At 52.1% G+C, this 70,483-nt stretch overlaps 1 protein-coding gene and 1 long non-coding RNA gene across 6 annotated transcripts; one reads left to right on the forward strand and one right to left on the reverse strand.

Annotated features, from left to right (window-relative positions):
* The first annotated feature begins 35,134 nt into the window (after nucleotides 1-35,134).
* Nucleotides 35,135-60,743, forward strand: CCR6 (C-C motif chemokine receptor 6). 5 transcript variants are annotated; one of them, XM_059401419.1, is made up of 5 exons: nucleotides 44,348-44,523; nucleotides 45,294-45,381; nucleotides 45,845-45,939; nucleotides 57,714-57,819; nucleotides 57,919-60,743. In XM_059401419.1, the coding sequence occupies exons 4-5, from the start codon at nucleotides 57,811-57,813 to the stop codon at nucleotides 59,035-59,037; spliced, it is 1,128 nt and encodes a 375-aa protein (XP_059257402.1). In that variant the 5' UTR covers nucleotides 44,348-44,523; nucleotides 45,294-45,381; nucleotides 45,845-45,939; nucleotides 57,714-57,810; the 3' UTR covers nucleotides 59,038-60,743. The 5 variants fall into 5 exon arrangements, with proteins under 5 accessions (XP_059257404.1, XP_059257402.1, XP_059257403.1 ...); XM_059401420.1 differs by lacking the exon at nucleotides 45,294-45,381; XM_059401421.1 differs by lacking the exons at nucleotides 44,348-44,523; nucleotides 45,294-45,381; nucleotides 45,845-45,939 and adding an exon at nucleotides 35,135-35,411.
* On the reverse strand, nucleotides 39,311-40,636 carry LOC132017534 (uncharacterized). Its single transcript, XR_009404319.1, has 3 exons — nucleotides 40,360-40,636; nucleotides 39,781-39,849; nucleotides 39,311-39,455 (listed from the first exon to the last, which is right to left on the reverse strand). It is a non-coding gene; the product is annotated as an uncharacterized LOC132017534 (long non-coding RNA).
* Nucleotides 60,744-70,483: the final 9,740 nt, after the last annotated feature.

A 70,483-nucleotide genomic window follows, 5' to 3' on the forward strand; every position in this document is an offset into this window, starting at 1 on the left:
AAATTCACTTAGGAAGGAACACATGACTTACGTGATCCTAAAGAAAATAAGTTTGTAGCTAAAAACCTTTCAAAAAACAAAACTCCAGATCCAGATGGTTTTGATGGTAAATTCTCCCAAGCATTTAAAGAAGAAATATAAATCCTCTCAATAAAACAAAAATTCTCAGCAAACCAGGAATAGAAGGAAACGTTCTCAATCTGATAGAAGACATCCACAAAACCCCAGAGCTCACATGATAGTATAGAAATGAATGCTGTCCTTCCGAGATCAGGAGCAAGAAAAAGGCTGTCCACGTGCATCACTCCACTTATTATTGTACTGGCGATGGCAGCCAATGCAATAAAGCAAGACAAAGAAATAGAACCTACACAGTTTGGAAATAAGAGACATGGTTGTCCCCACCCAAGACTGCATGGTTTTCTAGGTATAAAATCCTTGGGCTTGGGGTTTTATGCAGCTGGTCTCCTCCAGCTTCTCTAGTTCCTTGCCCCAGTCTGTGCGTTGAGTTCTGGGACAAAGAGCCCTGGCCTCTGCACCGAGGTCAGGGGCAGAAGAGCTGATCCAGGTTTTAGTCTGTCTTTGTGGTGTGCGGGCTCACGACAGTGTCCGGCTGTCCTTGATCTTCCCCATTTTATATCCATTTTCTTTCCTCTCTGTCCTATGGATTCCAAACTCCAGCAGCAGATGGGGATGAAATGAACTTACAGACCGAGTATACAGATAGCCTTCTGGTTTTACTTCTCTGCTTGAACCCGGGTGCAGTTATCTAATCTCTCCATCTGACCATCTCAAAAATGAGGAAAATTGTACCTATTTCATCAGTTCCTGTATATTAAATTGAGATAACATGTTCAAAGTCTGTATTTCTTATGTGAGACTGTTGGATGATTCTCTGCTTTCATTATATGCGTATTATTTTAGAAAAAAAAATGGAATTAGTAAACTGTTTTATTTCTTTCTGCTTCTTTCCCAAAGGCAAATGACATATATACTGTGTGTTGTATATATAAGGTTAGAGTATTGATGAAATTCCTGTGGAAATTCCCTTTGTTTCTAGAAATATTCTGGTTTGTTACCTTTCTAGTGGAGAAAAGAAAGGAATCTATGCTTCTTCCTCCCTTCTTTTTTCCCCTTCCTCTTCTTTTTCCTTTCCTTCCCTTTCCGTTCCTCTTCCAACACAGTCAGAAGGATGTTTAAAGTCCCCACTGAACATGTGCCCAGAGAGGGAGGAGAATTACATTTGGGTGGCAGCATTGGTCCACCATTTCTGCACAGTGGGACTTGTTTAAAGGGGTCGACTCCCTCCCCCGTCCCCCTTCGTGGGCAAGTCACCTGTTCAGTATAGAGACTCCAGCTGTGGGCAGGACACCTCCATCGCCCACCCCTGAAACCACGAGAGCCATGCCAGGGGCAGGACAGGGGTTGGGCTATGGGGGCAGCGAAAGGGTCCCACTTTCAACACACGGGTGGAGGCAAAGCAATGACACTGGAGAAGGATGAACACTGCATCCTACGGGGACAGCGGGAGGGCAGGATGACCTGGCTGGACGCGGTCTCTCAGGGCAGTCCAGTCCATCTCAACTAGACTTGGTCCAGGATGGTGAGGCAGCCTCGAAAACCTCTGCTTTTGTCAACTCTCTGAGGCAATTTCAGAAGGAAATGACTGATCAATGACTCAGAATTAGAACCTGTTTCCCTGCCCTCCCTCACCTGGCGTTTACCTAGAGCGCTTTTCTCCACTCGCTCTTTTAAAGTGGAATAATTGAGACAAATATTTCATAAATCCTGGTTAATAGGTCTCTTAACTTAAAGTTTCGAATAGTTTTTGTCCAAAAGGCAGTAATCCTTCCTTGGGCCTTAATTAGGTTGAAAGAATTAATTTAATAAAATTAAAAGTAACTATTCTAAAAATCAAGTTGATTCTCCAACTTTGGAAAACATGTTCTCTGAGTGACCACGTGTGCAGACAGACGGGGAGAATGGATTTGGTGGGAAAACTGGCCGCTGGGTTCATTGGCTTTCTTCTCTAAAATGAAACATCAGCCCTTGATCGAAAAAGCAGTTGCATTTTGATTTCTCCTTTAAAGGATCCGGACACTCGGGCACCTTGTGTCAGGGCTGAGAGGGAGACGAGGCAGCTGCCCTCTGACCTGGGCCTGGCCTGCGGGCTAGGCGGCGGGGGGGGGGGGGGCTTCCTTCAGCTCTTCTCCTCCAGGGACCTGTGGCCTGGTTCCTCATGGTGCAGCTGTCCGGCTGCATGATCGTCCCAGGGATTTCCGGACAGACCTGCCGTTCCTCTACGCCCTTGTCCTGTGATAGGGGAAAGAGCATGACCTACATAGAGGGCAGATTTTGAATCGAAATCCAGTTCTGATGTACACTGGGTATTTCAGGGGCCCATTACATAACCCCTCTCGAAGCCTGGGCTTCTGCATCTGTAAGATGGAGACAGCACCTACTTTGCATAAAGTTTGTGAGCATTAAACAGAAAAGCGACACCCAGGACGCAGCAGGTTCTCAGTATTCATTCACCGACCTCCTCCTCCTCCTCCTCGCCTCTGTGGCTTCTAACGTGTCTCTCATCTCAGGGGCACAAGCTCTTGCCCCAGCCTATGGTTCCTAAGCCACACGTGAGGACAGTAGTGATCTGGGGGATCACCAACACGGAGCCAGGGGCTCCACAGGCTCCGCCTTCCAGGGGCTGGATGCGGTGTAGAAGTAGACCGACGCTGTAAGTGCTCTATTCACTACGTGCCCGGGAGGACCTGGCTTCTGATCCCAGTGTCACGGCTTCCTGGTCCTGAAACCTGGGATACAGGTTTCTCTGCTCTCACTTTCTCTTTCCTGATCCACAGCATTTCCTCGTCGGTGTGGGGGAGAAAGGGCAGCTAAGCCATGCAGCACACAACAGGCCCCCACACATGCTGGCAAGACTTACCAACGCCCTCTTTGTGATGTCACCTGGGGACTGGAACCCTCTCCTGTAGTGAAGGCCAGGAGGGAATAAAGTGACCCCAGCATTTAAACAGCTGTAGAGCCACGGAGACCATGTCTAGAGGATGGTTGAGGATGGTTGGAAGAGTTTAGAGCCTTTTTAAGGTCATTTCTCTGTAGGGAAAACTTTGCTGACCTTTGGAGTTTTCCAAATCTGTTCCTTAAGATAAGCGAGCCCCATCAGTCAGGGTAGGGCTGGATTCTGCCACGGTGACAAGTAGCCCCACTTCTTACCCAGGCCATGTGTCCGTCCCAGGGCTGCCGCCTGCTGCCCTCCTTCCAAGGCAACCCAGCACCTGGACCTTGTTGGGAGGGCGACTTTCAGGCCCCAGCCTAGGGCTCGGGTATCAGAACCTGGGAATTCACCACGTTTCAGGGGCTCCATGCACTCATTCGGGGTTGGGAAGCACTGGCACAGAGCAACTCACATTCTCAGAATTAGAAATGATGCTTTTCTGAAGTTCTTTTTTTCCTTGGAAGGAGTTTTTCTTTAAAGATTTTTATTTATTTTTATTTTTTATTTTACTTTATTTTTATTTATTTATTTGACAGAGAAATCACAAGTAGGCAGAGAAAGAGGGGAAGCAGGCTTCCTGCTGAGCAGAGAGCCTGATGTGGGACTCAATTCCAGGACCCTGAGATCATGACCAGAGCCGAAGGCAGAGGCCTTAACCCACTGAGCCACCCCGGCGGCCCTTGGGTTTTTCTTTAAAAGCAGACATTTGCACAGCTAATCATTAAAGACTGCTGCATGGCCCCTGAATTGTGAACTTCTGCTAAGAGGAGAATGACTTTCTTTCTTCTCTCACCACAGCTGGAAGTTCTCAGGGAACATGTCAGAGGCACACAACCCAGCCTGTGGCAGAGGACCCGAGACAAGCTTTGAGCGTTCTCCTGCCACCGGTGCTTACACACGGCTGTCAGTCTCTTCCCTCCCCGTCATCCCGACTCTCAGTTTAACACCCGGTTCGTGGATGTTCTAACTCGGTCCACCGTGGAAACCCGCGGCAGCCCCGGTGAGGGAGCTGCCAGTCCCGGGCGGTCCTCAGGCTGGTTCCTGGAATTATGACTCTGCCCTTCTTTTGATTCTGACTATCTGCTCTGGAAGTGTGTTTCCTTGATTTGCAACTTCATGGCTTTTTCTCACATTTTTGGCTCTGCACATGAGAGATGGTCCCTGGTTTCTGCTTCCACCCGACCTGGGACACGGTCTAGCTCACTCTCCTCAGATGACTCCATGCACCTTTCCAGCCCCACTCAGCCATGACCTTGGCGTACCCCCTTCTCAGCCTGGTGAGCAGGGAGCTTGCTTCTGCTCTGCCCTGCCCACTGTCCACGCACCCTCTGTCTCTCTCTCCTCCAAACAAATAAACAAATAAAATCTTAAAAAGCGGGACGCCTGGGTGGCTCAGTGGTTTGGGCTGCTGCCTTCGGCTCGGGTCATGATCTCAGGGTCCTGGGATCGAGCCCCGCATCGGACTCCCTGCTCCGCAGGAAGCCTGCTTCCCTCTCTCTCTCTCCCTCTCTGCCTGCCTCTCTGCCTACTTGTGATCTCTGTCTGTCAAATATAAAATAAAATCTTTAAAAAAAAATTAAAAAAAAAATCTTAAAAAGAAAAAGAAAACTCCCAGTCACCTACCAAATCACAGCATCTCTCGAGACCTTCAGAGAGTTTGTGTGCAAGATGACGACATGGGCTGACTCCCAGAGAAAGGAAAGCCCCTTTGAGGAGAGATGGGAAGCACCAACTAGGCCAGACGTGGCCAAGAAAGGAGAAAGTGGTGACTGCAATACCGCAGGTAAGAACAAAGCGTTTTAGAGACTCCTTAAAGACCAGGCCTGGCCTAGCAGAAGGCCCGGGACGCGGGGAAGTTTGCACTTGCTGGCAGGTTCTGTCCTACGAGAGTCTGGTGGTGGGGCAGAGGCCTTGAAAGAGCCCCCCACCCCACCCCAAGGGACACCGGCTTGTATGACATCATCCGTGGCTCTTGGGATATAGATGCCACTGCCCGTTGCCCTTTTCTGCCCATGAGCAAGAGCCTTGAACTCCCGAGAGAAGAGCGATCATGCCCCCCATCCCAGGACAGCCCCGAAGCCCGGCGCTCCGGAGAAACGGACGGGGAATATTTTCCCTCCAACCACGAAGAAGAGGCTGAGACTGGCTTCCACGGGAAAGAGGAGCAGGAATGCTTCTGACACTGCAAGGGACAGATTCACGGGGTTTGCCCAAGACTCAGCGTCAGGAAAACCCTCCTTCCCCCACCGGAGCCGAGCATGGCTAACACGCGGGAGCTGTGTACTTCTGAGGGAGGGGCCGGGACAGAAGCGGGACCCCGGAGCGGAGCCGCACAGGCTTACAGGTGAGGCTGTGAGTGGGGGAGGGAGCAGGGACACAGGAAAACCCTCCAGCACCCAGCGCTGGGGGAGGCAGCCCATCCCTGCAGGGTTTGGAAACCTGTGGTGCTTTGAAGGTAGTGATTTAAATCAAAGTGAAGCTCAAACCCAGTTCAAGATCTAACTAGATCAACAACTCTCTTGTCCCTAACACCACACAAAAAATGAGGTTTTGTTGTTGTCATTTTAAATGGGCATAAAAACCACTTCCTACAGTCTCTACTACTTATGCATGATTTTCAGCAGCCGATCAAACCTTGACACTGAAAGAAGAAAAGCACAACATAAAACAGAAACAACTCATTTCCAGCAGACAGAGCAATCACCAGAACCAGAACCGGAGAGGCCCCGGGGGCTGGTGCTCTCAGACAGGGACTCCGGCGTGACTGTTACAAATGCCAGATTGTCTAGAGGGAGACAGAGTAGCAATGAGCAGAGTGAGAAGTTCAACAGACAGGGGAATTGGTAAGAAAGCGACAAACACCTCTCTCTGTCAAATAAATAAATAAAATCTTAAAAAAAAAAAAAAAAAAAAAGAAAAGAAAGCAACAAACAGGAATGCCACAAGGAGAAGTGGGTACAAGACACGAGGAATTCCTTGGGCAGGTGCATCAGCAGACTACTTTCAGCGGGAGAAAGATGGATGAACTTGAAGACGGGCCAGTGGAATCACAAAAAGTGACACACGAAGAATACAAGAGTGACAATAACAAGCAAGGTGTCTAAGAGCCATGGGACAATGTAAAATGATCTAACATACGTGCGACAGACGTCCAGAGTAAAAGAGAAGGAACACAGCATAAGAAGTATTTAAAGAGATCATGGCTGAGAATTTTCCAAAAATAATGCAAGACAACAAATGTCAGAGACATGAACTTCAGAGAACCTCAACAGTATAAATACAAAAAGTCTCCAAACAAACAAACAAAAAAAACCCAAATAAAATAAAAACCCACGTACACATTCCATAATTAAACTGTTAAAAATGAAAAAAAAAAAAAAAAAGGTTGGGGGAGAAAATACAGAATGCAACCAGAGAGGTGCCTGGCTGGCTGAGTTGCTAGAGCCTGTGACTCTCGGTTTCAAGGTCGCGAGTTTGAGCCCCATATTGGGCATGGAGCTCACTTTAAAAAAATCAACTGGATTTAATAAAATTAAAAAATATTAAAAAAAAAAAAAAGAGACCGCATCCCAAAGAAAAAAGCAATTGGGTACAGAAGAGGAAAGGCGGTTAGGATAATTTCTCTTGTTAGATAAAGTACTGAAAGGAAAAGAAAATCTATTAACCCAGAATTCTATACCCAGTAAAAATATATTCCAAATTGCAGGCAAAAAATAAAAACTTTTGAAGACAAAACCTGAGAAAACTCACTACCGATGGGCCTGTGTGGGACAGGAAGTGTGAAAGGAAGTTCTCTGAGCTGCAGGAAAATTGTATCCGATGAAACTTTGGATCTACACAAAGAACTGGAAAGCACCAGAAATAGTGAAAATAAAGTAGATACTAAAAATCGTTTCCATATCATTATTTTTTAAAGAAGGTTATTGACTAAAGCATAAGTAGCAAATGGGTATATGCGATTGATAAATTACTGAACACGACATCTGAAACTAATGATGTACTCTGTGTTGGTTCATTGAATTCAAATTAAAAAATAGCAGATGTGTTTTCTAACATCTGGGGAGGCAGGATACATGGACCTCAGTGCAGTGAGGCCGGGAGGGAGGAGCCGGACGGAACAGTGTTGTGAATGTGAACCACTAAGGTCTGATGATAGTTTGAGCCTGTCCGATTGGTTCTAGGTTTCAAGTAGTAACCGCAGAGCAGCCGTTCCTGTCAATGAACCCCGTGACCCACGGCGGGGTGTAAGTGCTTCAAGGCTCAGCTACAGACTCAGAGTGGAGGGAAAAGGCCTTTTAGTCCTTTACCTCAGTGGTTCTCAAATCTAGCTACTTCTAGAACTTCTCAATTCCAGAACTACTCAAATCTAGAACTTCTGAAGTGTTCGTTAAAAAGCCGAATATTTTGGGCGTCGTGGCTGGAGTGCGTGATGCCCCCACCTGTCTCGGGCGGCTCCTTCTGCTTCACGTGCCTCCGGCTGACACGTGTCCCCGGTGGCACATGTGGCCTTCCTCCGGGCAGGTGTCTGAGCTGACTCAGGGCCGGCGGCAGCAGATGCATGAACTGCCCTCTGGACGGACACCAGGAAAAGCCACCTTTACCAAGAGCGGTGCTCCTGAGGGGTTGGTGTGGAGAAATCGGAATCTCTGGGAACAACTGGGTGTCCTTGATGAATCTAGGGGCTCTAGGGACTGGGGGGCCACGGAAACTGTGGGCCACGGCGGCCAACCACACCAGCCTCAGAGTAGGCCTCTGTGTGGTTTAGAACAAGAGCGTCTGGGCCACCGCGTGATCCCAGGGCCCCTTCCTTCACACAGAGGCCACGGGTGAGCAGCATCTCTTCAAGGACCCAGGCTGGCTTGGGCCCACGTGTGTGGCATATCTGTGGGCCCAGGGTTGGGAAGACCAGGTTGTCAAGGGCTCCTGAAGTCAACCGTGGCTGTGCTCTGGAGGTGAAGATCGCAAGAGGGCTAGCCCTCAGTGGGCGGTCACAGTCACCAAGAACGGGGCTCAGAAGAAGGTCGGGACATGTGGGAGGGGGCCACTAGCCGTGGACCAAGGAGCTGTGGATGGAGGCGCTGCGGTTGGAGGCCGGGCTCCCTGCTGGGTGGGGGCTGTGGGGGCAGGGCGGTGCTGCTGGGAAGCCAGAGTGGGCGGCTCCTTCCCCGACTGGTCTCCTTCCCTTGCTGGAGCAGCAGGGAGAGGGTGTTCTCCCCTCCCCAGAGGGCGGGGAGGTTAGGCTCTGCCAAATCACCAAAATAATAGAAAGCCTGGTGTCTCCTTCACGAGCTGTGCGCTTCCCCCAAGTGGCAGGAAGAGAAACAGTCACCCCACTTTTGTGGCTGGTTTTTCCCTTCTTTTCTTGTTTCTCCATACCCACTTCCTCCATTTTGGGGGTTCTTGTACGTAAAGCACGGACCGACGCAGTGGTTTTGCCAACCTTACACCCGAATGAGTAATTTTCCAACCAACTTTCTCAAGAGTTCGTTCTCAAAAGTCCGCAGCAGTGGCCGGGAGCTCCAGACCGCTGCTGGCCGCGGCCTTTCCCTTCTCCACCAGTCGGGTCTGCCTGAAGGTAGACCCCTGACATCCGTGTCCACGGACGCCCGCGGCCCGCCCTGCCTGCTGTTCCCTTTGTACGGTGCACAGCCTGTTCACGGGCCCTGGGTGGCCTCCGTCCCGACCTCAAGCAGGAGGAAATGGAAGCCCTGGGAAGAAGCAGTGGAGCTGAGATCCAGATTCCGATGGGAGCCCGAGGGCTGTTAGGCTCCACCGCGTCCTGCTCCTGTCGAGACCTGAGACTTGTGTCTCTCTCCCGTGGCCCGGCCATGTGTCCAGATCTCCCTGTGTCCCGTGGGTTATTAACTTCCGTTAATAACTACTTCTTTAGTAGTTTTTTAAAAGATTTCATTTATTTATTTAACAGAGAGACAGATCACAAGTTGGCAGAGAGGCAGGCAGAGAGAGAGGAGGAAGCAGGCTCCCCGCTGAGCAGAGCCCGATGCGGGGCTCGATCCCAGGACCCTGAGATCATGACCTGAGCCAAAGGCAGAGGCTTAACCCACTGAGCCACCCAGGTGCCCCTTTAGTATTTTTAACTGAATGGGGGGCACTTTAAGAGGACATCAAAAGTCATATAGCCCGGGGGAGAGGCCACACGTTTTTCTGAACCGTCTTTGTCGGGCGGCCCGAGGCACGTGTATCCACCCGACTAAGATGCTCTGCTTCACAAGATGTCGCGGCGTCCCCACGGCCGGCAGGGAAGTGGTAAACACACAGAGCGGTCCAGGGCAAGGAGAGCTTGGAAGGAAGTCGGCGGGCCCCGCTGAGTTTCGTGAAAATGTCCCATATAAAGGCTGCCTACCTTTTTTTTTCTCTTTCAACTTAAAACCTCTTCCCCTTTTGAGATGACGAATGAGAACATCGGCTCGCCTCAGATTGCCGTGATCTCCCCTCTCTGTGCATCAGCCGGAGGCTGGTGCGGGAGACGGGGCCTGAGGTGGTTGTGGAGAGGAGGCGAGCTTTAGAAAAGCCGCGCTCCAGTGAGCGTCCACGTCCCTCCCCGCTTCGCCCCTTCCTCCGCGGGGCCAGCTTCTTGGGAGCGCCTGCTCTTGGCCCGGCCCCCGCCCAGACGGTTGGGGATCAGTGGCCACCACCAAGCAGGCATGCCAGGCAGGGGCAGATGAGGCGAGGTAGGAGCCAGAGGGGGGCTTGAGCCACGAAGCTACCGTATACCCGTGGCGGGGAAGCTCTGGCCTTTGGGTAGTTGTGGACAGCGGGGAGGGGTCTTCTGGGGAGGGCGTTGCTGTTAGAGACAGAGTGAGGACAGGGCCCTCAGTCAGGCCTGAGTGAACCCCAGCAAAGGGCTGGTTGCCAGGGTGACTGGTGTCAATGACAGAGCAGGTGGGAGCCTGGAGGGGGAGGGCAGGTCCCCTGGGTGCCCTGTAGGTCAGAGTCAAGATGCAGGGTTTTACTGTGATGTCTTCGGAGTGCCCCTGGAGCATTTGAACAGAATACAGGCAGGATTCGGATAATTTTAAAAGTCCCACTTCAGAGGGCCGGGGTAGGGCAGGAGAGCAGCTGGGAGAGGAACGCAGTAAGGCTGCCGAGTTTGGGGGGGCAGGACGTGCATTCGATCCGGAGGGGGAGCTAGGAGGGTCTGCTGCTGTCTCCTGGGGCAACGGAGGGGTTCGTGGCCTGAGGCCCTGGGAGGGGTCTGTGGCTGAGACGAGCAGGTCTGTGCAGGGCACGTCTGGGGAGGGGTGCTGAGCGTCCGGGAGGACAGAGGGAGATTCCGAGCAGGAAGCCTGACGTCTGGAGTTCTGGAGAGGGACTGTCCTGGGTTGCAGCTTGAGCTGTGGCTGGTGGAAGTGCTTCCCCAAATTCACGTCCACCTGAGCCTCAGAATGTGATCTTACTTGGAAAGAGAGTCTTTGCAGATGGAATGAGTCTTGGGTCTCGATGTGGAATTGTCGTGGCTGCGGGGTGAGGTGCCCAGCCCGCCTCCAGACCATGTTCTTATAAGGGGAGGGGACATGGGGAGTGACACAGAGTTGGGGATGAGGACGGGGTGGGGCAGAGACCGGGTATGTCTGCGAACCACGGACCCTGCCCTGCGGGGGGCCACGGGGAGCCAGGAGAGAGGCACGGCACGGTCTGCCTGCTGGAGCCGCAGAAGGAACAGGTCCTGATTCGGGGCTCCCGGCCAGCCTGTGAGGGAGGAAACTTTTGTTCTCTTTAGCCATCACATGCTGGTGCTTGGCTGAGATCACGGGGGGAAGCAGACGTGGGATCTCAGGGCACAGACAGTATTTAGAGTCTGGATGGCCACGCGGGACCTGAGCCCAGGGCACCCCGACATATGGGGCAGAGAAGTGTGGGGCCCCACGCGGGAGCCTGCTGCCTCCTGTCCTCCGTCACTCAGTGGAATTAGAAAGAGTAGGGCCGCAGGAAAGACCAGCGAGGCACAGAGGCAAGTTTGTGCTCTGCCTCACCTAGGCCGGCTGCGGGAATGAAGCTTTGAGCCAGGCCAGCTGTCCCCGAGTGTCCTTTAGCCCAGGGTCTGCTACTAGAAATCAGCCTCATGACATCTTCACTGACTTGGGAGGGGTCTCGCGTATTTTAAAATGCAACTTTATTGAGATCTAATTTACATGCAACAAAATGCATTCATTTTCAAGGTGCTTTCAACGAGTTGTGACAAATTTATACCAGTGTGGCCTCAACCACAATCAAAATAGATTTTCCTTTCCTATCAACCCCTGCCCCCCGCACGCCACCCCTGATCTGTTTGGGGTCACCATGTACTAGCGGCTTCTCCCAGGGCCTCCGGTACATGGAGTCGTGCCGAGTGTACCCTTCTGTGAGCGCCATTCTCAGTCTCCTCCGTGCCGTGGCGACCCATGCCCCGGGGGCTGCTGTCCTCGGGCACATGCTGTGCCTCCCTCCCCAGTCCTGCGTTCAGTGCCGTCGTGGACATTGCTGGACCTTGGCCGATGTAGGAGATGCACACCGCAGGAACGGGCAAGGGCTATCAGTCGGAACATTTAGTGACCCACCGCTGGTCAGGTCTTCGAATATTCAGAGTAACTTCCTGATCGCTCTTTCGGCCACATTAGCAGAAAACCAGGCACCTGCTGTGCTCCTGTCTTTGCAGCCCTACTCACAGCTGATGGACCCCACCTCCCAAGAGTCCCAGGAAGACGTCCATGAGGGGTTTGTCCTGCTTCCCAAGGCACCACTGAGATAGAAATGGACCCATCCCAGAGCCTGAATGCCCGGGGCATGACTTCTACCATCATTGTTCTGTCCTGGAGTGGCGGTGAGATGAAGGGAGCCTTGCTGGGGGTCATCTCGGGCACTGCGCAAGTCCGGAGGGTCAGCCCAAGGAAGCTGAGGCCACCATCTCGGGCACTGCGCAAGTCCGGAGGGTCAGCCCGAGGAAGCTGGGGCCACCATCTCGGGCACTGCGCAAGTCCGGAGGGTCCGCCCGAGGAAGCTGAGGCCACCACTGAGTCAAGGGTATAGTCTGTGCTTGCAGCAAGGTCAATGTCTCTCCTGGAGTGTTAAGCTCACTGGTAGAGGGAGAGCCTGTGACCCATCTCATTCGAGAGCTTTGAGTCATGGTCACCTGCTGGTCCCCCTTTCTTCGTGGCGTGTTTCTCTCAGGGCTCTTCATGTTCTTCTGGTCCGTGAACTTCACTCAAGGCCACCTGAATCCTCGGAGAAGTTGTAGTAATGCTGAAACTGAAAGGAACACTTTCTCTTTTCTTATAGGGATGCCTCTGCCCCTGATGCCAATTTACGCTTCTTTCCCAGAGCCTTGCATTTTGGCAAAGTGAGCCAGAGAGCCGCGCTGGTCGAGACACCTGCCAACGTTCTTGGGACAACTTGCCAACATGGCCTGCTTGTTCTGTGCTTCCATGACTTCTGAGAACCCAGAAGGCCTCTTCCAGAACCTTTCTTTCTTCTGGGATGGGAGGGAGGCTCTCCAGCTGTGTGGGATTCCTGCCTCTCCCATGGCAGTGCCCACCGGGAGTTCCTTGAAGTTTTATGACTCTCCTTGTGTTTGGAAGGAAACAGTTCAGCGTGATGCTCTTGCTCTTGGAGTCCTGAGTTCTATCTCCAGGGCTGCAAACGATTTGGTCTTAGCCCAGAGATGGTTAACTTATTTCTCTGGGCAAAGGCGTGCACTTAATCAGCCATTCAAGAAGGATGGCCCTTCCGCAGAGCCAGGGGTCACGGGCACGGTGCCTGAGTCAGCGGTCTGGGTGCTGGGAACAGTGAGCCCCGCCCGGAGGAGCACCCACGTGCTGTATCACTTCCAGCTCCTCCTCTTGTCCCACGTGAGCGCTGGTCACATGACCATTCTGTGCTTTCTCACTCTCTGGTCCAACAAAGCAGGGTGCTGGACGCCTACCTACATGGCACCGGTCCTGGGACAGGTGGTCGTGTCTGGGGTTGGAGCCCTTGGTAAGTCTAAATAGGTCTGTGCACAGAAGGGTGCTGGGACGTCCCCACATACGGAACAGCCACAGCTGGGACACCAGTGTAGAGCTGAGGGCTGAAAGTCCCTGAGCTCCGTGACCCACCCTGGGGAAGGAGATCCCTGGGTGCTACCTCTGCCTAAGGACTCCTCGTCTTCGAGCTCACTAGGGCAGGTGAACGGTTCGATAGAAAGGTGTCTTCTCATTCGTTAGAAAGTTCTCCTTCGAGTGAACTGCCATCTGCTGAAACTTCCCTTATGCTACCCACGTCCTCGTGCAGCTTCCTGCTGTGGAGCAAACCCTCAGAAAATAGAGGGGAACCGAGAACAAGGCTGCTTCTTGTCCGGGACAGTTTGCCCCGATCTGAAAACAGCTCTCGTGTTGCTCCCACCCCGTTCTTGTTTGGGGTTAAATGCAAGTGGTTCTGACGACTCCTTACAAAGGGGCTCATGGTCCCAGGCCGTTCAGGTCACACCTAGGATGTGGAGCCCTGGGCTGGAAGAAACGACCCATTGTCAACACAGACAGCACCGGAGAGAGACTGGTGGTCCCAGTGGCACAAGGGAGTGGCCCTGCCCTCCTGTCCTTTGCCGTGTGGTTTCCCAGGCCCGTGAGGAGGACAACTCGTCTACCCGGCTGTTGGCTCTGCCTTCACCTGACACAGATCCGGTCAGGCCGTGTGGCAAAGGGACGTTGTGCCGGTTCTGAGTCTAGCCTCTGAGGGGTTTCTGTCGGAGAGTTCCATCTCCTGAGAGCAGGCTGGGGCTGCTTGGTGAGGAGGAGAGAGCACACACGGCAAGATGGGTCGTCCTACCTGAGGCCATGCTAGGCCAGCCAGCAGCCACTGTCCTGGGAAGACAGGTGTGTCAGGTCGTCCAGCCACCTTGGCGGTCTGGTCCCAGCTTCTCTGTAGACTTGTGAGCAATAATAAAGGTTCCTGTCACATGCCACTGAGCTTCTAGGGTTCTTTCTTAGGCGGTGTGACTTTGCCAACAGGTAATCTATATACAGTCCCGCCAGTGCTGACCCACACTGGGTGATCCACTACAGTGACTTATGTCAAACCTGGGATCAATTTGCCTTCATCTCAGACTTTCTCCATAGACTAGTATTGAGACCTGGGCTGCCCAGTATGGTGGGTCGTAGCCACGTGTGACAATAGAGCGTTTGGGATGTGGTCAACTGAACTGAGCTGAGCTATCAGCATCACACGCACATCTCATTTTGAGGACCTCCTGCAAAAGTAGAGTAAAATGTCTCATTGATGAATTTTGTATGGGTTACATGTTGAAATGATTGTAGTTTGTATATATGGAGTTAAAAATGTTTTGAGGATTGGGGTGGCACAGTCGAATAAGCATCGGATGTTTGCTTTTGGCTCAGATCACGATCTCAGGATCATGAGATCGACCCTGGAGAGGACTCCGCATTCAGCACAGTTTGCCTGGGATTCCCTTTCTCCCTCTGCCTCTATCTTTCTCACTGGTTCTCTCTTTCTTTCTTAAATAAATAAATAAATTTAAAAAAAATTTTTGAAGATCAATTTCCTCCATTTCTTTTGACCTTTTTAAGTGTGACTATTAGAAAATTAAAAATTATGGGCATCTGGGTGGCTCAATAGGTTAAGCCAGGTCAGGATCCCAGGGTCCTGGAATCGAGCCCCGCGTCAGGCTCTCTGCTCAGCAGGGAGCCTGCTTCCCCCCCCTCTCTCTGCCTGTCTCTCTGCCTACTTGTGATCTCTGTCAAATAAATAAAATCTTTAAAAAAAATTATACATGTGACTCATATTATGTCTCACAACACCATTTAAGATAGCATCTTCCCAGCCCATATGTTTGTAATTTCCTTTTTTCAGTATCTTATTGCTTTTAATTCTAACCACATCAAATAATATAGAATCTTGAGCATTTTCTCTTTACTATTAGTTACCCATCACAAATTTTATAATTCAGCAAATTGGACAAGCATCTCTTCCCTATTTTCATCAAGGTCATTGACTTAAAATAATTCTGGTGAGCACAAGATCGATAGCACAACTCCATAATGCTTCACTAACCAGTTTATTTCACACTGAGGAAATGATTTACCACGCCTGGCTCTGCAGTGATTCAGTCAGTTAAGAATTTGCCCAAGAGTAGTGCTAGTCAGCCTACTTTTTATCATTTTATGTGAAAAGATTTAAAAGGAATTTTTGTGAAATGCTTTGTTAGAATCATAACATATTTGTGGAAATCCAGGCTTGAAAAACAGGAGGTAAAATTGAGATCTGCAGCATCGGAGGAGTTCCTCAATGTACCAATGAACCAACACTTCAAGAGGGAAACAAGGAATGAGTCAACCGAGATGATGACACAGTAGGCTTCTGAGCTCCCCTCCTCCCACAGCCACCCCAAATTTATAGCTACACACGGAGCAATTCCCTCTAAAAGAGATCCAGAAACTGGCTAAGCAACTCCTACACACTAGACACATGAAAAAATACCCACATCTAATTGTGCAAGAAAGGCTGAGACACACTTTAGCCGTAAACTGTATCCGTGCCAGGGTGCCACACAGTATCGGGAGGGAACTGCAATTCTGAGCTTCCCCTTGAGGAGCAAAAGGTTTGGATCCCACATCTGGGGTCCCACAACTCTTCAGACTCCCACCAGAGGGATGGGGCCTCCAGACAATGAGCTCTGAAAACCAATGGGATGTGTGTCCATGAGACTCATGAGACTGTGGCAAATGGAGAAGCAGTGGTCAGTGGGCAAGCCAGCACTCACCTCGCTACCCCCTCAGACTCAGCCCAGAGAAAGCAGGCAAAATTACCTACCTCTCAGTCTCCCCCTGAAAGGGGTTTATCTGCATACTCGAAAAGTCACTGTCCAAGGGTCATGCTTCTAACTTAGCAGGAACTAAGGTGCTGGTTGAAATAGTCCCCAGAGACTGGGAGCTGGTAGATACCCTTCATCCCTTTTCCCTCCAGCCTGCTCCAGTAATAAAACCTAGTTCCCAGTGTCTCATTGGAAAGTGTTTGTACCCACATATGGCTCCTCAGCTTTTGTGGCTACAACTGGAGGGACAGAACCCCAGACCACCTGTCCCCAGTATCCAGTGGGGCTTCCACTTGTGATTCTCAGGATGGTACTAAACAAATCGTTCTTAATGGTCATAGGAGCCATATAGCCTCATCTGTCCCATGCCTCTGGCCAGTGGCTACACACCCAGGACCAACATAGAAGGAGCAGGCAAAAATGCCCAACTCCAAGCTTCTGCCTAGAAGGAACTTAACAATGTATTTTCTCAGCTGCTGCCTGGAGTTACAGCTTCCAATCAGCTTGTATCTTGGTGCTAACTGTGATTCTTCCCTTTAGGATGATGATGGGTCCTGGAACACCATCAACTACTAGAAGCCACTAAGAACAAAGAAGGAGGCTTAGACAATCACAAAAGAGAGACAACTAACTAAGAGCCTGGGTCAGGCTAACTGATGATATTCATCTACACAAGACTATTCTTGTCAAGTCTAGGAGAGGTGGCTGTTTTACTGAAAGTGCAGAAACCAACATAGAATGTTCAGGAAAATAAACAGAGAAATAGGTTCCAAACAAAAGGACAGGACAAATATCCAGAAATAGATCTTAGCTAAACAGAGATAAGTGATTTACTTGATAGATATTTCAAAATCATGGTTTTAAAGATGCTCACAGAGGCCAGGAGAGCAAAGTATGAATGAAGTAAAAAGTTCAACAAAGAGATAGAAAATAACCAAATGAAATCATAGAGCAGAAATAACATAAATGAATTGAAAGACTCAGTAGAAGTGTTCATCAGCAGACTAGATCAAGTAAAAAAAAGGATTAGCAAATTTGAAGACAAGACATTGGAACTGAAAGGGCCAAAAGGGGGAAAAAAAAAACCAGAATGAAAAAGAGTGAAGACAGCTTAAGGGACGTATGAGACACCATCAAACAGACCGATACATGCATTAAAGGGGTACCAGATAGAGAACAGAGAGAAAGGGGCAGAAAGGTTTTCGAATAAGTAATGGCTGAAACCTTTCCTGACCTGGAGAAAGAAACAGACATCCAGATCTGGGAAGCCATTTCCAAAAAATGAATCTAGAGAGACCTGCACTGGGATACATTGTAATTAAATTGTCAAAAGTTAGACAAGAAGAAAATCTTAAAAGAAGCAAGAGGAAAGCAACTTGCAATGTACAAGGTAAACCCCATAAGACCAACAGCAGATTTTTCTACAGAGACTTTGTAGGCCAGAAGGGAGTGGGATAATATATTTAAAGCACAGAAAGAAAAAGAAACCCTGCCAATTGAGAATACTCTACCTGGCAAAGTTGTCCTTCAGAATTGAAAGAGAAATAAGACATTTTCCACAAAAACAAAAGCTGAAGGAAACAAAAACCACTAGAACAGAAATGTTAAAGGGAGTTCTTTAAGCTGAAATAGAAGAAAATAAAAAGAAAAATAAATAGAAATATAAAAATAAAATAAAAAAGAAAAAGAAAAAGAATTAGTAACATGAAAACATATGAAAGTATTAAAGTGGGAAAGGTAAATGTATAGTTAAATTCAGAATATTATTTTTTTTAAAAAGATTTTATTTATTTATTAACAAACAGATCACAAGTAGGCAGAGAGGCAGAGAGAGGAAGAAGCAGGCTTCATGCTGAGCAGACAGCCTGATGTGGGGCTCAATCCCAGGACCCTGAGATCATGACCTGAGCCAAAGGCAGAGGCTTTAACCCACTGAGCCGTCCAGGTGCCCTAAATTCAGAATATTCTAACATTGCAAGGGTTGTCAGTAAATCACATAACTCTTACAAGGTTAAAGAGCAAAGTATTAAAAATTAAGATAATGACAGGGATGCCGTGATGACTCAGTGGGTTAAGCCCCGGACTCTTGATTTTGGTTCAGGCCATGATCTCAGGACTGTGAGATCATACCCCGTGGCAGCGTCTGCATCCAGCACGGAGCCCGCTTGTGGTTCTCTCCATCCTTGCCCTTGCTCTCTCGCTACTGGGGCTCGCTCTCTCTCTCTAATAAATAAAATCTTAAAAAATAACTATAATGACAACAATTTGTTAATGGATACACAATATAACAAGATGCAGGGGTGTCTGTGTGACTCAGTCATTAAGACAGACGTGGACTAAAACTAAAGGTTTTCATATTCCATGTGAACAAAAAAGAAAAAAAGAAACAGAGGGAGCTACACTTACAACAGACTAAATATATTTTAAGCCAAAAACTGTATTAAAAGACAAAGAAGGTCATTATAGAATCACAAAGGTGTCGATTCAGCAAGAGGATGTAAGTGTGAATATTTTTGCACCCAAGATCAGAGCACCTAAGCCTATAAAACAAATATTAACAGAGGAGAAGGGAGAAATAGCAGCACATTAATAGTGGGGAACCTGAGTACTCTCCTTTCAACAGTGGACACAGCAACCAGACAAAGGATCTGCAAAGAAACATCGGACCCACAACTACTAGACCGGATGGCTTAACAGAGGCAACATTCCATTCAACAGCAGCAGCATAGCCCTCTTCTTGTGCACGTGGAACATTCTTCAGGATAGATCACATGTTAGACCAAAATATGTTGTCTATTAAAACCAACCTTGAGGAATTTCAGAAGACTGAAATCATAACAAGCATCTTTTCTGATCTCAATGGTATGAAACCAGAAGTCAATTACAAGAAGAAAACTGAAGAATATACAAATATGTAGAAATTAAACACCGTGCCCCTGAACAGCCAATGGTTCACAGAAGAAATCAAAAAGTATATGGAGATAAGTTAAAATGGACACACAGCATTTCCAAACTTCTGTGATACAGCAAAAGCAGTTCTAAGAGAGAATTTTATAGTGATAAGCACATACATTAATAAAAAGAAAGAGCTCAAATAAACAACCAAATTTTACACTTCAAGGAACTTTACACCTCAGGGAACTCAAAAAAGCAGAACAAACTCGGCCCAAGTTAGTAGACGGAAGGAAATAACAAAGATCAGAGCAGACATAGAGACTAAAAAGGCAATAGAAAAAGGATCAATGGAACTAAGAGCTGGTTTTTTGAAACAAATAACAAAATAGACAAAATTTTAGCGAGATTTGCCAAGAAGAATAAAGGGAGGACTCAAGTAAATAAAACTAGAAATGAGAGAGGAGACATTACAACTGAAACCACAGAGATATGAAGGATCATAAAGACTGCTATGAGCAATTAAACACAAAAATTTGACCATCTAGGAGAAATGGATAAATTCCTATAAACCTATGACCACCCAAGACTAAGTCATAAAAAGATAGAACATCTGGAAAGATCAATTACTGGTAAGGAAATTGAATCAGTAATCAAAAACCTCCCAACAAACAAAAGTCCAGGACCAGACAGCTTCACTGGCACAAGTCTGTGAACCATTTAGAGAAGAATTAATACCAATCCCCTCAAACTCTTCCAAAAAATAAAAGATATGGAAACATTTCCAAACTCATACTAGGAGGCCAGCTTTACTCTGGCATTACTCTGATACCAAAGCCAGAGAAAGTCATTGCAAGAAAAGAAAATTGCCAATAGACCTGGTGAACATAGATGCAAAAATCTTCAACTAAATATTAGCAGACTGAGTTTGACGATACATTAAAATGGTCCTACAGCATGATCGAGTGGGGTTTATTCTAGGCAACCAAGGATGGCTCAACTTCTGCAAAAGACTGAATGTGATTCGCCACATTAACACAATGAAGGATGAAAACCATGTCAGCTCAACAGGTGCAGAGAAAGCATTTGACAAAAGCAAACATCCTCTCATGACAACAATTCTCAACGAAGTGGGCATAAAGGAAGTATACTCAACATTATAGGGCCGTATATGACGAACCCACAGCTAACAATATGTTCAATGGTAAAAAATACTGAAAACTTTATCCCAAAGGTAGAAATAAGACAAGGATGTCTAGTCTAACCACTTTTACTGACATAGTACTGCAGACCCTAGCCAGAGCAATGAGTCAAGAAAAAGAATTCAAAGGCATCCAAATAAGAAGGAAGAGTAAAATTGGTTCTATTTGTGAGCGACTTGGTGTTATGTAAAGAACCCATAACTCTAAGTTTTAAGTTCATAACTCTAAGTTCTAAAATAGAACCATAAGTTGGTTCTATTTGCAGGTGACTTGGTATTATAGAGAGAACCCATAACTCTTTACCAAAAATGGTTTGAACTAATAACAATTTCAGCACATTTGCAGGATAACAAATCAATATACAAAAATCGGTTGCATTTCTATACACCAATACTGAACTATCAGAAAAAGAAATTCTGAAAACAACCCCAATGACAATTGCATCAAAAAGAATAAAATTCTTAAGAATAAATTTAACTAAGGAAGTGAAAGATCTATGAACTGAAAAGTATAAGACATTGATGAAAAAAATTGAAGAAGACATAAATAAATGGAAAGATATTCCGTGCTCATGGGTTGGAAGAGTTAATATTGTTAAAATGTCCATAGTACTTAAAGCCATCTACAGTTTCAATGCCATGCCCGTCAAAGTCCAATGACATTTTTCACAGAAATAGAACAAGCAGTGCAATATTTGTACAGAACCATGAAAGACCTCACAGAGCCGAAGCAGTCTGAGAAAGAACAAAACTGAAGGCATCGCACTTCCTGATTTCACACTATATTACCCAGCCACATAAATCACAACAACATGGTATTAGCATAAAAACAGACCCCGGGATCAATGGAACAGACTAGAGAGCCCAGAAATAACCCCACACGCATGTGGTCAACCAAGTTTCCACAAAGGAGCCAAGAATCTACAACTGGGAAAAAACAGACTTTTTGAAAAATAGTGCTGGGAAAACTGGACAGTTACACACCAAAGAATGAAGCCAGACCCCGGTTTTACTCCTTACACACACAAGTGACTCAAAATGGATTAAAAACGTAGACACAGAACCTGAAACCATAAAACTCTTAGAAAAAAACACTTTACAGTCTTGGTGATGCTTTTTTGGATTTGACATCAAAAGCAAAGGCAACAAAGCAATAGTAAACAAGCAGGACCGCATGAAGCCAGAAAGGTCCGCACAGCAAAGGAAGCCGTCCACGAACGAAAGGCAACCGGTGAATGGGAGCCAACAGTGGCAAAACACACGTCTGAGAAGGAGTTGATATCTATACTGTGCAAGCAACTCACTCAACTCAATAGCCAGGAAACCCTCCGGAAGCAAAAGAACCACCCCAAAATAAACGTAATTGAAAAATGGACAAAGGACCCACGAGACATTTTTCCAAAGAAGATACAGATGGCCAATGGGTATGAAGAAATGCTCGACATCACGCATCGTCAGGGAAATGCAAATCAAAACCTCAAAGAGCTATCATCTCCCACGTGTTAGGGTGTCCACGGTCAAAAACAACAAGAGGAGGTGGAGGACAGAAACCCCTTGCCTGTTGGCAGGGGCAGGAATGCACACAGCCAGTGTATGTGGAATCTAAAAAAAAAGGAAAGGAAAGGAAAAAAAAAGTTGCACTCATAAAAAGAGCAGAACAGTGGTTGCCTGGGGTCAGGGGTTGGGGGGAAAGAGAGGTAGTTTTTACGAGCACAAATTTTCAGTTTTGAGATGAATAAGGTCTGAGAATCTCATGCCTAACGTGGCGACTGTAGCTGATAACACTCTATTGCTTAATTGAAGTTTGCCGAGAGTAGAACTTGGACGTTCTCACCAAAAAACCCCCCGAGCTGGTTATGTGAGGGGGGACTCCTGCCCCAGGGTTTACGTACATTGAATCATGGGTTTCCGTGCTTTCGATATCCGGCCATTTTATCTGAAAAAGCAGAGAAAGGAAGAGGTGTTTCTACGATGCGCTCTCCAAGCTCTTCCGGACGCGTCCCCGCGGAGGGCAGTGAGTCAGCCGGGTGCGCTCCCGCGCGTCTGGGGCGTCCGGCGACGAGGAGTCTGCAGGGCTCATCTTCCAGCCTTTGGTTGTGGAACTCAGCACATGTGCCGTCTCCAGTTCCGCGAGCATCGTGCTCTGTGGTCCAGTACCGCTGGCTTGTGGGACACTTGTCATCTGAATTCTGTGGGCACGTGTTCCCTCTCCCTCAGGTGTCAGGCTGTCGGCGTCTGCCCGAAGCTCACTCAGACAAGAAGAACCCGAAGTTTCCCGGCTGAAACTTCTCAGTCAGGAGAGCTCCACGGAGCCACGCCGGCCTCGAAACAGATAGAAAAATGATGTGCATAGAGGCAAACACGCTTTTTCACTAAAAAAGTGAAAATAATTCCACGTGAAAGTTTGGTAAAATTCAATACCTTCCCTGATACTCTCGATTTAACTTTCCTCCTGTGAAATATGTTCTTGCTTATGGAAGGACCCGTGACAGATTTCCACTGGGGACGCCTGCACCTGTGCCCGGGAGCGCCCCCTCGCCCCTCCTCCACCCACAAGGGTCCAGTGGGGGTCTGGGCAGGAGCAGCTGGGGAGCACCTGCCCCGGCCTCGGGCCTTCCTCGTGCCGTTCCGGAATGTGCTCTCCCCTCTCACCTCCTCAGGGAGGCCGACCCCGTGTCATCCTCCAACGCTCAGCTCAGGGGCTGTCCCCTCCAGGAGCCCGGGGCCCCATGCTCGGCAAACCCCCTCGGGGCTCTCCTGTCTGGCCTCGGCATGTCCTGGGTGCACAGCCTCGCGGTGACCACCACGTGCCAACACTGCCCGCGATCGGCCACCTGGGCGTTGTGTTCACCCCTCAAGCTCCGGCTTCGGTTGTTGGTTCTGCGAATCCTTCTTTCAAAACCTTCACCCCTGTTTCTGTTTTTCTCTTCTGTTCACTCCGGGACCTGTACAGGGAGGAGCAGCTCTTTCTCCTACAGCTGCAGCCCGGACACCGCCGTGACCGCCGACGGCAGACGGCGCAGCGAGGGAGGAGCAGAGGTTTACGAATTTCCTTGAGACGCATTGGGCTATACATGGGAGCACCCGGACCTGAGTGCCCCGAAGGCCGGTCAGAAGGCGGCGGGTCCCCGTCTGGGGCTGAGCACGGGGGAGGGGCCGGGCCTTCCGGGCGGGGGAGGCTGGTTGTGGGGAGCTGTCCAGGGAAGGATGGACGCAAGGGTGATGAGCCAGTTGCCTTATGCAGATAAGAGCCGGTGTCTTCTGCACGAAGGAACGGTGAAGTCCGCCGCCGCCTGGCATGGGAGGGGGCCATGGGCTCCTTTCCAGAAGGAGAACTTGGGCCACGTTTTAGAACTTGGTCCTGCCTCTGCTGGTTCTCAGGGGCTTTAGTTGAAAGTGGTGCACAGGCGAGCGCTGGCCGGGACACGAGGCCTGGGAACAAAAGAGACATATTTGGGGGTGGCATGTTCTGTACGCTTTGCCCGCATAAGCCAGACCCCCGCCGCAGCTTGCTTAACGTGTCCCCCTGCATCTGTCTCTCCCAAACCAACTGGCATCCCGCCTCCAGCCCACAGACTTGATTATGGAGCAGTGCTCAACCTGCTCACCTGTGCATGACCCTCAGGACTCCAAAGACCTCTGGTTTTCAGGGTCAGAGTCCTCCCACAGGCAGTTCTCACTGTCTCCTGATCATGCTTCTGTCTGTAGGTCCCGGTGGTACTGATGGGCTGTTCGGCGTGAGTGTGTGGTGGTCGTCACGTATGGGGAATTATTGTCAGATGACCACTTCAGCCCGAGGATACTGTGATGTGACCTAACACCCATTGTCTTTTCATCCTTTCCTCTTGGCCTGATGACGTGAGAGGCGGTGCTCTCTCCTGTGCCTAAACCTCTTTGGTTCCCCAGAGTCCAGGCCCCTCGCAGCTGCTCAGGGACCGCGCTGAGGTTCGGGGGAGGGCGAGGGGCGAGGGTGCTTCTGGGTCGCAACTCTTACACTTTGGAGTGAGTTTTCTTATAGGGGGAGCACGAAGCCCCACACATCAAACTCAGGCTTTAAAAAGTGGAGTCGAACCCTCCGTATTCTAGTCTCCTCTCCAGGACAAACAACGCTAATCCTACCTTTCCATCTCCCTAACCACTGAGGTGCCCCCTGCTGTGCCTTTGTGCACATCCGTCTTCCCCAGCGATGCCCTGACTCCTGCCCACTTTCCTGCCCCATCCTTCAGGACAACGTGCAGGAATCTGGCTGCTGACTCGGCCTCCTTGGGAGCCCGTGCCCTGGGCTGCTGCTCAGGACTCCATCCCCAGGGATCCGTACACTTGGTCACACCCCCGCCCCCCGGCAGGCTGTGGTTGGGTTTTGTTATCTGTTGTCCTTGTATTGGTTAACAGCGAATGGTCTCAGATGGAAGACATAAGTGTGGAGTCTTAGGCAAGCTGAAATGGGGTTTTTCTCTCCTAGGAGGTCCCGTAGATACACAGTCCCAGATGGGTGGTCCCCACGAGGCCCGAGGCTCCCTGCCCTGCTGTCCCCTGTCCCCAGGGCATAGCCCTATGCTCACCAACTAAAGGGGTTGCTCAGCCAGAGAAGGGAGAAGGGCACGCACCAGGGGACCCTTCAACTACCCTAGGGCCAGAGCTGTCAGGCTGCTTCATGGGATGCATGCGGGAGGCTGCCGAGGCCGCATGCAGACTTTGGTCTTCGTTGCTGTGGCCACGTGCCCGGGCAACACTACCAGCACCGTGGAAGCAGCAGGGCCCGGAAACCCGGGGAGGTTGGTCTCTGGGCCAACAGCTGCCTCTGTGATCTGCACATATTCGTGCCTAAACGTGGCCAGGCACGGCTCGTGTGCTTTGGAACTCACCTACGGGGCCACGCATCGGCCTGAAGACAACACAAAGGGGCAGGAAGTTTCGGCCGCTTGTTCCGTGGGTCTTGCTGGCTCAAAGGCAATGCCCTGTTACCTGTCTTCCTTGAGCCCGCAGAAGCAGGCTATCTCCAGTTTTCCTACAAAAGATGTCATTTTAACCAGTTCCAAACTCAGGAAACAAGTATGTAAATGGTTGGAGCCTTGTGGCATCCAGGGAGGCAAAGCTGGTATGGGTCGGCTCTGCCCTGCAAACGGGGCGGCCGGAGCGGGACCCGGGAGAGCTGGGCATCTGCCTCCTCCAGGAAGGGGAGACGGAGCTGGCCGGGGTGGAGGGGGAGGCACACAGCCTGCGTGGCACAGGGCGTCCCCCGTCGCCGGTGACAGCCGACATGCACTGGGTTTGTTTGGTTAAAACCGTGACCCCCTGGTTGGTGAATGAGGGATGTTGGGAGGGAAGTAAGAGACAAAAGCGTTTGTGAAAGAGTAACAGGCTGTTTCCGGGCTGCTCAGAGCGTGCATGACCGATGGCTTCTACTGACAGGAGCCGGGGACACTGGTCACGGACAGGAGTCACTTCCATCTCTTTCGTATGTCCAAGGAGATGTCCTAGAGGCCAGAGGCTGTGGTCTTGGCAGCCCACTTGATTCCAGAGAATAAATGACGAATGGAAGGCCGGACTTGGGAAGATCCTGATTGATCCCGAAGTCCCAATAAATGTGAACAGAAGTCTTATATTCCAGCACAAAGCAGGCACTCGGTAAGTATTGACCAAATAAGGGAGAAAAATATTTGAGGAAAGTTTTGTTTGTCTGCCAGTTTTATCAGTGGTTAGACAGAAACAACACTCATGAGTTTACTGTTACAGACATTTGTTTCTTGACTGTTTCCTTGGCTGGGCAGAAGCTTTTGATCTTGATGAAGTCCCAAAAGTTCATTTTCACTTTTTTGTTTCCTTTGCCTTTGGAGACATATCTTGAAAGAAGTTGCTGTGGCTGATATCAAAGAGATTCCTGCCTATGTTCTCCTCTAGGATTCTGATGGATTCCTGTCTCACGTTGAGGTCTTTTATCCATTTCGAGTTCATCTCTGTGTACGGTGTAAGAGAATGGTCGAGTTTCATTCTTCTACATAGAGCTGTCCAGTTTTCCCAGCACCATTTATTGAAGAGACTGTCTTTTTTCCACTGTATATTTTTTCCTACTTTGTCGAAGATTAATTGACCATAGAGTTGAGGGTCCATATTTGGGCTCTCTACTCTGTTCCACTGGTCTATGTGTCTGTTCTTATGCCAGTACCATGCTGTCTTGGTGATCACAGCTTTGTAGTAAAGCTTGAAATCAGATAACATGATGCTGCCAGTTTTGTTTTTCTTTTTCAACATTTCCTTAGCAATTCGGGGTCCCTTCTGATTCCATACAAATTTTAGGATTATTTGCTCCAGATCTTTGAAAAATACCGGTGGAATTTTGATCAGAATAGCATTGAAAGTATAGATGGCTCTAGGCAGCATAGACATTTTAACAATGTTTATTCTTTTGATCCAAGAGCATGGAATGGTCTTCCATCTTTTAAACAGTTAATGAAAACCAATGAGAATGAAGACACTTCGGCCCAAAACCTATGGGATACAGCAAAGGCAGTCCTAAGGGGGAAATACATAGCCATCCAAGCCTCCCTCAGAAAAATTGAAAAATCCAGAATACACCAGCTGTTTTACACCTTAAAGAACTGGAAAATCAACAACAAATTAAGTCAGCCCCACACACAAGAAGGGAAATAATCAAGATTAGAGCAGAGATTAATGAGATAGAAACTAGAGATAGAGTAGAACGCATCAATGAAATTAGAGGCTGGTTTTTTTGAAAGAATCAATAAGATTGACAAACCATTGGCCAAACTAATCAAAAGAAAAGAGAGAAAGCCCAAATTAATAAAATTATGAAGGAAAAGGGAGAGATCAAAACTAACACCAAGGAAGTAGAAACAATCATCAGAAATTATTAACAGTTGTATGCCAATAAATTAAGCAACCTAGATGAAATGGATGCATTCCTGGAAGCCTATAAACTTCCAAAATTGAACCAGGAAGAAATTGACAACCTGAATAGACCAATATCTAGTAACAAGATTGAAGCGGTGATCAAAAACCTCCCAAAAAACAAGAGCCCAGGACCTGACGGATTCCCTGGTGAATTCTACCAAACTTCCAAAGAAGAAATAACACCTATTCTCCTGAAGCTGTTTCAAAAAATTGAAGCAGAAGGAAAACTTCCAGACTCTTTCTATGAAGCCAGCATTACCCTGATCCCCAAACCAGGCAAAGACTCTACCAAAAAGGAGAATTTCAGACCAATATCACTGATGAATATGGAAGCCAAGATTCTCAACAAGATCCTAGCCAACAGGATCCAACAGCACATTAAAAAGATTATCTACCGTGACCAGGTGGGATTCATTCCTGGGCTACAAGGATGGTTGAACATTCGCAAATCAATCAGTGTGATAGAACAAATCAATAAGAGAAGAGAGAAGAACCACATCGTCCTCTCAATGGATGCAGGAAAAGCATTTGACAAAATCCAGCATCTGTTCCTGATTAAAACGCTTCAGAATATAGGGCTAGAGGGAACTTTCCTGAACTTCATCAAATCTATCTATGAAAGCCCCATAGCAAATATCATCCTCAATGGGAAAAAGCTCACAGCCTTCCCGTTGAGATCAGGAACAAGACAAGGATGCCCCCTCTCACTCTTGTTCAACATAGTATTAGAAGTCCTAGCAACAGCAGTCAGACAACAAAGAGAAATAAAAGGTACCCAAATTGGCAATGAAGAAGTCAAACTCTCTCTCTTCGCAGATGACATGATTCTTTATATGGAAAACCCAAAAGACTCCACCCCCAAACTACTAGAACTCATACAGCAATTCAGTAATGTGGCAGGATACAAAGTCAATGTGCAGAAATCAGTGGCTTTCTTATACACTAACAATGAAAATACAGAAAGGGAAATTAGAGAATCGATTCCATTTACTATAGCACCAAGAACCATAAGATACCTGGGAATAAACCTAACCAAAGAGGGAAAGGATCTGTACTCGAGGAACTACAGAACACTCATGGAAGAAACTGAAGAAGACAGACATCCGTTTGTAAGTGCTAATATGTCAGTAAGTATCTGAAGAAAGTTAAGAGTCTGGAAAGGAAATTGAGGTCAAACATTCCACAAACTATGATTCAGTTGGTTCTCCCTGGAGTTGTTCAGTGTACATCCTGTGCAACAATGAGCAGCAGGCTGGCTTACAGTTACTCACGTGGAAGTTAACACTCAGGTGCACGGGGGGCTGTGGCTGTGGGCACCTGGTGCAGGTGTAGACGCCTGGTCCAGAATACATGTGGATTGGAGGGGTTATTTATGTGCGGGTATGGATGGCAAGCAGGGTGGGTTATCAGAACCAAACAAGGGCAGAGGGCAGCTACTCCAGATGGCAGCTGTGGTGACCAGAGACTTGATTGACAGAGGGAGGATTGATCAAGTAGGTAAATATCCCGACGAGTTTAGAAGCCATGTTTCTCATGGTGAGAAGGAAGTTATCAGTACGGAAAGAGAGAAGACTGGATTGAATCCTACAGCTCTGAGTTAAAATTGGAGATATTTGTGGGGAGGCCTGGTTTCACTGTATGTGGGCAGATGCAGATACAAGAAGAGAGGTAAATGTGTGTGTGTGCACTCACGTGTGAGTGTGTGTTTGTGTGTGTGCGGACATAAATGCATCCCCCAGCTTTTCCACCCAGAGGATCTGGGAGCAGACAGCCCCATAGCCAAGAACATCTAGAGCCCAGGGACCTGTTTCTGCATCCCCTTCTCCGTGGAATGGAGCCAGGCTTGGAGGAAGGGCAGCTTCCAGGGCTGGGGCAGGGCACACGGGCTGAGAGCAGGAAGCAGGACGCTCCGACAGTGACGTGGTGTGGAGCAGGCACGGTGGCCAGCTTGAGGGGCCCCTTCGGGTCAAATCCGGAGTGCCTGCATGTCAGCATAGTGACGATACTGGTAACAATTAAACAACAGCGGGTCGTCAATAACCCACCGAGTCAAACAGGACCCCGGGAGCCTGCACTGACATCAATGACCAGGGACGAGGGGGAGCCGTTAGCAAAGTGGCAGCGTCTGGACGTGGAAAGACAGGACGACACAGAGTCCCCACTGGACGCTCCAAGGAAGCGATCGAGGAAAGGCCCAGGCGCGCTGCCCCCGGTGGCTGGAAGGTGGATGCGGAGGGGCCGCTTACAGAGTTTGCCCGCTTCTCTTCTTCAAGGACTTCCTCATTCCAAAGTGAGAAAGACTGACCCGAGAGTGCCCGAGTCTGCCAGACGCCCTTCATCTCGCCATTGCGGTCACTCTGAGCCCGGACAATCCCAGCCCCGCAAATCCCAGCCGCGCACAGTCCCAGCCGCGCAGCACCGGCTAGGACCCCGTGCCAAGAGCACAGCCTAACTCCTGTGATGTTTCTGCCGGGACGGCGTCTCCCACATCTAGTGACAAGGAAACCCTGCACAAGCCCAAACGGAGCGACCTCCTCCAGTCTGAAGTGCCAGGGGTCAAGGTCATGAGACCTGGGAAGCCTGATTTTGAAAGATCCCTTGAGAACAAAGCATCCCACGTGTGCGTGCCCTGGCCCTTCCTGAATGGCTTTGGAGGGACGACGTGAGGGGAACGGGTCGGCCTGTGCGGACTGCGGAGCCGTATCGGTGCCTGCGCCGTGTTACGGACTCTGTGTAAGACTGCGAAATGCACACCAGCCGCAGTTTCCTCTACGTGTTCTGCCCGATGAGAGCTGTAAGATGAGAGGCTGCTGAGAAAGGTGGAGTCTTAGCAAAAGCGAGAGCTTGAAGGTGGGTTTGGGAGACGTTTCACGGGGAGTAAGTCAGGAGGGACGTGTGTTCGGTGGTCGGAAAGTGCAGACCGTGGAGGCGGCGTTTTATTCTCGTCACAATTGTCCTCGTGGCTTCAGACGTCCGGGGACCTGCTCTGTTTCACAATTACATTTCCAATTACTTCCACGAATTAACTTTCTGTTTCATCTGACCCCGTGCTGGTTCCCAGGTGCTACCGTAAACGGGTGACACCCCGAAAAGCGGAACGCCCTCGGGCGACACGGTTAGAAATTCAACCTTGGGAGGCATGAAGGTGATGCTGGGGAGTCTAGTGGCGTTGCCCGGCTCGTTCGGAATTTAACTGAGACTTGACGCTGGTCCCTTGTCTTAGGAGAGCGTGGGAGGGAGAAGGGGCAGATGAAAGGTTGAGGCTTTTTGTTCTGATCATTGAAGGTTTGCTTTTAGTTAATGGTCATGTCAACCCGATACGTAATAACAGGTGCGGGCGGACAACCGTTCTACATAATGAGATCTTTTCTTTTTTTCTTAAAGTTTTATTTATTTATTGGACAGACAGAGATCACAAGCAGGCAGAGAGACAGGCAGAGAGAGAGGGAGGAGGAAGCAGGCTCCCTGCCGAGCAGAGAGCCCGATGCGGGACTCGATCCCAGGACCCTGAGATCATGACCTGAGCCGAAGGCAGCGGCTTAACCCACTGAACCACCCAGGCGCCCCTAAATAATGAGATCTTAATGCACACGGAGGGAGGCCGTGACCGCGAGCATGGGAAGGGTTAGCCTTCATTATTCAAGCCCACACAGCCTCTCCAACTCCCTCGTGCACGCGGGAGCACATCTCCTTCAATGCAAGTGTTATCTGCCACAAACGTTCTTATTTAAAGGGAATGGAGTCCCGCGACATTGCTCTGTTTGGCTGGAGGAGGCAGAAGCCAGAGTGACTGAGTGCTGTGGGCAGTGGGGGTCCCCAGAGAGGCTACGGAAGCGGACAGCCCGGTGGCTTGGTGGCTCGCTCTGCCCTGGTCCCATCTGACGTCCTTACAAGTGTGTATATTTCAACAAACCAACACGAAATGTTTAACCGTACATCTTTTTCTGTACGTATTGAAAAGCAGTATAAGTATTCAAACAATAAAAACATGTTTATCTCAGGGCCATGTTGACAAGTTTGTAAGTTCTCGGTTTGGGGTTTTTGCTAGAAGCCGGGCTTGGGTGTGAGGTAGGCCTAGTTGTGTCTGTTTCCGGGGCTCAGATAACGCCGTTATTCCAAGTGGTAAAAAGTCAAGTGGGTCGTCCCAGGGAAAGAACTCAGAATCACCTCCCGAGTGCGTGCTCAGGTGCAGCACGTGGGCTCGGGTGCACCAGGCCACGGCGGAAGGTCTGGGGGATGCTCGGGGCGGCCACACCCTGGGTGTGCCCTTGCTTTGTGACCTCCCACATTTCTAACAGTGCTCTCGGCCCCCGCCATAATGACTTTGGTCTCAGTGCTGAATTCTAAAGGCCATTTCTCTTCTTTATTCCCATGGAGTAATTCTGATACGTGCCTCATACAGGCCCCAAGGTTTTCCCTGATGTTTGGGGATGTTAGAGTGCTGGCTACATCACAGAAAAGGCCAGAAGAACCTAAAATCTAATATCAGAAATTTCTGCCCCCCAATTCATGGTACTTTATCATAATAATGTCTCCCATACCCCAGCCCAGGTAAGTCTCTGGATCTACATTTGATGTCTAAGAGTACCCATTAGCAGGCTTTCCAGATCAATACAGGTAGACGACCTTAAGATCGCTTATGCTCTAAGAACGAGCCGGCAATTTTAGGCAGCGACTTTTGCTTAAGTAACTTTTTTTTTTTTTTTTTGACCTTGCTGAAATACATCTGCAGTCAACAGCCTAACGCTGTAATTACTATTATCATGACTACTCTGCACACAGGTTTGCTTGCTAAGTATCAGAGTGTTAGAATGTATCAGATGCCTAAGAAAGTAAGCTAGAGTTAAAAAAAAAAAAAAAAAAAGCGTTGGTTCTGTAGCTGATAGTAGAATTCAATAATCAACTCTCCCGAGAACTAGCTGGGCCAAAACTAAGAAAGAAGTACACAAAATTTAAATGTGTTTGGTGTAAAAGACCACCGTAGATTTTCTTTGGACACTTATTTATGTATTTGAGAGAGAGCGCAGGAGCAGAGGGGAGAGGGAGTCTCCAGCAGACTCCGTGCTGAGTGGGGAGCCCAATGCCGGGCCCCATCTCACGCCCCGGGACCATGACCTGAGCTGAAACCAACAGTCAGATACCGACCCAAATGCCCTGCCCAGGCTCCCCCATCGTGGCCTTTCAGAGGAGCCTGGACTCCCCTAAACCATGCACAGTCTACAAACTTCTGTCGTCGACGTCAAGGAAGACAGTTACACCCAGTGAAGATGCAGCCTCGGGTAGCAGCGTCAGAGACGGCCCTGTCTGAAGCTGCAGGTGACCACTACTTGCCTGCCTTCTTTCTTTTTTTCAACTAGCCTACCTTTGGGCCATCCCCGGAGTGTTCTGGGGGGCGGTCTGTCCTTGGGCCATCCCCGGAGTGTTCTGGGGGCGCTCTGGCCTTGGATCATCCCCGGAGTGTTCTGGGGGGCGCTCTGTCCTTGGGCCATCCCTGGAGTGTTCTGGGTAGAGTGTTCTGGGTAGAGTAGGTGGAAGGTGTAGAACACTGGCTCATTCTCTGTCTTACTCAGTTGGCTAAACCACAGCTCGGCTTGAATTAAGGTCTCCTCCTACACTGTTCTAGTGCCGACAGAATGGGTGGGATAGATCTAGAAAAAGAGAGCAAACGGTGGTAGTGGCCGCTCGCCGACTGTGCCCGGCGGGAGGGAATCCTCTGTCTTTTCCTCCAAACGGCTTCCTCCTTCCTATTTCCCCGGAGGAGACCGGACACCTCGGTCTCCATCTTCACGCTCAGGGGGTGACGTGGCTTCCTGTTCACAGAGAACACAGGAACCATCAGAAAGGAGCCTGCATAAGCCCCTCCCCACCCCCCACCCGCAGCCCCTGCGCCCACAGACGCTGCCGTGTCGCCCACAGCTCCGCGGGGGGAGAGCAGCCCCGCTCCTTCCCCGCCCGGCCCCTCCCCCGCTTGCTCAGCCCCCTTGGTCGAGGGCAGGGCGGAGAGCAAGGCCTTCTCACCCCTCTCGCGCGGTCAACGTTTTCTTCTCTACGGGCCATTCCCACCCACAGGCAAACCTGACCCTTATTCCCTGCATCTTAACAAAATATCTTTGACTCTGATAACATCTCAGCAAATTCCCTGAGATAAATGTTCATCTTCTCCCCTATCTTTAACTCGCCCGCAGACGGGTTCCTCTACACCCCCCGGCGCAGCCGCGGCAAGGCTGTAATGATTTGCATGCTGCTGATTGGTCTACTGGCTCCTTTTTTCAGTTCTGGATCTGCCAGCAGCGCTGACACGGTGGGCCATCTGCTCCTTCTTGAAGCACACTTGCACCTGGCCTCCCGATCTCAGAACCTGGGCCCCTTGTCTTGTCACCTGCGCCCACTCCCTTGGTGACCGCATAAGGCATGAGCCTCCAGCCAGGACCCTGTCTGACCTCCGTGGGAAAATAGACGTCCGCGTACTGGACGTCGCCCCTGGGCTCGTCTGCTTCTTATCCAGCTTCCCAAGTCCCTAACCAACCTCCTGGTCTTCTCCTCACCCCCACCCTGCCTTTGCCTCGGTGTTTCCTGCCGCGCCATGAGCTCCCTGTCTCCAACGTTGCAGGCAAACACCTTGGAGTCACCCTTGTGCTGTCTTTTCTTTCAAACCACTAGATGCGGCAAATCCAGCAAAGCACTGTATCTGTCAGCAGATCCTGCTGGCATTGTCTTCGAAACGAGCCCACTGTCCGTTACGGGGCCAGGGTCCTCAGTGCACCTCGGCCTCCCGAATCCATTTTTGACGTTTTCCCGGAGTAATCTCCTTACATTGTAGACCAGGTGACACCGCGCAGGACCTTCCGCCAGCCTCCCACCTCACGCTGGCAGGAAGGTAAAGTCAGCACCGCGGGCTCCGAGGCTCCGTCATGGGGAACCCATCACCTCCTTACCTGTTTGGCTTCAACGTCCAGTGCCCTCTCCTGGCTCACGGCCGCCGCGCCCATCACACCTCCTCGAAGTTCCTTCATCCTGACTCGCTCCTCCCCAGGTAAACGCCCGGCTCAGGCCCACCCCTCCTCCGGGCTCGACTCGAGTGTTGCCGTATCCGGGAATCCTGCCCTGTGACTCCACGTCCAGCAGCCTCAGCGACCCCCATCTGACCCTCCGCGGCGCTTGTCACCATCTACCGGACTAAGCATCTTTTTATGTATCTTATCTACTGTGCAGCTCCCATGACTGAATGTGAGCCCCACGAGGTCAAGGATTTTGTCTGCTTTATTCACCGCTGCAACCCTTTGGCCTGGAAAAGCCCCCAGAGTGGCTGCTCAGTGTTTGCTGAGGGAGCAAAGACATTGAGCTGTGGCGTGAGGAGGACTTAGAGGACCCAAGTCTTGACTTGCGGAAGCCACGATTCCTGATGGATGTACTTTGGGGCGAATCACTGACATTCCTATGTGCTCGTCTCCTTCCGTCTGTGAAATGTTTCTGTTGGTAAAATACTTCACCCAACTTGTTTGTCAGGATTAAACGAAGTAATAAATGTGAAAAATACCTTCTAATTTCTACTACACAGAGGCCAATTAACTTGCACGGCACCATTTACGAGCACGTGAGAAGGAGAGGTTCGGACAGAGCAGATGTATAGTCTCCCTTTTGCCCAACAGAGTCTGGTGTTTTAGATCAAGGGCCACTTTGGGACCTTTCTCGAGGTATTTATGGCTTGAATAATATTTATTTTAGATAGGTGGAGAACGTATTTCAGGTCATCCCTCAAACCAGAGGGCTTTTCCCAAACTGAATTTTGGCAGTTGCTCTGGGGCGGTGAAGCCTGTTTCTGCTCTTCCTAAATAGGTCAAGTCACGGTGTGATGGCCACACGAGGTCAAGTCACGGTGTGATGGCCACACGCTGCAGAAAAGGGTCAGTGACACAATGGGCTGGGGTTTCTCCTTTGAAATCGGGTTATGCCTGCTCTCGGAGATGGCCACAGGCCTGCAGGATTTGTGACACGCTGGTTCTCTAGTCATTATATTTTTACCATAAAAACATTAGTCATATTTTTTTCAGGCTTTTTATTCTCTTAAGAATAGAAGCGTGGGTAGTCGATGATGAAGTTCATTTGGTATCGTGTGGAGATTTTCAGAGAACTTTATAATCATTCTAATTAATTTGGAATTTCCAAGAATACAAAAAAATAGTCCCCAGACTAATAATTCTGAAACAAAAAGAATCTGTAGGTAAAATTGAGATGATCGAGTGACCTACTTGCATACACTTGTCTTCCTTCCTCCACCTCCCTTGTTACCTTTACACGATCTGAAGTACGTGCCGGCGGAGTCAACGCTGTGGTGAGGGAGTTCACCCCACCGCCCGGCCCGTGGGCACAGAGCGAGAGCAGTGGCTCAGAAGGTGGCCGAGCTGGGAGCATTGGGCCGTCCACCGCCGGGGGACCCTGGAGCGGCGACGCCCGCCCGCTGTCTCACGCCGCACCGAGAAGGCCGGGCCGCTTCCACCCGGGGGGAGAGATCTACAGATTTAAGAAATCTGAAGTTTAAGGGGAAAGTTCAGTGGCTGCTCATTTGTGGAACAAAAAGCTACTTGTCCTTGGTGAGTTTTTGTTTTGTTTTGGAATTCAGAAAACACTGCGTTTGCGCCGTCTTTGTAACTGTTTCAGGCAGCGCCGGCTTCATTGAGTCGGACCTTGACCGATCGCTTATTCGCGCAACTTTGGTCGTGGCTTGGGGACGGAGAAGCAAGCGGACTTGTATTGGGCCTGTTAGGAGCTGCACGCTGTTCTAGAGACTTCACATTTATTTTAGGGAGTCCTGATGACTGTCCCAGGGGCAGGTGTGACTCAGGACAGGCATGCAGGATTGGTGTGGGGCCAAGAGATTTGAGTCCGGATTTGTTCGATTCCGGAGTCTGTGCTCTCTCTATCTCATGAAGATGTTAAATATGACCTTCAGGTGCTTGGGACCTGAGGCTGGGGGCTTGTACCTTGAAAGCCTGTCGCATTGGCAAGGAACCCCGTTTTGAGGGCAGTCGGCCGTATGAGCCATAGCCGTGAGGGAGAGATGCGGATTCTGTAAACCCAAGCCCAACACAGTCTCCCTGGCTCAGTGCGCGCCGTGGGCCCTGGGCTGTGTTCCAGGACAGTGTGCCGGTGCTTCTGCACCCGGACGGTGTGCGGAGCAGGTGTGAGGCTGTGGCGCGGACGGACTGCCGTGGCAGGGCAGGGAAGGCAGGGAACGGGGCGGGAGCCGGTCCCGTGCGGACAGAGAAGAGAGCCAGGCCAGGCTGCTGGTGGGAGGAGGGGCCGGTGAGTCTGGGGCCCGGCCCGCAGAGGGGGCGAGGCTGGGTGTGAGCGGGCATCCACACGTGTGCACCCCTGGGTTTGGTTCAAGAGAACGCACCTGACTCTGACTCGTGGGAAGGTGTTCTTGTGGTGACATCGTCTTCCAGGGGAAAGTGACAAACGCGTGGCAAATGGGTTTCACCGTGTTGTGGGTTCCTGCACTGATGTCATTTAAAAAATACTGTGATTGTGTTTAGATGACAATAAGGGACGTCTGCTTTAATCGTGCTGTGACGTTCTGTTTTCTCTTATTAAGTGTTTTAATCCTTGCGAGCCTTCCTCTATCCGGAGGTCTCTTATCTAATAACAGACTCTCTAAGACAAACTGAGAAAGAGGAAGTGAAGCCCAAGAGAGACGGCAGCCGGAGTAAGCACCACAAAGCCCGTAGCCTGAGCCTTGTGAGTGTTTCTCCCCGGGGAGGCCCTCGGGTGCACACTCGGAGGTACTGGCTCTTACTTTGGGTGCATTTCCCGGAGGCTGGCGATTGGGTTTCCCAGCGCAGAGCTTATTGGAAGAGGAAAGGTCACCTGCTGGGATCAGAGGCTGGGAGCAGCGGGCTGCTGGGCTGGCTTCCAGTGCAAGCTGGGATGGAGAATTCCCAAACAAGCTTGATATGCTCACCCTGGGGTCATTCAGTGTAGACAAGCAAAGGGTGGCGGGTATTTGAGCCATCTCCGGGTGCAGTGGGGCGCGGCTGCAGAGGGGAAAGGCTGTGGGGGCTGCGAAGGGCACGGGCTGGGGCCGGACGTCGCCGAAGGGCCCGGGAGACCTGTTTGAGCGGGAAACTCATGAATCAGGTCCCCAGTCTTAAAATACGGGTCTGCACACAATCAGCCTTAGTTGACAGGTAACACAGGGCACGTTTCCAAGCACAAGAGTGGGCAGAGCGGGCACCGGCGGCTGCTCTGGTGTCCCGACCCACCGTCAGGGGCCGTGATGGCCGCGCCCGGGTTTCACCATCTGAAAAGGATTCCATCCTTGGGGCGACTGAGTGTTTCGGAAAGAAATACATTCCTTTCTTCCTTCCAGATGTTGTTTGGGAAGCAGAGCCTGCGGCTGGCAGTGGGGAGAAGAGAACCGCAGGTGTGGAAGGCAGGGCACGCAGGGGAGGGGGGAGGCGAAGGCCAGGTGACACGCGGAGGCTGCGAGGGGGTGCGGCCACCCAGGAGCAGGGCGGGGCCCGCAGCACCATGACGTGGCCCTGGGTGTGGTAGGACCTCCTCCAGGAAGGGGTCCCGACTACTCTGAGCGGGCTCGCCCGCACGTGGGTGTGGGGTGTCCTGGGGGTGGGGTGGGCGCGGCCTCTGGGACCCCCACTCAGCACCCTTCTCCCGCGTTGGGGTCCCAGGTCAGAAGCCCTCCGTGCTGCTCCCAGCCCCGGGGCGGGGGGCTCAGTGCACCCCCACCCCCGAAGTTCCAGGGGCGAGCGGACGGTGAGATTCGTGAACCTCAGGTTCCGAGCCCTTAACCGAGGCCCCGAGACTCCTCCTGCTCCAGCGCGGTGTTCGCAGGACCCCAGGACCCCAGGCCCCAACCAGCTTTCCGGGTCAGAAGCTGCATTTTCAGCCCCAGAGATCCACAGGCAGAGAGACGAACCTCACCCATGGGGAGCGTGTTGTGTTGTGTGTGCACGCGCGCGTGTGCACAGGGTGTGTGTGGATGTGTGGCGGGTGGGTTTGTGGGGGGTCGTGGGGAGCAGCCTGTGACTGTCCCTCTTGACGTGACCCTTTCTCATTTCTGTAGCGCCGGCATCAGCGCCGCGTGGCTGTTCCCTTTAGAGTGACACTGCAGGTCTTGAATCTGGGTCACTGGGAGCACAGTGCATTGGGGGGTTCCCAGGCCCTGTGCTGGGCGCCCTCCCCTGTCATGCACGGCGAGCCGGTGAGGAACTGAGGCGCCGCTGTCTTCACCGGCTCAAGGGAGGCGCCTTGAGACTACTGTGGGTTTATGTAACATCAGAATCCTTTGCTCGGAGGCCCCGTTTTCTCTCCCAGATTTCTTGCTGGGAGATAAACATGTTTTATTAAGCCACTGCCCACTGTTCTGTGTGTCTCATTAAGTGAAAACACGATAAATTAAGTCAGTCTTCTTTGGTCTTTTTGTCAGTTTGAGCTTTTTCCGATCTAGTGACCCCAGGTGCAGTGATTCGCTTCTCCCCTCCCCCATGCCCTTCAGAAGCTGTGGCTGACGCGGGGGCACCCGATCGCCTCTCCAGACGCGCAGGTGGCTCTCGAGGTCGGATGCCAGGCCACGGTGTCCTTTGAGCTCCCGATCTGCTGGGACAGGGGCTAAGGTGGCCCTTCTGTCATCCTCGTTCTGTAATCTGGTGAAACCCAGAGTTTTGTGTGTTTTTTTTTTTTTTAAAGATTTTATTTATTTATTTGTCAGAGAGAGAGTGAGAGCATAAGGAGGGGGGGCAGCAGGCAGAGGGACAAGCAGATTCCCCTCTGAGCAGAGAGCTCAGGTCCCAGGACCCTAGGACCATGACCTGAGTTGAAGGCAGACACTTAACTGACTGAGCCACCCAGGTGCGCCAAGTTTTGTGATATTTTTGAGTCTGAGAGACCAGTCCCGTTGGAAGTTAGTTTCAGAGCTTCTAAGAGCTATTTATTGACTGTCTCATTCGGTCAAAAATACCGTGTTCTCTGCTTTCCTGTGCTGAGCCGGGCCAGTGTCCAACATCCCACACCTTTCCTGCATCTCATTGAAACAAAATAGCACGTTCCTGTTCTGGAAACCGACAGAGAAGTTGCCGTTACAGGAACACTCGGGCAGGGAAGGTGGTCCGGAGAGATCTTGAAGGTGTGATGTTTTCCAGCAGTGATATGTGTAATAGTTGCTGTAATAGTGATTTCCCTGTTCTTAGAAATTGTTTCATTATGCAAACAACATCTCTCATTGTTGAACGTGCGGAAAGCCCGCGTCCTCGGCTCTAACCCCGGGCAGCCGCGCTCTCATTTGAATGTACTCCCAGCCGACATTCTGATCAGAGTTTTTTCACAGTTTCTCACTTTTACTTATAAAAACTCATCATTTTTCACACTTTCTGTGTCTAGAACATTGTGGTCAGAGGTAGAACTTTAAGTTTAGGACCTCGAACAAAGTGTCGTAGACGCGGCTGCTGTCGCGAGGCCGACTCGATGCCCCCATTCCAGAGATCCCGGCGCTGAATAAGGTTGATGTTGGTCCAGGTGAGCTCATCCCTGAAACAGCGGCTGTGCCGGGCACGAGATGTGTCTAGAACGTCCTGCGTGAGGGGTCGTGTGTCCCCATGGCCGAGGAGCTGGGCAGCCGCCTTGCACAAAGCGTCAGGAACACAATTTCAAACCCTCACGCGGGAGGCTGGACGTGTAGGAGCTCTTTCCGGGTCGCCTTCCCGCCCCTAGCTCTCGTGGACCCCTCGCGCGGGCAGCCTGGTTTCCTCGGGACTCCTCCTCTTCCTATCTTTTGGCCCAAGTGTCTATTTGGTACCCCCAAGAGTGAGGCCAGCGAGCGCTGGTCCTGTGGGGGGCAGCCCCTGCCCCTGCCCCGGGCCCCTGGTCCAACAAGCCTCCCTCCTTTCTCAGTGTCCTGCTTTCAAGCCCGTCCTGCTTGGGAAGGAGGCACCCAGCCCTACTAACCGTGCCAGAAGGGCTCGTCGGTCCCGATCCTTGCTGCCAGGACTTCAGTGACACCTGAGTGACGAGGACCTGGGTGACAAAAACTGTGCTGCTCTCAGCACTGAAATTTCCACCCACCCCCCTTGGCCAGCCAGCGTGGTCAGCCACCCTGAGCCCGACAGCCCCATAAGGAAGACAGGGAGGTCAGTGCTGGTGTGAAAGGCTGAGCCCCGTCCCTGTGGGCTCAGGGGTCCCCGGCTGGCTCAGGCGGGCCAGGATCTATGTCCTCTGCACCAGCGGCTGTGTGTGAGGGTGGAGTCAGAGGCCTGGAGCTTTGGGTGCTTGGGAGGGGGACTGGGCAGAGGGCAGTGTCTACCCCCAGCCCTGCCGCAGAACCCAGGACTGGGTCCCGGGGGTCCCGTGTGAGGGTCAGAGGTGCTGCCTGATGACCCCTAGGGTGAAGAATGAAGCATTTTAAGAGATTTATTTGAGAGAGAGGAAGAGCAGCGGGGGAGGGGCAGAGGAAGAGGAATCCCAAGGGGACTCCGAGCTAAGCCTGTTGCGAGGCTCAATCCCACGACCCTGAGATCACGACCTGACCTGAAACCAAGAATCCAAGGCTCCGCCGACTGCACCCCCAGGCACCCCCGAGGCATGAAAGCTTCACCCGCGTCCGCTGCTCTCTGGGGCTTCACTCTTTTTCTCTGAGTCTCTCTGCCGACCTGTTGGCACACACGGGCCACGGCTGCGGCCTCCACCCCCGCAGCCGCGTCCTCCGAAAACCCTGGGGCCGGCCTCCCGCGGCCGCGCGCTCGGAGAGTCGCCGGCAAAGGGTGCTGCGGGCTCGGGAGGTCGCACCGTCAGGTTTCAGTCCTCACTTTCCTTCCTCGGCACTTCCTGCCTCGCCTGCCCCAGGATCCGCTGGGAGTTTTTTTTTTTTTTTTTTTTTAGATTTACTTATTAATTTGAGAGGGAGAGAGAGAGAGAGCAGGGCTCTATCCCAGGACCCTGAGATCAGGACTGAAATCACGAGTTGGACGCTTAACCGACGGTCATCCAGGTGCCCAGGAACACTGGGTTAATTCCTCTGGCCACTTCTTTCTGGTCTTTTTTCCTGGCTTCAATTTGTCTTTCGGCTCCTAAGCATAAGCACACGCTCCCAGCCTGCTGTCCACACCTCTGGGCTCAGTCACAAGCTCCTGTGCAGAACGGCGGGCGGCGCTGCCTCTGGGGCGCCCCGCGCGGCCCCTCGGCGCACACTCACTCATCTTTCAGAAACCTTCACTCTTTATCTTCTCGATGAGGAGACAGACCCTGGAGACTGACTTGAAAAACGACTAACGTGGGACTGAGACGGATCTAAATTCACACCAGGAATGACCAGTTACACAGACCTTCATTCCTGCACATTCTGTGCCGGACGCGAAACCGATTTCCTTCCCCTCACACACGTCTCTGGAATGTCGCCGCAGGAATATGTTAGAAACTTAGAAGTAAGTTCCCAGTTCTTCCCAGTTCTGCCTGTCCTGTTGAGATGGAGAAATCGGCATCATTTTAACTCCTTCTCTGTCTTGTTTCTTACTGATTTTTCACAATATCCCCCAAACATGCGTGAACTTTGGGATCAGAGGACATGACCTTGAGTCTTAGCACTTCAACTTACTAGGCGTAATACATTTGAGGAAGTTGCTGTATTTCTCGGAGTTTCAGTTTGACAACATCAACACTACCTTGTTGTGAGGGTTAATGACACTGAGTCAGGGAAATGTCAAGGTATGAGCCCAAAGCACCTGGCCGCTGGCCTTTAGACCACCAGCGACCCCTCCCTCCCCTCCATGACTCCCTCGTCATGGAGGGGGTTCTTCTTCTCCAGTCAGTTCTCTGAACTTGCTCCCCATCATTCCACGACTTGCAAAGCTCCCCTGCTGTCCCAACCCTCTGTCTGTTCTCACGTTCCAGTTCGTGTCTCTGCTTTCTGTGCAGGTGCTGTTCGCCTCCATACCCCCTCCTCCTTGGCTGAGCACCAGCCCCTCCTTTTTCACAAGGACTGCTCGGACCGGTGCAGTGGCTAGAAGCACACACTCTTTCCCTCCTCGGAAGGCTCCACCTCTCAACACTGTCTTCTCAATGATGAAGCACGTTCAGCCTTGCCAACACGGCAGTGTAGTTAACACCAGGGATTTTTCTCTGTTTTCCAGCGGTGTAACTTTCTCAAAGTCAGGAAATAAATTGCACCACGTATCTGTACATAGTATCATGCCTGTGGTAGTTATCTAAAAATATGAACTTATAGGAGGCAGATTAGGTTGGAGTGGTTTTTATGAGTACAAATTTCAGACCAGATAATTTAGCTCTGCAGGCCCAGAGCTAGAGCAGGCAGTGAGCACGAAGCCTGTACAGCTTAAATCTTCGTAAATTCTAAAATTTGAGGTGTCAGCCACGTTGGTAATTCCCCCTGTAAAATGCACTTTTATCCTAACTGGGAAGTTTGCTGATGTGATTTGCTGAGTAGCGTTTTCTTAATTTTATACGGAAGAAGAGAGGTAGATCCAACAGCGTGGCATGGACCCAAGCCACTGCTGAGTCTGAGACCCGATTTCCGGTGTCGCCCACTCCTACCTTTCCACCAACGCCACGGTTTTAGATTCCTCCTCCCTCCCTCCCTCTCCCTGTCCCGCTTCCCGCCCCTGTGCTAACCGCTGCCTTTCCCAGGAACGGCGGTTCGTCTGTCTGTCCGTCCGCCTGCCTCCGTCTCTGCCTCTCTGTCCTTCCCACCTTTCTCTCTTCCCCTCCCCCTTCCTTCCTCTTATTCCCTCCCTCCCTGCCGTCATTCCTAAAAAATGTATGTTTTGTTTTGATTTTGAAACCTTTTTCTCGCACCTTTGGGATTTCAGGGGAGGTCTCGCGCGCATGATGAGAGTAGAGAACCGTTCCTGGTGTCTCTTTGCTGACAAACCACCTGTAGTTGTGGCTCAAAACAATGATTAATTATTATTGTTGTTGTCGTTATTATTACTATTATCTCTTGTGGCTCTAGGGGTTGACCGGGCCCAGCCGAGTGCTTCTGGAGCAGATTCAGTCAGAGGGCGGCGGGTATCAGAGTCCCCCGAAGGCTCTAGTGGGCTGCGTGGTGTCCCACTGGCCTGGCTGGCAGCAGGGGTCCCCGTGGCAGCTCTCTGCCAGACCGCCTACACCCAGCCTCTCCTTGTGTGGTTTCCGCTGGGTTCCAGAAGGAAGCATGCATCCCAGGAGGCCCCGTGTGCAGCCTCAGAAATTCCAGATCACGACTTCTCCTCTCTCCTACCCGTCAGGCGGCTGGCGGAGTTGTTAGAGCAGCGGCCCAGGGCCGACGGGGCGGCCGAAGGGGCGTCCGCGTTGCAGCCTCAGGCCCGGGGCCAACCCTGCTGGTCTGGGCTCAGGTCTCTGGTTGGAAGGATCTGTAAAGCTGATTGAGTCCTTTGTCTTCCCTTAAGGAAACAGCTCAAGGCAGACTGTGAGGACATCCACTTGACTGAAAAACTTTCTTTACACAATTGTTGCTTGAAATCATGGACATTTTTTTAGGATTTTGTAATGTTTTCAATTTAAGAAATTGTTTATTCATAGTTAAACACATTTCCCAAGTACCTGCTTTCCCTTTTCACCTTTTCCCTCTTGCGGGAGCCGGACGCGTGTCCGGACGCGTGTCCGTGGCCAGAGCCTCCCCTGCGTGCTGCGCTCCCGAGTGTCCGCGGCCGAGAGGGCTCCGGCCCGGCCCTGGGCGGGACCCGCGCTTAGAACCAGGAGCCTCTGGAAAGCTCGGGCCGGTGCAGCACCCCCGACGCACCCCACGCTGCAAAGCGGTTCCTCCCGGACGCGCGATCATCTAGAACCGCAGCCGGCGTTGGGCTGAGCGCTCCGCCCGCGCGGCCGGGCTCCAGCTGGGGAGATCGCGCTTGTGGATGCGTCGCCGCGGCCGGTGTCGCCCGAGGTTCACGCGGCTCTGGGTGTCTGTGAAGTGAGCGGCGCCTGTTTAAGTGCGAGGATGGTCGCCTCAGGCCGAGCGCTCGGGGGGTTCGACGCAGGCCTGTTTCGAGAGAGATGAGCACACCATGGCTCTGAGCTTCCTAAGGACGGTGTCTGGTCTGGATTTGCCGACAGAACTGAGCGGATATTGGGGCAAAGATCATCGCGAGCTCCAGGCCCGACGGGAGTCCCGGAGCGCGGCCAGCGCCGGCGGCGACAGGAGAGCCGTGACGACCCCGCTCCCCGGCTTCTCCGAGAGGCGACAGGATGGCCCTTTCCTCAACCTGCCCCTTCCCGGGTTTTTGTTTTTGGGTTGGTGTTTCTTAGCGAAATCAGATCTGTTTCTCTGTCTTTTTTCCTTTTTTTTTTTTTTTTTTTTTTTTTTTTAAGGCAGACCGAGTCGAGGGCTATAATTGCCCCAAGAAGGCTCACTTCCCCACCTGCCCGCCCAAGGAGACCATCAAAGGGGATGTTTGTGGGACTCAGCAGAGAGCACAGGATGTGCACGTCCCCAATTCCCCAGGGGGCCGGTGTCTTCCTCTGTAAGGCCTTTGGGGCCATAGAAGGCCCCTTCCAGCAGCTTCCACCCACAGCAAGAAGCAGAACCTCGGAGGTCGGGGGAGGCGGTGGAGGGGGTTGAGGTGTTCCTCTCGCACAGAAGAGGCGACAGGCTCGCTGCGTCGATGGACATCTTAAGCTCTGTCCAAGAGCAGCACCTCTTGGTGTGGAGGGACTTTTATTCAGAAGGACTTTTGTCAGGTAGGGACAAAGGCAGTGAGGGTCCCTGGGGCCATAAGACCTGTGAGTGGCTCAGAATCAAAGAGGAAAAGGCTTTTCGTCTACGGAGAAAGGGGAAGGAGAAGACAGGCAGACTGGTTTTGGGGGGGCGGGGCAGGGGACAACGGGACGAAGGGAATGGTCTGTTCTGCCAGGAAAAGCAGCTGCCGCGGTCAGCCAGGTCCCGAGAGAAGCTGACAAGGGACCAGGCTCCACATTTCATGCTCACCCGGGCGCGGGGACAGGCGGGGTTCAGGGGATGAGAGGCAGGCATGAAGGCTGACTGGCGTCCGGGCAGGACACGCAGGGTGAGTCCCGAGCGGAGCAGGGCGAGTCCCGGTGAGCTGGGGGAGGAGGCAGAGACGCTTGCTCCGCGGGCCTGGCAGGCCCGGCTGGTCCGGTTCTGGCTCAAAGTGCTCTCTGGGTCCCTTTGCTACAAAACCTTTGGTGTTTCCTGAGACTGGAGTCACAGCAGACACTGTATGCTGAGCGACACCTTTCTGAGGTCCAGAGCTCTTTCTCCTTGTTCGCTTTTTTTTTTTTTTTTTTTTTTGCTGTTTTTTAAATCACTCAGCCCTAAAAATGAGTTTCCCAAGCAAATCATGAGTTGCTCCCTCTAACGACAGCGCACTCCGCTCTGCCACCTGCCTGCTCAGAAAGGTCGCGTGCCCAGCTTCTTGGGACTTGTCTTTCCACCCCAGTCCCACAACAACCGCTCACATGTGACGAGCGCTGTTCTCCATGCTCCACAGGGACCGACCCCGTGTTTCCAGGACACGCTGAGGCAAGAGGCACTCGGCCGTTATCTGACAGAGGAAGGAACTGGGGTGTCCCCGCAAGGTCAGGAACTGATCTGTGGGTGCACAGATTTTGGGGGAAATCCAGACGCAGGGGCTCCAGGAGCTGCCCTAACCACAGCCACATGTACCGGTTCCCAGACTCGTCTGTGCCTTCCCAGGCACTCTGCAAAGTGTCCAAAGTGTCATCACGGGACATGATCAGGCCCCGGGGAGTGGGGATGGTGGGGAGAAGGTTTGAGCTCAAACTGTGGCCATGAGTGGAAACGCAGCTCGAAGTCACCACGAGGAGAACAGCCACCCTTGAGTCCCGCCTCCTGGGCTCCCCCTCGGGCGGGACTCGCCTTCCAGGGAGTCACATGATCAGCTGGTGCCCCGCAGCACACACAGGGTTAACCTTCTGCATGTGGCCAATAGGCGTTACTTTTAAGTAGGAAGTGGTAGTTCAGCAAATTTGCTTTTGGCCAATTCTGGTCTCTTACTGTTTTTTTCTTAATGGCTATTAGAAATTGTGTCTTGTCGAGAGAATCACAGCGGCGTCGTGAAGCATTGCCGGGCGGGCGTAACGGGACAGTGCCCGTCGGGCCACGGCGTTTCTAAGGTGAGCACGGCCAAGCCCCTTGCTTCTTTCAAAAGCATCTTCCTTCCTTTGACACCCTTGCCTGGGTGGCATCAGGAATCCCAGGACACTGGCCTGGTGAGTGTGTTGCATTCGATAAAACAGCCTTGGTTTTGTGGACGTTGTCTTTCTGGCTTTAGGAACAGGGCTGTGCTTTCAAAAATCTCCTTTTTGCCTCCAAGTGCACAGTGAGTGATTCATCCCAATTGCCTTGCTTTAGAGCGTGGGGCACGGTCTGGGCATTGCTTCTTCAGACAGTTCAGTACCCGCAGGGCGGTGGTCTTGAGTGAGATGCAGTCATTTACTTAACATAAAAAGTTTGGAGAGCGAAAAACTAAGCTAAGAGATGTTTTGAAACCAATGCCAAATGTGATCTGTGCGATGGAAGGTAGTGGGTGTGCATTCTGGGCGGGGGATCGAGTTGGAAGGAGCTTGTAAGGTGTTTAAGAGGAGTTGATGGGGTGGAAATTTTTATGAGATTCAGGGCAATACAGAAGAACTCTGATAATGGCTGCAAATGCCATAATGATTAGGAAGTGAGTGTCTCATGACCACGGAAGAGTGTGTGTGGCCTTGGAGAGGGTCTGCTCCAGATCCCTCCCAAAGACTGCCCTCAGCAGAAACAGAAACAGAGATTGTGGAGATCAGCACCGGGAAGAGATAAACCCAAGGTCTGTATTGGAGCTTTTCTTACAATGAGGAAAGTTATGATTTCTGCAAACAAAAAAGAAAATATAAAAGTGAGCTTCCAAAGAAGCAGAAAAACCAAAAGAAAAAAAAAAATTTCAAACCTATAGGCAAACCACTAGGAAAAACCTCCTGGCTTCTGTCTTAACTAGTTTTGTTTGAAAGCAGAAGGGAGCCAGCCTAGACTTCCAGCTTGGCTGTCACTATCTATGTGCCCATGATTCAGGTGAGCTGAGAAAATGTACTTTTATTGAGTAGCTACGGTTGCAGGACAGGAGATTCTGATATCAATTAAAAGGTTTTAAAATATACATATTATCTGAGCTCCCCTGAGTGTTGACTGTCCTTCACAGAGACCCCGTGAAGACAAAGTGGGTTAGAATGCTCAGAGCGAACAGCCCTCTAGTCTTCCATCTGAAACTGAAAATGGGTACAGTGTCTACCTTCAAGGGTCTTGTTAAAAGAGATAAGGGGTGTAGAGCAGTGATCCCTGGTGTCCAGTGTGCAACTGTGACTGTGCCCCCTGTTGTAGCACACCCCCACAGTGCTCTCACACGTGCACATGCATAAACACACGTGCAACACCAATATGCAAACGTGTATTCATACAACACACACTCGCACGCACATGTGTGCACACAAACACACGCGCACAACACATATATGCACGCACATACACACACAACCTACTTACCCTCATACACTTGTGCACACAGGTGTGTGCACACACACGCACGCTTCAGTTCTTGTTCTGTATCCTCTGGGCCGTTGCTGGTTGTGCAAGTAAGCACAGATTTAAAATCTGCTTCCATTCAATTTTTAACTGTTCAACGTGTTCAGTGAAAATGTTAGCAGTTTTCCTTGATAATATTTTGATGTCTTATTAATGTTTTCCCCAGATTTAGTTTTCTGGGGCAGGCTCTAACCTTGGCCGGAGGACCAGGAGTGGAAGTCAGTGTGCTGGCACCCCTTCTGCTTTTCCAGACCTTGTCTTTTCTCTAGGGGCTCCTACTTCCCGTTTGCGGCCCCTCTGCCTGCCGCCACCCACTCCTGGTCCCCACAGAGCGTGACCGGCCTGAGCATGTGTCAGCTGGTCCCAGTGAGGATGCTTGCTGCTAAGAACCTGAAATGTGTTCCACCTGCCCCTGGTCAGGTGACTAAGGAACTCCCAAGGCCCTCAGAGTTCAAAGAACAGAGGTGCCGTGGGATTCCTCTGCGCGGGTCGGGAGGGGGGCGTGCTTGCATTGGGGGTACGTGGACCGCTGCCTGCCTTCTCCACTGTGGCGCGTGGGCTGCCAACATTTCCTTGGCTTCCAGGGCTGGTCTGGTTTTTAGGGCATATAGTATCAGATTTCTGGTTTTTTAAAGACTTACTTATTTATTTGAGAAAGAGAGAGAGAGAGAGAGAGAGACTCTCAGGCAGGCTCTGGGCTGAGTGCGTAGCCCTGACAAGGGGCTGGACCCCATGACCCTGAGATCATGACCTGACTAAAACCAAGAGTTGCAGGGCCAAGGGACTGAGCCTCTCCAGCACCCCGTTCATTTCATTTGTGAATGACTCAGTCAATTAGCCGTTAGTTTCTGGGACTCATTTGCATGTGGTCACTAAAATCCTACCAGAAGTCACTCTCTTGCTGTAATAAAATATACGTTAACATTTTCAATACTATTTTTTAAAAATGTGACTCTCATTAAGTAACACTGAATTTTTCTTAAAGTAACACTTTGCAAAGGTCTCATGAGATTTAATTTATCGTCATGAGCCTCTAAAACAGGAAAGGGAGCCCCACAAAGGTGTATCTTTTAATGAAAGTTGATTTCTGAGCACGTCCACGAGCAGGGAGCAACCCAGCAGTCAGTTTCTGACTCTCATCTGCGGTGTGTCTGGGAGGTTGTTACTGCTTGTGCGAGCAGGCGCTGAAGGAGCGAGGAAACCCCTAGGAAGCTGCTGGGTTGGTGTCCAAGAGCCGGACGCGGTTCGCGGCGTTTCCCAAACCCCCCAACCACAGAGCCATCCCCCCCCCCCCCCACTCTCGCTTCTTTCCGCCCAGAGCCTTCCTGGGAACCACGTTCAGAGGCTGGTCTAGTCCAGCACTCTGGTCCCTTGACCACACATGAGTACGGGCAAGAGTAATGTGGACTGTGTGGACCCCAATTGTTGAGTGGTCAAAGCAGACATGCACAGGACCCACGGCTCTTGCCAACGTCCCATTTTTCTAACAATGCAGAAGACGCAGCGGAGCACCAGGCACATTCCCGGAGGAGCCCAAACCGTTCGCCATGGCTCGCCGAAAACGGGCTTCAGTAAGCAGTGAACATGAGGTGTTGTGGAAAGTGTGTGTGAAAACATGTCACAAAGGTCCCCAGTTGATACCCGCCCATCCTGCAAAGAGAAGACGTCCCCGGGTGTCTGATTCCAGTGGACAGAGCTCCAAGTCTGTCAAATCCTGTTCGTGTGTAGTCAGAAATGTGGGTAACAGGTATCGTCTGCTCCAAAGCTCATTTAGATGTTTCGATGGGGACCCCCAGGTTTCTGTCTTTGGCAAATGCCATTACTGTATTTCCAAGGAGGGCTGGTCCAGGTTCACGGTCCCTGGAGCCCCAGCTAGAAGGCGGAGGTGCAGCCTGCTGTAAGCCTTCCTTTCTAGAGTTCTACTCCAGAAATGCTGCCTTAGTGGGTCCGGTGCTGCCCTCGCCACCTCACTTTCAGGGAAGACTCACGGTGCTTGACGGAGACGCATCTCTGGAGGGAGCCCGGGCCGGCCTCGCTCAATGGCCCAGCCGTTCTTCTGATGTTACGCCACGGTCTGTCTGTGTAACCTCCGCTCGTGGGAGTGCAAGACGAGACCCTCTTTCACGTGATAACCCTGCAGGTTACTCGATGACTTCATTCTGCCTGAGCCGTCGTGGTCTTCAGGCCATGTGACCGGCGCTGACATGCGCAGTGGGCGGTCGCTTCTCTCCGCCTGGCCGCTGGGCCTCACCCGATTCCCGTGGCTCACGTTGCCCATCAGGCAGTCAGAACCACCACGGAAGTCTGACCGGAGCACGGTGGGTGGCTCTCTCACCTACCTCCCCTAAACCTCAGAGTTTCACTGATTTGACCTAAAAAGCAAACAAATTAATCTTAGCAGGATGTGTTTAGGGAGCAGAGTTTTAGTTTTCTACTGCTGTCGTCACAAGGTCACTCCAGCCACGCAGAACGAGTACCTTACAGCGCCGCGGTCACGCGTCCGGCCGGCCCGACCGGGCTGGGGGAGCTGTTGGCAGGCGGCGTTCCCTCCTGAGTCTCTAACGCAGGACGTGTCTCCGTGCTCGGTAGAATTGCGGCCGGAATTCAGCTCTCGGTCCTTGGGGACTGAGCCGCGTTCCTCATGTTGGGTGTCAGGGGCCGCGGAGGACGGTCCCAGCTCCCAGAACCCAACCCCCGCTCGGTCCTCAAAGCAGCGATGGACGAGCCCTTCTGCCTTCCTTCCTTCCTTCCCTCTCCCATCGCGGCTGGGGACGATCCCCGCTGCTAAGGACTCGAAGCGATGCAGGACCCACCTGAGCAGTCCAGGGTCGTCTCCCCATCGCAAGGTTCAGATGCGCAGTCCCGTTTGGCACGGGAAGGCACGTTTCCCCAGGTTCTGGGGACGAGGCGTGGGGACCTCTGGGGCCCTGCTTCTGCTAACTGCACGCACTGACCCTGTCTATCGGGGCAGAGTGTCTCTTGGTGAGCGTGCGAGCAGCCTGTGTCTGTCGGTGAGCGTGCAAGCAGCACGTGTCTGTGAGTGTGCAGTGTGTCAGTGAGTGTGCGACCAGCACGTGTCTGTCAGCGAGTGTGCAAGCAGCGTGCGATCGAGGGGCAGTATGATGTGGACAATGGGACCTTCCGTGGAGGCGTGTAGCTCACGCCGCGCAGACCCCGCCGTCTCTCGGTGGAGTGACGGCCGAGTAAGTCTCCTCCCGTGGCTTCCGCTGCCAAACTTCCATTTTCAACCTGCGTAATGACCATTGAAACCCAAGCACAGAACCTCTGCTTCTGCACACGGAATGTCACCCTGTGACATGCGGCCGATTGTTTGATTCTGTCCGAGTTCTTCCACACGGATTCTGTCGTCCAGTTTAATAATTCTCGCCTCGGGCGCCGCGTCCTCTTCAGACCTGATGAGTTGCTTCCTCTGCTTCTGTCGCTCACAGTCATAAAAACGGCGGGTAGCGCCGGGCTGCGGACAGAGCCCAGCCTGGTGCCAGGGAGGGTCTTCTGCGAGCGGTCACCGACTGGCTGTCGTTCCCTACATCACACGGCACGGCGCGAGGACTGGCCGGTGGCAGGTGTAACCGCGGACTCGCAGCGCGCCCCGGCCTCCCTGCCCTGCAGGCTCCGCGGAGCACCCAGCGCTCCCGCCCCGGCCCCCCCGCCCCCCCGCGCCCTTCCTAAGCCCCGCCAGCCTCCTGCGGCGCCGACCAAGGGCGCAGACCCTCTCCCCGCGGGCGAGTTCCGGGAGCTCCTCCGCCGTCCCTTCCCCGGACTCCGCAGGCTTCGGTCTCGGACCTGGGCCTCCCGCGTCCCGCATCTCCCTCGGTGCCACGCCACGGTGGGCGGCACGGGAGACCCCAGGGGCCCGAGGGGGCGAGAGCCTGTGAGGGGCCGAGGCTCAGGCAGGCGGTGGCCGGAGCCACCTGCTGGGTCCCTGCGGCGGCGGCGGGGCTCCGGGCGGGAAGGCTCTTCACCGCAGAGCCAGCGGACAGAGCCGCGTTTCGAAGCGCGGCGTCACGGTTTCCTCCCAGAGGACTGGACTTCCTCCCCGGGACAATTCCGAACACTTCGTCCCACAGATTCTCTTCACAGCGACTGGTTCCGGATGAGTGTTCGTATTCCCGGCTGTGGGAGAGACGGTGACTTAGGAAATACTCGAATTTCAAAGATGGACAAGTTACGTTTTAAAATCGGTTGAGCCCCGGAGCGCTTCTGTGTGACCTGCTGCCTTGGCAGTAAGAGCTGGCAGGACAGCTGGTGCCGGCGAGGACATGCTAGCGAGGGCGAGAGCGAGGGGGGGGGACGAGCTTCAAACACAAGGTGAGGCAAGGCCTTCCATGTCCGGAAGCTTCTCGACTTGGGTTTGTCGGCTCAGCGAGGATGGACGCGTCCCCAGCGGCGGCCACCAACCCGGTAGATAAGACAGTATGTCCCCCTCTGTTCAGTGGAGAAGGTCAGAAATGCCTTCATGACTTTACCATCTTGGTGCTTGTAACAAAGAAGTTCAGGACGTATTTCTCCAAAAAGACGACATTTGCTACTCAGGACCTGAGGCGATTTACTTGCACAGAAAAGCACGTGTGGGGTCCTCAGGGCTTGTGGCGGCCCAGATGCCAGTGTGTCACCAGCACGGTTTCCTCAGCACATTTTGCATGCGCCTGCGGTGACGGTGGTGGTTGGAGGCTCGCTGAATCATTTCCAGTCACACGACTCACTGGCATCCACCTAAACTTGACGATGGTGTTTTCTCTCGAGAACGCTGATTCTTAACCACAGCAGCGTCGAGTTCGCCGCTGTCCAGGCTTGCAGACTGTTCACACGGAGCAGGCAAACAAGTCCCCGTGGCCCCAGCCCGGCCTGAGCACCCGCTCCCCCTGCGCCGGGGCGGACGCCGGCCACGAGTCGGCCGCTCGGACCCTCGGCCTCCCGGGGCGGCCTGGCCTGCGCGGCTTTACCACGGTCGGTTTGCTGGAGGCTCCGGGCTGCGGCTCACGTGTGACTCATCTTTGTGCCCCGTGTCATCCTCCGCAGGCAGCCCATAGACATTCGTTGAGCGGAATTAAACATGAATTCAGAAGACATTATAGGTCCGGGTGTGGTTGAAGGAACCATTTTTCTGAAGCGGGGTTCCCGCTGGGGTTCCCGCAGGGCACCGAGTCTGGAGCGCATGAGGATGCCCCCTTTCACAGCTGCTCTGCTGCCAGCCCTCATGGCCACCAGCCCCCACGTGGTCCGAATGTCGTCATGTTCCCCGCCCCCCATGGGAAGGCCGAATGGCCCCCCTCAGCTTGGCATGCCATCTGTCCCCTCTGTGATCACGCACCCGGCCACGGCTCCCCCCCGAGCACTCCCTCCAGCAGCTCCGTGGCCCCCTGCCATGTCCCCCCACGTCCCCCAGTCAGTGCTTTCCATACTCCCGTGGCTGCCTCAAGTCCTGTCTTGCTCACAGACCTGTCACATGCCCCTCCCTCCTCGGGGGGACCCTGACCTACAGCATCTGTTGTCCTAACCAGCATGTTTGTCTGGACCTTGTGCAGTTACTGGATTCGCTCTCTTGGGGTTTAATTTATGTACAATGAATGTCACCAGCCTGAAGTATCTGATTCTGGGGGTCTTGACAAGTGTGTCCAGCAAGATCACGATCCTGACAGGGGACACTTCTGTCACTATAGAAAGGTCCCTGTGTTCCCTTCAGGCGGTGTCTTCTCGTCCCTGAGGCGTGACACTCAAGGACCAGACTTCCACCACTCTTGCTTTGCCTTTTCTAGAATTTCACGTAAATGGCATAACGCCACTCCTGGTCTTGTATGTCTGGATTCCTCACCCAGCCAAATGCCCCTGCCATCGCCGCCCCCACTGGCGCGTCCATCAGGACTCTGCTTCTTGCTTGGGGGGCAGTGATCTGTGATACGGAGACGGCACAGTTTGCTTATCTGTCCACCCGCTGATGGAAGCCTCTGTTCTAATCCAGGGCTGTCACAGAGAAACCTGCTGGGAACGTTCAAGTACTAGTCTTTTATTTTCATTTCTCTTGGCTAAAAACGTTAAGACTCAGCTGTTGGTTTACATGGTAAGTGCATGTTTAGCTCCTAGAACATCGGCCCGTGGTCTTCTCAGTGTGGCCGTGGGACTGCTGGGTCATCTGCACGTCTCTGGCCTTGCCTCCTGTCTTGTCTGCCCCTGACGTTAGCCACCGAGTGGGTGAGAAAAGGTATCTCATTGCACTTTTAATTTGCATTTCCGTAATGACTAATCTCATCGAACAAGTTTTCTCATAAGGAATTGCCACCATGTGTTTCCTTTGGTGAACTCACTTCACATTTTTTGCCTGTCCCTTCTTGATGTTGAATAGTGAGAGTTCTTTGTATATTCTGGATATGATCCATGATCAGATACAAGGTCACAATTTTTTTTCCCATTCCATGATCTGTTTTTACTTTTCTCAAGTGTCTTTCAAAAAGCAGATGTTTTAAATACTGATCAATTACAAAAATTTTTGAAAAGATTTTATGTATTTATTTGATGGAGAATGTGTTTACATGCACGCAAGCAGGGCAAGAGGCAGAGGAAGAGGGAGAAGCAGGCTTCCTGCCAAGGAGGGAGCCTGACATGGGGCTCAATCCCAGGACCCTGGGATCATGACCTGAGCTGAAGGCAAACACTTAACTGACTGAGCCACCCAGGTGCCCCTTAAATTCTGATCAATTTTAATTTATCAATTTTCTATTTCATTTTTTTTTACAGCTCATGCATACGTTTTGCAGCTTAGATGAGACATCTGCCATTTCCAAGGGCACAAAGATTTTCTCTTCTGTTTTCCTTGGATGTTTATGATTTGGTTCTCACATTTAGAACTATAATTTATTTAGAGTTGTTGTTGTTGTTTGTAGCATGAGGAAAAGAAAAGATCGACTTCTTATGCAGGAACACCTTATCGGCCCTGCACCGTTTATTGAGAAGACTGTTTTTCCCTCTGGAATTACCTTGGCACCTTTGTTAAGAATCTGTTGGCCATTGGACTTGTGGGTCTATTTCTGGACTCTGTTCTGTCCATTGATTCCTGCATCTATTCTGTTTCCAACACCATGTTGCCATGATTCCTGTGGCTTCATAGTGTGTCTTGACACCAGGTAGTAGGAATCTTAGAATTCTGTATCCTTTTTCAAGACGGTTTTGGCCTTTCTTAGTCCCTTGGATTTCTATATAAATTGCAGGATCAGCCGGTCAGTTTTTTCCAGAAACCCTGACACCATTTTGATTTGGATCGTGTGGCATCTGTGGATCAGTTTGGAGAGAACAACATCTCACTATTGGATTATTTAATCTTGAACCTGATGCACTTCTCTTGTAACCTAGATCTTAATTTCTCTCAGCAATGTTTTATAGCCTTCGGCATGGAGATCTTGTAACGATTTAAGGTGTCCTCGTCAGTATTTTACTTCATGAGGTTTGATGTGATTATACTTTTTTCCCCAGTCCCAACTGCCAAACGTTCCAAGTATTGCTAGGGCATTGGATGACAATTGATTTGCATATGTTACTCCTCATCAGTGCTTTATTTCATGTTACGTGTTCTGTCTTTCATCTATAGAACATTTATTTGGGTCTTTTTAATATTTTTTGTCACTTTCTTCATTGCACGGTGCTTCCTCTACCCTCCGGGGCATCGAGATCGGCGGATCGTCGCTACCAGGTCGTCTGTTATCTCAGTCATTCTTGCTTCTTCGGGTCAATCATGGGTCATGTCTCCCTGTTTCTTCGAATGTCTGTGTCATGGTCAGTGTGAGAGGCTGTAGCAGATCTCCACAGAGAGGGTAGCTTGAACAGGATGCCTTTATTTCTCACGGTTCTGGAAGCTGGGAAGTTCAAGATTCAGGTGCCCCAGACCCAGTATTGGGTGAGGACCCCCCGGTTCAGTCTTCAGGAGGAGGGGGGCAGACAGAGGAAGCAAGCTGTCTCTTCTTGAAAGAACATGAATCCCATTCATGAGTGGCAGTGGGGGGCACCACCTCAAAATGCCCCCACCTTGGGGATTAGGCTTCAGCATATGAATTTCGGGGACGCACGCACATTCAGACTCCAGGGGCCTAGAAATTTTTGTTTGGATGCCTGACATGAATTTTACATGACTGAAGGCTGCATTTCATGGCATGTCTTTAAATGATTTGGGGCTTTGCTCTGGGATGTAGTGATGTTACTGGAATCAGACGGGTCATCTGAGACTTTCTTTCAAGCTTTGCTGTGGCAGGTTCACAGTAACAGTCACTGTAGGCGATTTTAGGCGTGTCCCTTCTCCAGTAGTGCTGTTCTGAGGCTGCTCTCCAATCCCCTGGGACTTAGACGGTGCTGTTACGCCTTCTGTGGGAAAGAACTCTTTCTAGCCCACCAGGGCTCTGAGGATTTCTCGGTCTCTCCTTTCTCACACTCTTTTTGCACTGCTTCCTCTCAGGGACACCTCTCTGCAGTTCCCCTTTCTCTGTGTGAAGCTCCCTCCTCTCCCGCACCTCATCTTGCCCTGACCTCCCAGAACTCTGATCCCTGTGTCCTCAGCGAGGTCCCCATTCCCTGTTCAGCTTGTCCCCACGCTCTGCACTTGGAAACTGCTTTTGTGGGAGCTGGGAGCTTCCCAGAGCTCAGGTCATGCTCACTTCTCCTGTTCTCCTCTGGTCAGAGACCACAGTCTTGGGACATCAGTTGCCCAACAGTCTGAAAACTGTTATTTCATGTATTTTCCAGGTGTTTCTGTTTGTTTCATGCAGTAGGGTACATTTGGTTTCCGTGACTCCGTCATGGCTGGCGGAATAAATCTCGCAGTCCTGTTTGATTGAACATGTCCCATTGTTACTCACATGGACGTGTTTGTCTCCTACATGGTTTTGCCACACCAAGGCTTTATGCTGTGGTTTTTCTGCATGCCCTGGGGTCCTCAGTGAGAATGTACAGCTGTAGGTCACTGTAGACGTGCACAGATGACCCCCCCCGCCCCGCCCCTAGTGTCACGTCCAGAGCAATGGCTGAGAGGCAGCAAAGACTTGCTTCCCAAGTGATGGCTCCAGATGTCAGGGAGGAAACTGGGTTTGGGCCCCCTGACCTGTGACTGCGTCAACAACACAACGAGAATCAAGTGATATGAGAAGTGTGTTCAGGGAGTCCTCAGGCTGAGGTCTGGGTCACACTGACCTCCTCCCCCAGATGTCGGGGAGTGACGCTGACCACACAGGTGAGGACCGAGCGGCGTAGCACGATCGAGTCTCCGCCCGTGCACCGAGGCTTGTCATTCCGTGCTCCTCCTCCCTCTCACTGCCCCGCTCGGTCCTGACTCATCTCGGGGACTTCTTGTGCGTCGTCCCTCTGGGCATTCCCCGCACATCACTGCCGCGTGCAGCTCAGTTGGTGAATGTCACCTCGAACCCGTGGGGTCGGCCCCACCGTGGAGGGGCAAACACTCAGCACTCACGATGCCTTTCCACCTGCTCATCTTCTCTGCCATCCCTTTGCTGGCCCCATGCCTGTTCTCCAAGGACCGAGGGGGCTGCCCACTGACCGTCTCTAACCTTTCTGCCTGCAGTCTGGTTTCTGACGATTAGGATGGGTCTCCCCAGCACACTGGTGCTGGTTCGCTCGAGGGCATGAGGGCAATATCTGTGTCATGTAAGAGATACATATGTACGTTGCTGCTGCCCTTCAAGCCAGGGGGTCCTCTTCCGCGTATCTTGAGAATGACTCTCACGTTCAAACTTGAAAAAACTCTACAAGGGATTCTCACCTGCCCAGCTGAGTGGAAGCCACGGAATCCTACTCCACACTATTTACAGGCAAGGGCTGTGAATCATAAGTGTTTTAGATGCAATCCAGAGTCCCATAGATTTTGTTCACCAGAATCCTGCTGAGTGTCACTGAATTGCATTTTGCACCAAGATTTCTGTGCGGATCGGAATCTGAGCTTCTGTGCGGATCAGAATCTGAGCTTCTGCTGGCGTCTCCCTTGTTCACACCATTGATCTGGGCTTGACAAACTGTAGCCGTGACAGCCAAGTCCGGCCAAACCCGTTCACGTGTGAAGTTGTCCGTGTCACTCTCAAGCCACCAGGGCAGATTCTAGTTGTTGGGTCAGAAACTACAGGATCTGCAGAGTCTAAAATATTTTACTGTCTGGTCCTTTGCAGAAAGAGTCTGCCCATGCTTGTTCTAAAGGACTATTTTCCTGCAAAAGAGCATGCCATGTACTCTTTGTGTCCAAGGGAAACAGAACGCCAGCCCGTAACTGCCGGGCTCCCTGGGAATGCCTGTCTCACTCACAGAGTGTCTTGCTTTCTTTCCTCCTTAGACTCACGTCCCCGCATTATCCCCGCCGGTGAGCCGGAGGGCCTGGCCGTCCGTCCCTCCATCCCCGCCCGCCCCGCCTGCCGAGAACAAGCACCGCGATGAGTGAGGTGAGCGTCCGTTTTATTTTGGCCGGGAGAGTCGTGTCGGTCGGTCGTGGCTCCCCGCAGGTCACACGACAGCTAACTCTACCTTCGTTCACCTACCAGGAGGCGATGAATCTCAGCGCCGGCTTCAACTTCAGCGAGGACTACTTTGGGTCGGGCAACAGTTCGGACTACTCAGCTGACGGTGACAGCTTCTTGTGCTCCCTGCAGGAGGTCCGGAGCTTCTCTGGGCTCTTCGTGCCCGTGGCCTACTCCCTGATCTGTGTCTTTGGCCTCCTGGGCAATGTCTTGGTGGTGGTCACCTTTGCTTTTTACAAGAAAGCCAAGTCCATGACAGACGTGTACCTCTTGAATATGGCCATCGCGGACATCCTGTTCGTCCTCACCCTCCCGTTCTGGGCAGTGAGCCACGCCACTGGCGAGTGGGTGTTCAGCAACGCCACGTGCAAGCTCATGAAGGGCGTCTACGCTGTCAACTTCAACTGCGGGATGCTGCTCCTGGCCTGCGTCAGCCTGGACCGCTACGTGGCCATCGTGCAGGCCACCAAGTCCTTCCGGCTGCGGTCCCGCACGCTGGCGCACCGCAGGGCCATCTGCCTGCTGGTGTGGGCGGCGTCCGGGCTCATCTCCGTCTGGACCTTCGTGTTCAACCAGAAGTACCACGTGCAGGACAGCGCCGTGTGCGAGCCCCGCTACCACGAGGGCTCCGACCCCATCAGGTGGAAGCTCCTCGTGCTGGGGCTGCAGCTCCTCTTCGGCTTCTCCATCCCGCTGCTCTTCATGACCTTTTGCTACGCGCTCATCGTCAGGACCCTGGTGCAGGCCCAGAACTCCAAGCGGCACAAGGCCATCCGCGTGATCATCGCGGTGGTGCTGGTGTTCCTGGCTTGTCAGATCCCCCACAACATGGTGCTCCTGGTGACGGCCGCGCAGCTGGGCAGGATGAACCGCTCCTGCCATGGCCAGAAGCTGCTGGGCTACGCCACCAACATCACCGAGGTCCTGGCCTTCCTGCACTGCTGCCTCAACCCCGTGCTCTATGCCTTCATCGGACAGAAGTTTAGGAGCTACTTTCTGAAGATCGTGAAGGACCTGTGGTGTGTGCGGCGGCGGCGGAAGTCCCTGGGCTTCTCCTGCTCCAGGCTGCACTCAGAAAGCTTCGTCTCCAGGCAGAACAGCGAGACCGCGGACAACGAGAACGCGTCGTCCTTCACCATGTGAGCGGCCCGGAGCAGGCCCGAGGTCTGGGCGACTGCGGACATGGACTCGGGACCCCGGGGGTCCCCTGTGGTTGGCCTTCCCCAAAACGGACCCCCGGGACTACGAATCAGACATTTTCGGGAATATTCGTGAAGCATCTTGTGAGCATGACCTCTTTTGATCACAGCAAAACGCACAGGGTTGGGAAACCCAAGATGGAAAAAAATCACGTAAGAGCCTTTGCACCCCTCATCTTAGGCAGAAGGTGAAACATTCCACCCGAGCCGGCCAAGTGGTGGGGGAGACGGACGGTGGCGGTTGTCACCGGTGTCCATTGTCACCGAGGATAAGGAAGACGAGGTGGTAACAGGCCATCGGGAAAGGGCAGGCTGGCTTTATTTCCCCGGAGAAGTGTTCTCTGCAGTCACCGATTCTCCGAAAGTCGGGCAGGCAGAGCTCCACGAGCCGCAGTCTAACGGCACACACTCAGCACACAGAGGGCTTCGTGACTATTGTCAGACGAATCACAGTGAAACTGGGGGTCACAGTGCAGTTTAGAATGTAAGGTGTTTAAATTACCTTCTTTTAAAAAGCACAAGGAAGCTTCCCCAAGACGATACAGAAAGGGCTTTGTTCCCACATCCACGGAAGCAGAAGCAGCCCCCGGAGCCAAGGGCATCAGGGGCCACAGGGAGCTGGGCTCGAGCTTCCCTCTCTGCTTCTGGCTTTGGTTTTTACCCAAAGTCTGAGGTTGATCATGGAATCTGATTTTAACAACTGTCTTCAACTTCTAGAAAGTTCCTAGAACTCAAGCTTTGAGAGTGCTTTGTAAACACATGAACACAAGTAGAAAAAAACAAACCACATTACAAAAATGCAGACGTGCGTTAGAAGGTACTGACGTGAGTTACAAAGATGCTGACATGTATAGCCCTGAGATACCTGTTATTGAAACTTTCTGCCGTTCTCATGAGCTTGACGTGCACCTCTGTATGAAATTCAAAGTGCCATCTTAGGGTTCCGAGTCTGTATGTCTCAAACATCATTTTGGCTTTGCAAAATGAAGGCCTTTGGTGCATGAAGTGGGAACGGTTTTCCAGAATCAGGGATCCGACTCGGGAGCTGAGGCGTTCCGGGGTCGGCCGCCCTCCCAGGCTGTAAGCGTGGGTTCCCGCGCGCAGAGCCCGGCGGCCGACTTGCATGCATGCCCCCTGTGGGTCCCGGATGCGCTCAGAGGATGTAGGGAGAGAAGTTTGTGCCTCTAAGCAGGAAATAGCTCGCTTACTGTGACACAGCTGGAAATCAGCTCTTCTGTATAATTTGAATTTTCAGAAAAGTGAAGCTTCTTTATGCAACAGTCCATTTAATTTCAGCCGTACTGAATAAAAGTGTTTCTAAAGTAGGATACAGACTTTATTTTGTCCAATATCATCGTGGTTTCTTGCTGTTTGGTGTGAGGATGTGTCAGTGCCCTCGGGAGACACAGAACCGTGTGGATTTTGGTCCGTTATTAAGCGGCTCCAGATGGCTCTTTAACGGTTCTGGTATCTTCATTTCATTGGCTTCCCCAGATGTCCTCCCAGCGTCCGGCTCTGACCGGACCTTGCGTGTGTCTGCTGGTGGCCGGTGCTCGGCCCTTTGCAAACCCCATTCCACTGTGTTCTCTGGCCAGACGGGGCGGTGCCTCAGGGACGGTGACTCAGGACTTGTCAGTCTGTTGTTAATAAATGAACTGTATACTCGGGCCTACCTTTGTCACACTCACGTGTGTGTTCAAATATGATCACAGCGGATTGTGCTGACCAGAAGACGATTTCTCTTGGTTCCTCGTACAAAGTAGTTGATCAATTATTTTTAGATAAAAGAGATTTTCCTATACTTCGTACTTCTTGAAAAAGGTGAAAATTTGGGCATTGTGTCACCTGCAAATGATCCACCTAGATGGCAGGTGTTTAACTGTCACCTTGCACACTGCATTCTAGTTGCTTCTGAACAGATAGGCTAGTTTTAAAATGAGGCCAGAAAAGTATAATATTTTCAAATCCCTTTACGATTTCTGACATCATGTGCGAAGTCCAGGAACTCTTGGCGGTATAGGCACAGAGAATCTGGTCTAAATGACTACAAAGTAGATGCTAATCGTATATTAGTGTCTTAGTTTGGGAAGGCACCCTGATGAGGTACCCCAGACCCAGGGCTGGCACCATAGACGCTCACTGTCTTGCAGTCCCGGAGCCTGGAAATCTGCGGTCCCGGTGTAGGCCGGTGTGGCCGCTCTCTGGGCAGGCAGACAGCCTCGGTCTCCCTGTGTGCTCACTGGGTCTTTCCTCTCTGCCCCTCTGTGTGTGTGTGTCCTGACCTGCTTATCTTATAAGGACACTCGTCACCCTAACCTGACCTCATTTTACCGCCATCAGCTCGGTGAAGGCTGATCTCCAAATACAGTCCCAGGCTGAGGAACGGAAGGCCAGGATGCCAGCATGTGAGTTCGGGGGACACAATCCAGCCCATAACCACGTTTTCTGCAGGGAGAGCAGCTTTTCATATTCAAGTTAATTTCAAATACTTGAGAGTTGTTTTTTTTTTTTTTTTTCCAGGTAGTTTCTTCCTTTCGAATAAGGTGTGTTCCAAATATCCATTTCCACCCCAGTTTCTCAGATTTTCAGATGCACATCCCCAGGGAATGAAAGTGAGAAAAGACAGACCACGCCCACTATTGAACCTGCGCTGGTGACTGAGCCCCAGCACCCCCCGCCCCGGGGGTAGCACTTTCTCTGGGGAGGGCTCAGTGCCCTGATTTTAGAAACTGGTCTGCTGGGTCCCAGCCTCAGGCTCCGCCGCTGTGCCGTGGGAGTTTCCCCAAACCCGCCTCCTCCGGGGGCGTGGCGTGGCGGCAGCTGTGGGAGCAGAAGGTGCTGGTTGTGGTGCCCGTGGGACCCTATTCTACACCCCCCGCAACGTGTGCAAGAAGGGCGCTCCTGCTTCTGAGGTCAGGGTGGCCTCTGCAATCAGGGATTCTGGGATATCTTGTTACGGTGCCTTCCCAAACTACGCTAATACACAATTAGCATAAACTCCACAGTCCTGCAGACTCTCTTCTGACTCCAGGGAGACGATCCAAGAGGGTCGGGAGGATGCTCTCATCCTCAACTCCAGGCTGTCCTCTTTGGTGTAAAGGAGCTGCTGTAGCTCCCCCCATCACATTTCCATCCCAGCCAAGAGAAAAAGGAAAAGGGGAAAGCAGGTGGCAGGTGGCCTGGTGTTTCATGGGACAATCTGAAAGTTGTGGAAATCACTTCTTCCCAAACTATTGGCCTTTGCTTAGCTATGGGGCTGCTAGAGGTAGGAGAAAGCTGGGGAAAAGTCCTCGACTGGCTGTCTGCGTGCCCACCTCCCTGGAAAAACAGTGAACACACAGTAATTCTGTTACTATGCGAGACGGGGGCAGGGTCGCCAGAAGAGGACCCGCCGGGGCAAGGGCAGCTGGACGGCTCACTTGAGGGAGGAAGGGACAGAGGCCCGGCTTCCTGCAGCCACGGCGGGAGTCCGAGCGCAGGGAGAGGCGGGGTCTCCACTGAGGCCCCCAGTGGAGGACCACAGCCCAGCAGGTTCTCTCCCACGTCCCACGGAGGAGCCCCCGGGCATCCGCGCTCAGTCCACGGGCTCAGAGCACTGGATTTGGAAAGAGGGTTACTGTTCGAATAAGGACTCTTCATTCCTCTGCCTCCTCTTGAGAGATTAACTGGGTTGAGTTCAACGTGACACTTTGGGATCTTTTTCAGGAGCCTGGCCTGGAGGCAGGGGAGGCTGCCAGGAGGACTAAGGCCCCAGGGAGATGGCAGGGCTGCGGCCAGCTCCTAGGCGGGGCACTGCCGCCCCCTGGTGGCCACATGTGGTATCTGCAGGCCCGCGCAGGCTCAGGACCCTTTGCCGGGTTCTTGGCAGGTTCTTGGCGGGTTTCAAGCAGGTGCAGCGAGCCTTTAAACTTTACACTCAAAAACCAGATAATCACAGAAAATCTTCCCATCAAAAAATAGGAAGGAGACATGAACAGACACTTCTCCAATGAAGACATACAAATGGCTATCAGACACATGAAAAAATATTCATCATCACTAGCCATCAGGGAGATTCAAATTAAAACCACATTGAGATACCACCTTACACCAGTTAGAACGGCCAAAATTAGCAAGACAGGAAACAACATGTGTTGGAGAGGATGTGGAGAAAGGGGAACCCTCTTCCACTGTTGGTGGGAATGCAAGTTGGTGCAGCCTCTTTGGAGAACAGTGTGGGGATTCCTCAAGAAATTAAAAATAGAGCTTCCCTATAACCCTGAAATTGCACTACTGGATATTTACCCCAAAGATACAGATGTAGTGAAAAGAAGGGCCATCTGTACCCCAATGTTCATAGCAGCAATGGCCACAGTCACCAAACTGTGGAAAGAACCAAGATGCCCTTCAACGGACGAATGGATCAGGAAGATGTGGTCCATATACACTATGGAGTATGATGCCTCCATCAGAAAGGACAAATACCCAACTTTTATAGCAACATGGCGGGACTGGAGGAGATTATGCTGAGTGAAATAAGTCAAGCAGAGAGAGTCAGTTATCACATGGTTTCACTTACTGTGGGGCATAAAGAATAACACAGAAGACATGGGGAGATGGAGAGGAGAAGTGAGTTGGGGGAAATGGGACGGGGAGATGAACCAGGAGAGACTGTGGACTCCGAGAAACTGAGGGTTTTGTGCGGGAGGACGGTGGGGGGAAGGGCGAGCCTGGTGGTGGGCATTATGGAGGGCAGCTACCGCAGGGAGCCCTGGGTGTGGCACATAAACAATGAATCTTGGATTACTGAAAAAATGAAATAAAATTTTTAATAAATAAATAAAATTACTTCCTTGTTAAATAAAAATATAGAGACAAATAGATATCTTGGGACATTAATAACGTAAACAAAGCTCCCATTATGTTATTCCTCTTTTTCCAGTCCTCTAGTTGTCCTTTATTTTAGGATCTAAATTTTGAAATCCCTGTTATTGCCCATTTTAAACAATTTTTCTAATTTTTTAAAATAAACATATAATGTGTTATTAGCCCCAGGGGTACAGGTCTGAATCGCCGGGTTCACACACTTCTCAGCGCTCACCGTAGCACGCGCCCCCCCGGTGTCCGAAACGCCCTCTGTTACTGCCCACTTGCCAGCCCGGAGCAGGCCCGCGCGATTCCAGAACAGGAGCTGCCGCGCTGGTTCGTCCTGTGGGAAACAGCCCCAACGTGTCCGGCTGGTCTCCGCACACGCGGTCCTGCGTACTCTACCCGACGGTCACCGGCATCGTAAACAACAGCCCCGTCCACCGTCCGGCCCATCCGGGTCGAGGCCGGTGTCATCTCACGCGAGCCGACTCGGAACCGGCCCTCGGCGGGACTGGAACCTGGCCGGACGCTGTCGCGTCTTCACAACTGTCTTTCCCCGAACTCGGACTGTCATTCTCCTAAAACTTAACGCAAAGAAAGGGCTTCACGGGAATTCTTTCAAGTCCTCGAAAAGATGAAGTTTACACTCAAAACCAAATGTACAAAGTGGAGAAGAGCGAGGGCGCAAACCGCAACGACCTGGCGCTGCGCGGGTCCGCGGCCGCGGGCTGGTGTCCACCGGGCTCTGCGCCGCGCGGCCCTGCGACACCACCGCGTCCCACTGCGCGCTAGCGTTTGCTGGATGTTGCTTTGTGAGTCATGGGACGATGCTGGGGACACGGCGACACCGGAGCGCGGCCTCCGGGGAAGCGTCCGACTCGGTACCGCGCAGGCGCATTGAGAGCCCCCCGCCCCCCCCGCCCCCCCCCCCCCCCCCGCCAAAGTAACAAAGTAGCTTTGAGGTATGTGGGGGCGCGTAACGCTTCACACTCGGGGATGTGCTTCCTGGTTGAGGAAAAGTAACAAAGTAGACAACCGAGACTCAATGTTGAAATGTCAGTTCTAAGGGGAGAGAGGCATAAACAAGAGACTCTGGAGAGCCTAATAGCGCCTCGTGAGTGGAGATGCACAAAAATAAGCGAAGTGCCTTCCGATCTGGTACTTTTAATTGGAGATTTATTTGCAGTGACTAAATCTATTTTACAGAAAAAAAAATATACACAATGAATAGACTCTTTTACTAGATCCTCTACAATGGGTAGAAAACCCTTGAGATAATTACGAAGTTTAAATCTGATTGCTGGATTGCCACAGTTGCCTTTAAAATTGCCTTTGATACTCATGCAATAGTAGATTGACTCTTTTTTATCATTTATTTGTTGTTATGTGACTACCTATGTTTTGGTTTTCCGGTGTTTGCTCGTTTGTTTTGGTCCTGCTGTATGCATATGTGTTTATAAACGTGTATATGTTTTACAAAGGATTTAGAAAATATAGTATCTATATATACTTTAAAGTATATATTTTAGGACACTTTTTAGGGCATTCTAAAGTAATAAAAATCGTCTTTTTTTTTTTTTAAGGAAGAGATATAATCTCCTACTCACCAGAAATTAATTCTAAAATTCTTAAACGAAACCCTCATTTTGTTAGCTTTCTGAATTCTGGGGCTCTCTGGTTTGTCGCCGCCCAGTTGTCGGGACACAGAGGAGTAGCGTACCGTTTGGGCGAGTCACCATGCCTGGAGGATCCTAGGGCTTCTGGTCTGTGCGGTGCGATGGGAGATGTACACGGGACCCCTCTGCAGAGCCCTTGTCAAAGGTTGCCAGTGCCACGGGGGAAGGAGGACTCAGGAGCCTAGTCTCAGTTTTGGGAAGAGCCTCTCAAAGGAGCCGTCTCTCAGTCACGTGGAGAGGGTCACGCAGGGGCCACCAGCGGGTCCAGGAGCGGGGTCTCTGGGGTCTCCACTATGGAGATGTGCATGACCTTGATAGCCTGTCATCAGCTGTTGGTCCTGTCCCATCGAAGCTCTCCGGGGGCTGCAGGTGACGTATCCCTGTGGCAAACACCACGCACCCCACTGCCTTCAGCCAGAAGAACAGCTGACTCTGTTCTAGCCAGAGATACTGGGTACCAGTGTGGGCATCATCCTGGGTGACCTGGGAACGGCAGAAGCCCCACCGGCTGGTGCACCCCTCCGCGCTCCAATGTGAGCAAGACATTAACCGTGTCTGAGCCAACCTGCCTTTTATTGTTACTATTACAGGGCTTAGCCCGTCCAAGTGGCACATCACCCAGGCCTGGCGGTCCCCCTCCCCCAAAGGGCGCTTCCCACCCCACAGGCTTCACCTTCCTCCCCGGCTCTCCTCCCACGCTCCCCTCCCCCTCCCAGCCTTGGCGGGCAGAGCCCCGAGGGCGTTGTGGGCAGAGAGAACCCTGCCATTTTCCACAAAGGGGGCAAAGACGTCTGCAGTGGGTTGATTATTGGTCTGAGAGCTTCTCCCCTGTATCCCATAGCTGCCCCTGGTCACGGCCCCTCATGGGTCTCGCACACTCCTGACCCTCTGGTTTTTAAGCCGTGCTTAGTTATAATAATAAGCCGAGCACAGACGTGGGCACCTGTTTTGAATGGCACATTTCACAGAGAAGTGGCTTGGTAGGTTTGATGTGGCTTCCTGCTCTCCCCGGGATGCCCATACCCTGGGCACCCCCGCTTGGGTGCTAAAGAATCGGTCAGTATCTGCCAACCGAAGGAGACACTCTGGCCAGCCACTCACCAGGCAGCTCCAGCACCCCAGGCTTCTCAGGGCTGTTGATGGTCTCTATGGTTACCAACGCAGCCAGCAGCTCTCCAAGGGATGTGGAGCAGGGTGGGCACAACCTCCAGTGCCTGGGAAGCCCCTTCCCACCAGGACATGCAAAGCTGAGGTCTGAACGAGATCAGGGGTCCTGATTGTACGGGCTGCGTGCCCACCCCCCCAACCGAGGATGGCAGACTCAGTCTCCCTCTCTGCTCATGACCCTCTTATTTTTCTTCCCCCAGGGTTTTATTTATATGTCGGAAAGACAGAGAGAGAGAGAGCAAGCGTACATGCAAGGGGCAGGGGCAGAGGGAGAGGGAGAAGCAGACTCCCTTCTGAGCAGGGAGCCCAACATGGAATTCGATCCCAGGACCCTGAGATCATGACCTGAGCCGAAGGCAGAGGCTTCACTGACTGCGCCACCCAGGTGCCCCTCCTCTTCGTTTTCATCGTCCGGACCCCTTAAATGTCAGGTGAGGAATTTAATTCTCAGCCAGTGAGATTACTAAGTCCGCACGGCCTCCAGGGAATGGCACTGGGCCATTTTCACAGTTTCCTTCCCTTAACTGCAGAGTGTTTGCTCTCGTATAACAGAAGTAAGCAGTGCGTTTTTCTAGACAGCTCGCCCTTAAATTTTCTTATGCTGGTTTTTGAAGTCAAAGAAACGCCATGTTTTGGAATCAAGCAAAAGCTCTAACAGCTTTTCGTGTGTTGTGGGTAAGATAACACAGTCGCAGGAGCGTTCCTGGGTTATGAATTCTACTAGCGGGTTTGTTGTGCAACTCGTTGTTCTTCAACCTCAGAAGTGTGATCGCGCCCGAGGTCTAGTGAAAATGAGAACGATGATTCATGAAAGGGTTGGGGGTTCCTCCCTCTGAGAGCCGCCCGCACGCTCGCCACCAGAGCCCACATCTCACGCCCTCCCCGGAGCCACGCTCCCGGCGGCCTGGACGGATCGTTTCCCAGAGACACGTTCATCTTCTCCAGAACGCGCTGCGCTCGCACCCCGGCCTCCCGCTCAGGCTCACGGGGGTCCCTGCTGCCTGTGTTTTTTAAGTTTAGAAATATTTCTAACTTTTAAATATGGCTTTGGTGTGTTTTAGCTGAAAATGCGCTGAGCTCAGAGTTGGCGGTTCTCTCGCGCGCGGGTGTGAAATGAGGGCAGGCTCGTGGCGAGGCTTGGCTCTTTTTCTTGCTCGGGCCGGATCCGAAAAGCATCACACGAATGTGCTGGTCGCAGAGCAGAGGGAGCTTCAGGCCCGAGGTTGAAAACAAAGCCGCGGCTGTGTCAGTTTCCGTGTTTAGCGGTGCTGGACGGGCAGCCCCGCTGCTAGATCTGGGGGTGATGCCTGTGCAGGGGCCCTCTGAGGTGTGGGTCTGCTGCTTCTCCCTTCCTCTCCCCCGCACGGTCCCCCGCCACACGTGCTGGCTGGCCCCGCTCTGAGCCTGTCTGCAGGGGCTGCGGGATCTGAGGGGCACCGGCTGCCCCCTGGGCCGTCCCCGCATCGGTCTGCCCCGCGTGCTTGTTCTCAGAAGCTGCTGCCACGCCAAGTGGGGACGGTGGCAGGAACGTCATGGCTCAGTTCCCCGGATTCAGAGTGACCCGTCAGGGCCAACCGTCCTTTGTGAGCGAAAATGCAGAAAGCATTCTGCCTCCTTCCCCGGATGGACTGACGGAGGGAAGATTCCCGGTGCTCCCGCGGCCACCGTCTGGGGCCAGGAGCACTCCTGGGGAGGAGGGCCTGCGGGGCAGCTCGGAAATGCCGCCCCTTGATCTCCCCAGCCAGCGGGAGAGAGGCCGGGACACCTGGGCTGTGGGACGGAAGGACGGATAGACGGACAGAAGGAGGGGAGGAAGCCGTAGTTGGGACACCCGTGACGCTGGGAAGCCTCGTGCCCCAACGCCCACTGTGCCGTATTCAGTCAGTTTAACGTAAAAAGTAAGAATATAGTTTGGAGGGGCGCCTGGGGGGCTCATCCGGTGAAGCGGCTGCCCTCAGCTCGGGTCATGATCTCCGGGCCCTGGGATCGAGCCCCGCATCGGGCTCCCTGCTCAGCGGGGAGCCTGCTTCTCCCTCTGCCTCGCGGCTCCCCCTGCTTGTGTGCTCTCCCTCTCTCTCCCCCTCGTTCTCTGTCAAATACATAAACAAAGTCTTTAAAAAAATAAAAAAGAATATAGTTTGGACCAAATATTCCTGCTGCTATCCTTGACTAGGACACTAAAAAACCGTTTCACGTTGTGGCGTACTTTGTGAACACAGTACAGGAGAGGGAAGCCGTGCAGCCGGGCTCGGTTAGCTTCTCTGGTGTTTCTAAGTTTTCTTTTCACCTCATCGTCTTAGTACTATTGAATTCTAAGTCAGCTTATTCCCCTTCCGAGGACATGCTGCTGTCTCCCACGGTCCTCGCAGGAGGCGGAATGAGGCGGCCAGCTGTGGGAAGGACTCCAGGTTCCAGAAGGCTTGGACTGGGAGCCCTAAGCGGCAGAGGAGGAAGGGGCTTGGTTGGGGCCCGGAGGCTGTCCTCCCGTCTGTAGGCAGGAGAGCCGCCAGCATGAGGCTCGCTCCCGGCTGCACGTGCCCAGCCCAAGAGGAGGAGCTGGGGTTTCATCCCGGAGTGTCCTGCTCCCTCAGGCCCAGTCCCGGGGCGCATCCCTGTCCATTCCTTAGAAATCCAGGGGCTTGCCTCCCGCTGTCCTCTAGTGACCAAAGCTCATCGCTCAAAGCCTCTCTTGGTTTCCTCCGGGTCCGAGGATCAGGCTGGCCTCTCGTGAGCCTTTGTCCACAGGGTGCACACATAGCTTTGTTAGCGACAAGCGGGTGTGTGGGGCCTCTGGGGGCACCCAGGACCAGGCATCCTCCCCTTACCCAGCTCGGCCTTCTCTCTCTCCGAGCGAACCCGCAGGGAATTCCGCGCTGCCTCAGTGCATCTGGGCCTGTCCGCAGGGGGACACTGGGGACGGCGGAGGACCGCAGCTTGCAGGGACCGACGCCAGCTTGCAAGGGGACACAAGGGGGTACAATGGGGCTGCGCGGGCGAATCAGCTGTAGAATGTTCTGGAATCAGAAGCCCGCCGCGGGGGGCACCGACCCCACGGTGCTTAGCCAACGTCCTGTCTCTCCTCCAGATGGCCGGTTAGCGGACGCCCCCGGGTAGGAGGAAAATCAAAATACAAGTAAGCGATGAAAGCCCAAGGGGAAGGCATAAGATCGAGAAGGTCCCAGAACACCATCACCCGCGACCCGTGCCTGACGCCCAGGCTCACGTCACCGTCTGGCCCGCCGCTGACCTGCCCTCCGGCCACACTGCCGACCCCGCGGGGCACCAGCTTTCTCAGCTGCAAACGGGAATCAGGACTTGCCCTGCCGACCCCCCAGGTCTTGCAAACGGAAAGGGGTTATTATTGCTACTCCGCGGGTGCATTTACTATTTTGGGCCGCGGGGTGTTACGGAAGCACAGCGTGCGCTTGTCTGCAATGTAGACCGTCTACACCCTCACACTCCCCCTGTGAAGGAGGGGAGCTGGAGCCGCCGGGGCCGTGCAGGAGGGGCATCGCTGGGGCTGCGCTTGGAGGGTAGCAGCCGGATGCCGCGGGCGCAGGGGGAGCAGGTGCGGGCCGTCTGCGGGAGCTGAGGCAAGGGGCGGGTGCTGGGGGCCGCTCAGCAGCGCTGCGGTGTGCAGAAGGGCTTGGGCTCTGTGGCCCCTCCATCCAGGCGAGGGCCGCTCTGACCCAATTCACA

Source organism: Mustela nigripes, chromosome 5 (genome assembly GCF_022355385.1).
Source record: "Mustela nigripes isolate SB6536 chromosome 5, MUSNIG.SB6536, whole genome shotgun sequence".
Lineage (NCBI taxonomy): Eukaryota > Metazoa > Chordata > Mammalia > Carnivora > Mustelidae > Mustela > Mustela nigripes.